Source organism: Salvelinus alpinus, chromosome 26 (assembly GCF_045679555.1).
Source record: "Salvelinus alpinus chromosome 26, SLU_Salpinus.1, whole genome shotgun sequence".
Taxonomy (NCBI): domain Eukaryota; kingdom Metazoa; phylum Chordata; class Actinopteri; order Salmoniformes; family Salmonidae; genus Salvelinus; species Salvelinus alpinus.
Window position 1 is genome coordinate 12,475,130 of NC_092111.1, and position 70,796 is coordinate 12,545,925.

The following is a 70,796-nucleotide window of genomic DNA, read 5'->3' on the forward strand; positions in this document are numbered from 1 at the left end:
CAGCCAACCATACTGATAATAAAAACATAACAAAAATCAATGCAAGGCTATTTCAAGTGTGACCCGCATTGTAATTTTTGGGCACATACCTGTAAATAGTCTATTTGCTGTAACCAAAGAAGGCAGGTAATCCACATTCCTCAGTGGCAAAACAGTATTGCTTTGAGGTACTCCGGTTGATGGACTTCTGCGCATTTGTCCAGGTAAAGTGCCTTGTCTCCTCTTATTGGGATTTCACAGACAACCCTCCCTGCTTCTCAGGCAAATTAGCTGAAGACATAAGCACTAATCTCATTAGAACCTACAGGGACGCAAACAAACCAGTGTAGGAAAGAAACAAGCATCATATCATGTAGTTTTCAATGATGACATGGAATGACCCATTCTTTGAATTTGGTTAGTTTGTAATGAACTGTCAGTGTAGGTATAGTTATAGGCCTGTGTTGCCAGGTGATATTTCTGTTAGTTCTGACCATAAGTAAAGAGTGAGAGGGGGCAGAGATAGCAACCACAGTCTGGAGGAAGACCGCATTGAGGCATGAATCACGGTTGTTTTCAATGTCAGCAAGGGGATATCCGCTTTTCCTTAGAATAGCTGCCATTTGAAGTTGACAGTGACTCATTGACGCAACCTTGAGCCATCAGCCGTCCACTACTTTGTACCCAAATAGCACAAAAGTCACTCTATCCCCACCACCCTTGATCATGTCTATACATTTTGACTGATGGAAATAAACTGTACAAAATCCATTGAAATGTATTTTCTGGGTTATTTTTTGTTACTATAGCTAGACGTTTATTAAAGGTTAATTGTTCAGTTCACCCAGTGAACTTAACCTTAGTTTACTGGCACACATCTACAGATTCTGTATAGGCTTTGCTCTGGTTTTCATGGTAGCAGATGGGGAAAAGAGAGGGAGCGAGGGAAAGCAGGCCAGGGAGGCAAACAGACAAAGGTAGTGGCAAGATGAGTTACTGAAAGATGGATGAGTACCCATGACAGTAGGTACACCTGCATGGCTGCCAGAGCTGATCCTCCTGTCCTTGGCCCCTTCCTGTGGGTGACACGGCAGACTTTACAGAGAAGTGGCCTTGGGTGAATCTCAATTCATATTTTCTTGGAAACCCTTTTCTACTCCTTCTCAAAACACATCCGAGGGGAGGGACCTTGGTCCTTCTCCTCTAAATAGGGTTGAGAAGGTAATTTGAGAGAGCCCATGTCCTAACACTACTCATCTACAGACTATTTAGGTAGCAGCAGAGTTGATGGTACAACACTACTAAATAGAGCAATAGGCCAGGGTCGGTCAAGGGTTTCCTGACAGCCTTCTATATCGTTGGCCACGAACACACTACAGTCAATAAATAAAATCAGGGTTCAAAGACACAGTCGAGTACTTAAGACAAAAACGCCTCCCCATAACTCAACCAACGGCGCTACAAGCCTTGGCAAAGGAGGACTTAACTTTAATTCGACAGAATCATACATCGTTTTATACATTTAAATCTTATACAAAAAAAAATGAATGTACAGGGAGGAGATAATAATAATAAATACTGTAAACCGGGTGCTGCTGTGTGCCTGTGGCATCGGGATGCCATACGTTACTATTATGAGCCTGTGTGTGCTTCATCTCAGACCACAGGCCTGATACTATCACACATGTAAAAAGGCAGTTTGCAGATTGTGTTGTATGGGGGTCTGATTTGTGTGAGTGTCTGTCATTTCCCCAGACTAGATGAAGAACAGATGAGAAAACATGTCCAGTTGTGAGTACTATTATTACATTAATATGGCATCAATCCCTCTCCTCAAAAGCATTGCATACGTAACAGAGATACAGTAGATATATTATATCAATAGGAGAGGCCTATATAAGCAATACATGTGGAGTGGCAATCACTCATTGATGAAACGTGCCATTCGATTGGCTAACATTAGCCAAGATCGATAGCTGTGGCATGGACAAGAGTTTCCAAATAAATACAAGACAGTGCCCCCTCTTCTCCAAGCGTTTCACCTCAAATGAAGCGGTCACGATATTGGCTTTCAGAGCAAGGCTTCTCTTGCTCTCACTAGTGTTCCACTACACGAGGCCGGTCCTTTCCTTTACATGCGGAAGACTGGAGCTGGGTCTGGGTAATCTAAGGTTGGGCTAAAAACTCCTCTCTTGGTCATTTGCCTTCTGTTGGAGCAGAAGCCGAGAGGACTAAAAGGAGGGCTGTCTTTTTCTGAAGTCCTTCTGGTTTTCTAGCTGCCAGCATGAGCCTCTCTCCTAACTGTGGGGGCAGTACAGTAAGCAGGAGGAAACGGGTCCATGCTGTGATGAATGGTCAAAGGATTTCAGACAGACTGGTAAGGTCCATCGAATTTGGCCGTACCGCCTTAAGTGGTCGTATCGGTCTGCTCCACCTGAAAAAAATAAAATCGCTCTATCGTTAAGAGTCTGTGGAGGTCCCGGGTCACCGGCTGATGTCGCGGTTGCCCTCCCAGCTCTTCCCCCCCACCGCATCGCCTGCTGTCCCCGATTCGAAGAAAGGGTGTCTGAGGGAGTCTGCCAGGGCCAGGCGCTTAGCGGGCTCGTATTCCAGCATGCTCTCAATCAGGTCAAACAACCGATGGTGCTCCTCGGCTTCCGACAACAGGTACCTCTGAGAACATACAGAGATGTGATCAACATAATGAAAATCAGGAAAATGTGAATAGTATATTTGGGGTTAGGGTTCATTTCAATAATGTCTAAATAGAGGTTGATATCAGAAATCCCTAGTTAATCCGACATGAGGGGTTGAATGGGAAGGAAGATAAGTAGTGGGGTGCTACACAAGGAGGGAAAAGGAGCTGCTCTCTTACCCGTAAGGGTTTGCAGTTCTCCCTCACGTATCTCCCAGCTGACGAGCTCTCGTCCCAGTCCAGACGTCCACGGTAAAAATATTTCTGCTTCCTGAGTTAAAGGGGAGAGAGAAATTATTGCAAAGATTGAGGAAGAGCGGCATATATAGATAAAAACAGTGTGCGCAGGGGCAGCAGCATTGAAGAGTTGCCATAGGGTTCAATACCCACATACAAAGATCACCAACAGGCCCTTTGATGTGGCATAAACCCACAACTTCACTTTGATGCTCTGCGTCAACAACTAGACAAAGCAACACTATGGGTGTGTGTGATGGATGACTGTTTGACCTGCAACTACACAGATGCACCTGGTCGTGTGTGTATGTGTGAGCTCTGACCTCGTCTTGCGTATCATCCTGGAGGGCACCGGCCCCAGTATTCTCTCCATCATGGCCAGATGCTCCCTGTTATCATGAGTCTGAGGGAGGGATGAACAAACAAGACAGCAAAGGTAAATCGCTTTCAGTGTATAAATGGCCATAAATGTAGATAGTGGATATCAGCAACAAGACTGACGCCAACACACACCATTATCAGGGGCCTCATCTATCGCAACAATTTGACTGATAGCAAAAAATAAAATGTGGCCATAAATGCTGAGAGCTTTGAATAGAATGAGCGGAATAGTATGAGAGTGCCATCACCTATGGTGTTAGCATAGCCAGGCAGAACTCAGAACACGGAGGACAACGTCAACCAAGGGTTGATCATAATTGGATTAGCAGCTGTGCCTCTCTGCTGCGCTCTCTGGCTCAGTGTGTGTGTCTGTGTGTGTGTGTGTGTGTGTGTGTTTGCTTATGTGTGCGCAAAAGCCATTCTGGGCTTCGTTCAGTCCTTCCTGTCAAACCTGAATCGACCAGACACGGAGAGTAATCTTGGAAGGCAGCTGTCGCCACAGACAGCATGGGATTGGGAAGGGAAGTGGGGTTTTACCTGGAACAAGGTGAAGCCCAGGTAGTACTCGAACAGGATGCAACCGATGCTCCACACATCACACGGCTGGCTCCAGCCCAGCTCTACAGGACAAAACACAGAATGGGTGAATGTTTTTGGGGGTGGTTTCCCTGACACACATTAAGCCTAATACTGGACTAAAAGTATTGTCAATTGGGATTCTCCATCTGAATTGGTGCTGTGTAGGCTGGTGGAAACTAACAAAACGATGAAAAAGCTCAATGTAAGACCCTAGGCTCACACGCTTGCTCCAGTGCTTCGCCTTATCAAAAGCAACAACCAAAGTTTCGGCAGCAGCAGCTTTCTGCCTCCACATTGGTTATGACTTCACAACTAGCATCATAGATCAAGAGGGTGAAGATTTAGTTTCTTTAAATAGAACAAGGACTCATACAGGCCACATAACAGACCATGGGGTAAGCTTACACATTGAGCTTTGAAAGTATGTGAAAAGACAATCAACTCAGCTCAACTTTGAGCAAGCACACTCGACTAATTGTCTCATGTACTGCAAAGTGAGCACAAAGCCAGTCAACTGTGCTAAGTGTCTGACTGTGGGTTGCTGTTCAGTGTCTACCTGACTGGAACCGAACTGGCAGATTATGGCAGTTCAAGGCCACTGCCAAGGAACACCCCCTCTGTTTTAGAATAGCCCAGACATAACCCAACCAGACAGACTATAGCAGTCAATTGTCAATGTAGTGGCTACACCACCCTTAGTTTTGATTAGTCCTCATCCAATTGTTCAGCTAACTGGCCTGAAGGAAGATAGGGCTAACTCTGGAACGTCACTCACCTAGTATGACTTCCGGGGAGCGGTAGTGCCGTGTGGAGACGATGGTGCTGTGGTGCTCGTGGTCAAATGTGGCGCTACCAAAGTCCACCACCCGTACGTCCGTGCTCTTTACTGTCCGCTCGTCGCGCTTCTGTAGGGAGGAAAGTGAAAAAGGACATGGCTTAGAACCTTATAGTTTTGTTAAAAATAAAAAAGGCAGAACGCTACTTTTTTCCCAAACCTCGTGAAACGTGTAAAGCTAAACTTTTAGACAATTGGCCAGTGAATGACATCTTGATTAGTCCATTCCTGATATCTAGTAACATTGACATGATCTATTTTCATTCTTCTGACATTAAACCATACCTGTATCCAAACAAAATGATTCCCATTTGTTTTGGTACATTTAGGCCTAATCGTCATTTGCACTTCAGGCAATAGCTGACTGCATTTGCGATGACACTCAGCCTGTGTCCCAAATGGCACCCGTTTCCCTATGTAGAGCACTACATTTGAACAGGCCCTGGATAAAAGTAGTGCACTATTAGGGAATATGGTACCATTTGGGATGTAGCCTCTGAAAGCAAAACAGGCTCTGCTCCCCGTCTCACCTTCTCTACGTTATAGGTCATCGTGAAGTCGGAATTGACAAACAGGATGTTTTCTGGCTTCAGGTCTGTGTGCGTCAACTTGGTATCATGAAGAACTGTGAGGGAAAAATACCAGTTAAAATCCCAACAGCCATTCACATTCAATGGGGGTCAATGAAAAGAACACTCTTCTGATAGGTGTGTTTGAACCAACGATGCCCTCATGTGGCTAAAGGCTTCTTATTGCAAACAATGGTGGCCTTATATTCCAATTCCAACCTCTCTAGGTGAGTAAAGGAAGGGGGTGGCTAAATCAACAAAAAGGAATGAATGAAGGATTGTGTCACGGTAGTGATAGGGGTCTATGTTGGGCATTGGTTGTTGGAGTGAGACTGTTCAAATTGTTAAAGAGAATGTGCTCTTGATAACTCATCTGGTTAAACAAAGGCAATAAATACAAGATAGTAGCGTAATATCGGTGTGCACTTACACTTGACAGCCAGGCTGTGGAGTGACAATTATGACTAGTTGACTGCTAGTTTCTGCACTTATGTCGGGCCGTTATTGTGAAAGAAAATGTGTTCTCAATTACTTACCCGGTTAAATAAAAGGCAATATATTTTTTATATACAAGTAAATATATAAACTTACACTTGACGGACAGGCATAGCTGGTAGGCCATGTGTCGGACCTGGGCGATGGAATAGGGCAGGTAATTGTTCTCCTTGAGGAAGTCGAAGGTGCTGAGGGCCAGCAGCTCGAAGGAGATACACATGTGGCCGTGGTAGTCGAACCAGTCGTACATCTGCACACACAGGCTGGGAGGAAAGATGAGAGGGGTTACATAACTAACAAAGTAAACATAGGTCAATGAAAACAAAATGACACAGGGTCCTATGTAATTTCTTCAGGATCAAAAAAGGGGGCTTAGGTGGTGGGTGTGGCAATGGGCGTGGTAAGCCAGGCTGAATTTCTGAGGCCACCCCATCTCAGTGATGTAGAGAAAGGTTTGCATTTATTAAGCCAACTTCATGCAAATCTACAGATTTCTCCATGGAGCCGAGAGATACTTTTGCAGTTTAAAAGCAAATTTCCTGCAATTCTACTTTTCTACATACTTCATACCTGATTTTAGTCATTTAAGTTTACACTGAAAGTGTTTTTCCATTCCCGAAAATGAATGTAATTACACTGTTTGGAGAAAGTATTTAAATTGGAGAAAAAATTTAGAAAAATCCCTGGTAATGAACAATACACCGTAGTGGTCTGAGTCAGTAGTAGGCTACTCACTGTTTGTTTTCCGGATCTTTCTCATTGATTCTCTCCAGCACATTGATCTCCAGACGAGCTGCTTCCTTGTATTTCTCCACATTTTTTATGATCTTCAGAGCAACAGCGGCCCCTCCCCTGTAAGACACATACAGTATGAATGACAAAGACATAACTAACCACACCACATGATGAATATAGATACAAAACACGAGGGAATACCTTGCGGTGCAAAGCTGTGATTCCCTAAATTAGGTCCATCTACATAACCCGAGTTAGTGCTGTTGCTTGGGAATCCGGTGTCACAGGTTTGGTAGCTAAAATAAGATGGATACCCTAAGGATAGCTTTTGAAAACAGATTTTTCAGTCTCTTTAACATGATACATTTGTCCAAACTTGTTGAGCCATGAAATTCCACCTTATTTCATACAAGCAAACTGTATTGTGATGAGTACATTCTATTCCCTTGTCCTTGCATGTTGATTATGCAGCATGTTATGTTCCCAAAAAGAAGTTTGGCTTTATCGCGTTCAAGTTCAAACTTGTATTGTGCTTCAGGGGGCAGAGGCAGGGACATTAGCATGGAACAAATTTGCATGGGGTATCATTGCCCTGCCCGCTAAACTCAGAGCCCATAGAGAAGCACACAGACGTCTATAGTGAGCCTAAGTGCAGGCGCTAATACACCCATAGCAAACGGCCACGGCATGATGGAATAACAGGATCAGCCGAAGGAGGAGGGCTCTAACTCTAGAACTACTATTTGTAAATAGTGAACACCTAGTGCAGGTAGAGGGAACACTTTAAGAAAAAAAATAGGACTCCGGAGGCTTTAAAAAAGGGCCACCAGCTAACAGTCAGAGCAGTTGTTTTCATACGGATACATACCGACGATGGTCAATACATTGCATCACCCTCCCAAAGGTGCCTTCCCCCAGAGTGCTGACAATCTCATCTGGAAGACAGACAAAGAGATGGGGGAAAAGAGTGGGAAAGAAGGGAAGAGAAGAATTAGACATGTGCACCGGAGCAGGGACATCAAGGCAAAAAAAGTGACAGGCGTTTCAATACTAGCACCCATCCCCCTTTTCAGGTTGTGGACAAATGGGATGCCAAAAAGAATCTTTACTTTTACACGGTCCTAGATAACCTATGATAATTGGGGTCCACACACTACCAGAACAAATTACGGGACAATTTTTGAGTGCCCCCCAGCAGCCTATAGGAAGGAAAACCAAAAGTATATTCCTACAGATGTTGTGGTGGTGTGCCTATTTTAGAGCAAGGGCGTCGGGGGGGAGGAATGTGTTGGGTTTTACTGGTTAACCTATGTAATTGAAAAACCCACTCAAGCAAAACTTCTGAAATAAGTGTAAATGTGCAGACTAAGCAAATGAATGTGGTTTCAAACTGGAAGAACATACAGGTCATGCCAGGGATACGAGCTGGAAAATGGTAAAACTATATGTTAAGTGGGTGTTATGAGATCATGGATCATAATAACTGTGGTTTTTTTAAGCATACAAATCATGCTCTTAATTTACCACTACAAAGACTTCTATCAAGTGTTGCATTAAATAGATGCAACACTGTCAAAGGTCAAAAATGCAACACCGCAGACAACTTAAGGCCCTATGGATGTTTACTAGGTAGGCCTCGTGTTAGTTTTGAAGGAAAGGGCTAGATATGAGGGGTTGCAAAACTATTCAAAACATAAACGTTCCTAATTGCTTTTCCCACTTAATGTATTACCAAAAAAATGATTTATTTTAGACCTGGACTTTAAACTAAAACGCAAGAGACAAATAAGAAGTTGAGGAAATGTTGTGTTAGGGGAAAACTCTAATATCTCTGATATAAAACCACAGCTAGATAGCCTCAACACAACAAGCAGTATTTATCTAAAAACCGATATCCTCAAAAAAATTTGGTGTACTATCCACCCTGCTTTTTGAGCTAGAGCGAACAGCATTCTACCATGGCATCATCATCAGGCACTCCCCTGTCAGTGAATGCTCTATGGTTTTAAATACTCATATGGAGAAGGGTTACGATAGAGTAGTGGCAGTGAGTACATCTCTCTTGCAGGACGTCCCCACTCCGACAGATCAGGTGCCCTTCCTCGTCGTCCCTCACACTCAGTGCCCGCGTCCGGCTGTCACTCCGCTGTTTGCAGCCCCCACAGCATTAGCAGGTCACGACACGACCGACAGGGGACAGGGGGTTTTCGGGGGCAGCCGTAGCCACGGCGATGGAAGGCGGCACAGGTAGAGGAGGGAGGAGGAGGGTGATGTTGTAGTTGACGTAGTGGTTGTAGGTGGGTGTGGTGGTCATAGGGCGATTCGTATGACACCACGTGAGGAAATATATAACGATAGGGATATAGTGCAAGGGAACAAGTCAAAGATCACATTTTGTCCTCTGCTTCTCTCCCCCTCTACCTTTTAACCCGTGCTATTACAAATAAGGAAGCAACCTGCATATCCATTCATGAACAAAAAGCCAATTCAGAAAATACCAAAAATATCTACATCAAACTATGATATTGCCCACTTAAAACGAAGCAGAGTACTTCCCAAGAAAACAAATAAAATGAGAGGATGATAAGGCAATCAAGCAAAAAATAGTTCAAGATTAAAATCATCAGTGATACATAGATACATGCCAGCCTATGGTCCTCTCTCTCATTTATGTCTACTTAACGCAGAAGGCGAGAATGTGGATGATGCTTTATCCACGTGGGTCCAAAAACAGTCAATGTCTCACTACACAACTCATTTTATGAGAAGACTGTAGAAGGTAAATCTGGATTTAAGACAAAACAGCTACTCAAATCCTGCTGACAAAAACAAAACAAAAGATTGTACTACTTACCAAGTCCAGGAGCTGTGGACAAGAGAAGGTAATAGAGAAGTAGAGAGACAGAAAGACATGAGAAGAGAAAGATAGAAAGGAGCGGGAGGGTTAAAGGACAAGCTCGGGCCGGGCTGTACTCACCGAGGAGGATGGGCTATAGGACCTGGTTCTACGCCGCCTTCGTTTGTGCTTACGCCTGCTGCCCTTCCTTCGGTACGACTCCTCCCGTTCCCTCTCGCGCCCCCTCCGGTAGTCGCACATGCTCGGTGAGAAGTCACGTGCGTAGTAACCGCCGTCGGCTACTGCTGCTGGTGCACCTCCATGTTCCCTTTCCCGGTTTCCGCGGTCTCGTTCGCGGCTCTGGTCCAGGCGCCGGTAGCCCTCACAGTAGCGCCGGTCGTATGGCCTGCGGTCTGCCGAGCGATTATCGTAGCTGCAAAAGAGGAGCCCAACACAATGGGTTAGAGCAGTGGTGTCCCTGACCACCAACTCAGGTTACACGTTAGTCAATGAATGCCATCAGAGCCCTTTGATACTGGTACATGAACCTATTGAGTTTAAAAAACATTTCTACCAGAAACTATCATAAGGTACAAAAGCTTACATACCAATTATTTAGTTTGCAAGTACATAAATATAACACAGCCATACAAACAGACCTCCTGGAGCGAGCGTAGCTTCCCTCCTGTCGGTTTCCCCGTCCCCTTCTGTCCCGATCCCTCTCCCGGTCACTGCTAGAGGAAAAAGAGGGCGATCTGCGGTGCCTCTGCTTGCGTCCTCTGTCTCTGTCCCGGTCTTGACAGCTGCTCCGGCTGGCCCTTTCTGAGGACGGGTACCGTCTCGAGTGTGGCATCTGTGACAAGACATGTTACTTGGTATTTCATTGCCGTTGGTGAGGGGTTGGATTGCACTCAGTAAGGAAGGGATACAGAACAGCTGCATGGTGGGGGGAAAGGAAGAAATCTAGTCAAAGAAAACCAGATGAGGATCCATCCTCAGCTCTCCCATCAAGCCATTAAACTCTGGAACTGTTTTAAAGTCACCATTGGCCTCATGGGGAAATCACTGAGCGGTTTCTAACCTCTCCAAAAACGGAGTTAGGAAGGACGCCTGTATCTTTGTAGTGACTGGGTGTATTGATACACCATCCAAAGTGTAATTAATAACTTCACCATACTCAAAGGGATATTCAATGTCTGCTTTTTTATTTTTTACCCATCTACCAACAGGTGCCCTTCTTTGCGAAGCATTGGAAAATCTCCCTGGTCTTTGTGGTTTAATCTGTGTTTAATTTGCTTGACTGAGGGACCTTAAAGATCATTGTATGTGTGGGGTACAGAGATCAAATCAAATTTGATTGGTCACATACACATATTTAGCAGTTGTAGCAAAATGCTTGTGTCCCTAGCTCCAACAGTGCAGTAGTATCTAACAATTCACAACAATACACAGAAATCTAAAAGTTAAATGGAATTAAGAAATATATAAATATTGGGACAAGCAATGTTGGAGTGGCATTGACTAAAATACAGTATAATCCATATATACATATGAATTGAGTAAAACAGTATGTAAACATTAAAGTGACTAGTGTTCCATTCTTAAAGTGACCAGTGATTCCATGTCTATGTACACAGGGCAGCAGCCTCTAAGGTGCAGGGTTGAGTAACTGGGTGGTAGCCGGCTAGTGATGGCTATTTAACAGTCTGATGGCCTTGAGATAGAAGCTGTTTTTCAGTCTCTCGGTCCCAGCTTTGATGCACCTGTACTGACCTCACCTTCTGGATGATAGAGGGGTGAACAGGCCATGGCTTGGGTGGTTGATGACCTTGATGATCTTTTTGGCCTTCCTGTGACATCGGGTGCTGTAGGTGTCCTGGAGGACGGGCAGTGTGCCCCCGGTGATGCATTGAGCAGACAGCACCACCCTCTGGAGAGCCCTGTGGTGGAAGGCATTTCAGTTGCTGTAGCAGGCAGTGATACAGCCTGATAGGATGCTATCAATTGTGCATCTGTAAAAGTTTGTGAGGGTCTTCGGTGCCAAGCCAAATTTCTTCAGCCTCCTGAGGTTGAAGAGGCGCTGTTGTGCCTTCTTTACCACACTGTCTGTGTGGGTGCATTTCAGATTGTCAGTGACGTGTACGCTGAGGAACTTTAAGCTTTTCACCTTCCCCATTGCGGTCCTGTCGATGTGGATAGGGGCGTACTCCCTCTGCTGTCTCCTGAAGTCCACGATCAGCTTCGTTTTGTTGACGGAGAAGTTATTTTCCTGGCACCACTCTGCCAGGGCCTTCACCTCCTCCCTGTAGGCTGTCTTGTCATTGTTGGTAATCAGGTTCTACCACTGTTGTGTCGTCTGCAAACTTGATAACTGAGTTGGAGGTGTGCGTGGCCACGGAGTCATGGGTCAACAGGGAGCACATGAGGGTGCTGAGTACGCACCAAAATTAGGTACTCATTTAATCACGGTAAACACCAGTTGTGGAAAAAGTACAACAGCTTAGTAGAAAATTACTCAAGTAAAAGTGAGTCACCCAGTAAAATACTACCTGAGTAAAAGTCTAAAACTATTTGGTTTTAAATGTACTTAAGTATCAAAAGTAAATGCAACTGCTAAAATATACTTAAGTATCAAAAGTAAAAGTATAAATCATTTAAAATTCCTTATATTAAGCGAACCAAACAGCACCATTTTCCTTTTTACGGATAACCAGGGGCACACTCCAACATCATTTACATACGAAGCGTGTGTTTAATGAGTCCGCCAGATCAGTGAAAGTAGGGATGTTCTTGATAAGTTGTGTGAATTGCACCATTTTCCTGTTCTACTAAGTATTCAAAATACTTTTGGTTGTGAGGGAAAAATGTATGGTGTAAGAAGTACATTATTTTCTTTAGGAATGTAGTAAGTGGTCAAAAATATAAAAGTACAGATAACCAAAAAAACGACTTAAGTACTTAAAAATATTTTTACACCACTAGTAAACACTTATTTCACAGAGTGAGGCCATGCAACTGATGTAACGTTAACTTGTTAAAACAAGACATTTAAGCTTTTCATTTTTAATTAATTTGTACAAATTTCAAAAAACATAATTCCACTTTGACATGATTGGGTAAAAATCTAAATTGAACTTTAAATTCAGGCCGTGTAACAACAAAATGTGGAAAAATTCAAGGGGTGTGAATAGTTGAAGGCACTGTTAAGTTGGGGATGGCCTTATAACTAACGTACTGTACCTAGTTAGTTGATGTCGCCTGGCTAAATGCAAACGTTAGCTAAGTAATGACGTGAGTTAATCACTGTGCCAGTTTAGTTAAGTGTGATAGCTAAAGACATGGGATTACCAAAAATGTGTAGTTCGACAACTAGTAAACTAAGTATCTTGATAAATGGCAATTTGTTGACTCAGACTAGCTAGCGCACTACTAGCTACGACATTCAGTCGAATTGGCTGGCTAACGTAAGGTGTTACTAGCTAGCCGACGCCATGATATTTCGCAGAAATGCAGGCACACGAATTGCTATCGTGAAGAATTGCATTAATTGTAATTTTGTTCAAATAAATATGTTTGGTTAACTATTTCTGATATTTACCTAACGTTTGCTAATAGTTATTTAGATCAGCTGGCTAGCTAGCTCCCTAATGCTAACATAACATTGGTTAGCTAGCTAATTTGACCGCCATTTTACCTAGCTACTCGCGTTCGTTAGCTTTGATGCTAGCTGACTATAATTGGACTCGCGTGGATCAACATATCATTGAAACCCGAATACAATGTAGTGCACACGTGTATTCCCATATTATTTTACCGTAATATCAGCCAGGCCTGTATGTTTATCCCACAGGAAATCCGTGTTTGCGCTTCAATTCCTAGTTTTCACTTCGCACTATTGGTTCAGCTAGCTAGCGCTCTAACCTGGTACAAACCATCCTGATATCGCGAGTTTACATTGTTTCGCTTTAGGGAAACAGAACGTAAGCTCGCGAGAACAGGATGGTTCGAAGCTACGAGCACTGCTCCCCACAAGTAAACAACCCCTAATTAAAACACTCTTCCAGCCGCAGCCAGACCAGAGCTACTGTTCTGTCTTCGGCCAGATCCTTCTTCAGGTGCGAGCTAGTGCCTTTACATATGTTTAATACCTTGAAATAACTTCAACAATTGTGAATATAGTTTACTAATATATTCTGTGAGAACACATTTGCAGAATAAATTAGGAATGCTATAAAGAACATTTAAATACTTGAATTAATTTATTAAAGCACAATTTAAGAACTGTAATATGAACAAAAAAAACTCAGTGCATGATTAAAATACAAAAAAGTTCATTTTATTATTGAAAAAAGGTTAAGACTACCTATTACAGTATATTCATACATTTACTGAGGCGGTGAAGCTGGAAGTAGTAGTATGGGCTTTCATAACTTTTCCCTGCACTCTGGATCACAGCGACAATTAAGGACTCTTGACGACCTTTTCACACCAAGCTCACATTTATAATCCCACGCCAGCTCTGTACCAGCTCTAATGCGCCTGAAAAATAAAAAGACAATATGATGAATATACTGAAGTGCATATTATAATACACATTTAGTCCACATGGGCATGGGCATTTATTATAGAGCCAAAGGCATGAGCAGACCCCATATTAATCCTGGCTTGGACTCTCAAAAGACCAAGCAATAGATATCATAACAGAAAGTCACTAACTTGCTGGCAAAGAACGCCACCCAGGGGAATCGAAGGTCATGTGTGTCCACAAAAACATTCTGCGCAAACAGGTTTGGTTGGCAGCTATGCTGTAGAGAGAAAAAAAGGAGAAGGTGTTGTCACGAGAATTTTCAATCCCAATGATGATAACTTAACAATTATCTAAGCTTTGACCAATCCCCGAGGTTTGTAAGACCCTGGGTTTAATAATAATTAGGCTAAGACTCAGCTTCTGCAAAAGGTTCGTAAGCTTCATTCAGAGAACGTTCTAAAGTAAAAAATGCAAAGACAATAATTTTATAACTCCCACCTACTTACACGCACACACACACAAACAGTAGGTGGGCTGCATCTTTCCCCACGGTGTGCACATTCCTCGTTTATCACTATTCTACCAAGCTGGCAGTTCCATGCCGTTTCCTTCCTCCCTAGATTAGAGGGACCTTGACAGGGCCTCTTTCCTGACGTAAGTTTTTCAGAGTTCCAACCAGGTCAGGTCATGTATAGTTAAATTGTCCTCTGTTTTCTCAGTCACACATTTCTCACGCTTAACTTGTCTCAACCAAACCTTATTGGATTTTAGTCTAATTATTCTAATACATTTTACATAGTCTAATAATTACATTTCAGGGTGGAATTCTTTAGTCTTCTTTAGACTTTAAACATATAAATTCCCTTATCAGATGTACAGTTGGCGGATCTCTGAGAAGTATGGATATAGATAAAATACAGTCAGGGCATACTATCCAACACACGATATCCTCTGAATATTCCTCCTCATGACTCACATTGAGGTAACGACCCACATTCCCCTCTAGCTTTGCGTCGATGACGTAGCATGACTCCTCCCCATCAAAGAAATGCCTAGTGGCGTTTGAGGCCTCCTTGTCAATTCCCTCTGCTGTACCGTCCTGCTGGTCAGAAGATTTGGCGTCAGAGCCCGATTTCTTCGCTGGGTCTATGAGAGAAGTGTCATTTGATTATTAGTCTGGGAACCAAAAAAAATTATTTTAAAAAATCAAAAAAATAGAATTCATTAGAATTCATAAAGATGTTTGTCAATTTTTGTCTGTGCTTTACTTTCCTACAGTATTTTGAGAAACCAACATTTATCAAACCAAATAAGAATGAATCCTCTACTGAACCTCAGTAACCTTTTTAGTTTCCCTCCATGTTTGTTTTTTCTCTGAGTATACTTTTCTGTATATACGGTTTCCTCTTACCCTCCTGTAGTATTTTGGCATGCCTGCGGGTGACGTAGCTCCTCTCCATAGAGGAGACGTTGTGCCTGAAGTCATCATCAGAGCCGCCATCATCTTCACTGACATCATAATCCTTGTCCTCATAATTGTCCTCATAGTCACTGGGTTCTTCTTCTTCATCATACGAGTTCTTCATACGTAGCGGCTCTTTGCCGTGGTTTCCCTCTTCCTCATCACCACCACCTTCATCACAGTCATCATCATGTTCACTTTTGTCTTCTTCTATGGGCTCTTCTGAACCTGATGTAGAACAGAGGCCACAACATTACAGAGATGATCAGTTCTGTTGTTTCTCTTTGCACTCCGTGATCTCGGTGTCCCCACTGGGTATGTGCATTTACAGTTCATGAATTGACATGGAAACCCAGTGTATCTTTTTCACATTCATATAAACATAATACACAGATAGGGTAGATCTGATGCTATGGCTGCAGGTGAGGCCAGGCTCTGCATGTCTGTACCTGACTCATTGTCGGAGCAGCGGGCCTCACTCTCGTAACCCTCCTTGCTCTCAGCTCCCTCTATGTGGTTCAGGTTGACCATGTACATGTTGCCCTCTGTGCTCAAACTCTTCTTGTTCATGATTATCCCTAAGGGGAGAGATGGCAAAGGAAAAGGTTGTGAGCATTGTGTGGAATATAACAGGAAGAATGACATTGCAATAGTAGAAGGAGAGAAGAAGAGGGCAACACTACTAGAGGGCTTATATTGAGCACTAACATGATATATATATATATTGCAGAATAAGACTAATAGTGTATGTAATAGGGCTGTTCCCGACAAAAACAAATCTTGGTCGACCAAGAGGCGTCTGTTCTTTTGACCAATTGATTGGTAGAAATGTATAAACATGTTTTTTTCCATATAGTGTTTGAATCAAATCAACTATATGCACTGAGCTTGTCTGACGCTTTAGGCGAACTGTTTGATGAAACAATTAAGACACACAAATTACTAGAGGGAGTCCGACCGCAATTGATTTGATTGTGCCGCCTGGCTCAGACTTGCTGCGCTGTGTAAAAAAAATAGACAGTGAGTAACTGACTAGCACCCGTGGTCTCTCTCCTCCCTGCTGTAGCGACCACCACAGAACATCAAAGTGTTTATCGCACTGTCCGATAATTACAAACGTTTGACTGAAAAGTTCCAAAATCCCTCATTTTATTAGGAAAAACATGACCTATTCCCTCAACCCTTGCTCTCTTTAGATGACACATGTATGCATCGCATGCACGTGACCAAAGACCTATTCGCACGGGACTAGCATTACTAGAATGTCCGTTATTCCAGATAACGACTCGGACGGGATTGTTCCCCCCCCCCAAACTGCCCCCAGTAATTCTATTTTTTCCCAATAAATTGACAGTTATGAAGGAAACCTGGAGGTTTTTATTCTCGGCGTGAAGATACAGAATTTCAACATGTCCAGGTGATTAGGCCACACTGATAACTCGAGCTTGGTTCCCAAGTTCCTAAACCATATTTCCTTTAGTGTCGCCATAATATCTGAATTGATGAAGTGTGATCATAATCATTAGGATATTTTAGTGATCTGCAGTACGTCCTAAATGCCCTCAAGCCTTCAGAGTCAGCTAAACAGTGCAATTGCACTTGAGATGCATTTTAAGGCTATGGATGAGAAAGTTAACTTATCATTTCCAAACGTTTAGGTCAGTTGTATGCTGCTGCTTTGCCATCTAACAGCAAGGGTTGCATTAAATATGCTCAATGATGCATTTGGCAATATTCAATTTATACGCACAAAACATATAAACAAATTCATTGACTGTGAAAGTTGATAGGCTACTTGTAGGCGATTCATATATCCCTTATGCGCAGCACTTCGTTCAATTTATCGAATCAGTTACTGTTTTTGTTTTCTAAACAGGATGTGCTTTTAGGCCTACAGCTCGATGGTGGTTATTCAAGGTTGCAATACTAAGCCTACTAATGTTAATGACATTATTACTATTATAATAATAATAATAATAATAATAGCAACAAGGAGATCAAGAAAAAGGAGCGCTATTATTATAAATATTATTTTTGGGACAATTTGGTGTAAACACTAAATTAATTATAAATAATACCAGAGGCTGTGCTAACAAAAAAAAGTGTAAAGTCTTTATTACAGCAAAACAAAGATTAAAAACATTTTTTTATCAATTTGTGAAATTGTTTACTTGACATGTTGTTGCATGAGGCTTGGTGCTCACAGAATCAGTAGTCTATTAAACAAAAACAGGATCTGCCTTATTTCTGTAGATATATTGATGATTTACAAAGCCAGGCACATTTAACAGGTAGGCTCTTGATTATAGACCTAATTGACTATAGACCTAATTAAGTTGCGGTTTCCTCTCCTCACTTAAGACAATTAAGGCAATTTCTCATCTCCTCATTCTGCTGCTGTCTCCACGGCATTGTTCTCAACACCAATATGCGGGTTAACTTTGCTATTATTGATAAGGGAATTAGATGCTTAAAGGTAATGATTAATGAACCCTACCCTGAAATGTAACTAATTAGTGATTATTAGTTTATGTAGCATGTATAATGAATAATTAAAGTATTAAACGTAAGTCTAACAAGGTTCAGAAGAGACCTGTTAGGGAGAGAAATGTGTGTGTATGTGTGTGCCTAAGAAAATACAGAGAACAATTCAACTGTGTTTGACCCAACTTGGCTAGAACTGAGAAACTTATGATAGGACAGGGAGTCCTTCTCAAGGTTCCATTCCCCCGAGATTAGAGGAACTGTTGGCTGGGTAGTGATAAACAGTGGTGAGAACTCTGGGGAAGGATACAACTCACCTACTGTTCGTGTGTATGTATGTGCGTAGGATATCTACTGTTTGTGTGGAGGTATGTGCGTAAGTGGGGAGCAAGTTATAAAATGGATGTCCTTGTATTATGGACATCAGAACGTTCTCACAAATAAACTGTACTAACCTTTTGCATAAGATGAGTCTTTGCCTAATTATTATTAAACCCAGGGTCTTACGAACCTCGGGGATTAGTCAAAGTTTATTGATTGTTAGTTATTATCATTGTGATTGAAAATTCTCGTGACAATTATGCACATAGCAACATAGTATAGGAAAAGGCACCAATTCAACAGCGCGCTGAAGTGTTTCAGAACCGTGGACAGCGGCCGCTATCCAATGAGGGAGAAAGCGCATTTTTTGCTACTGCTCGAATACAGAAATCTCGGTCGACTAACAGCCTATCGACCAAACAATTGACCGGTCGACTAAAGGGGTCAGCTCTAGTATGTAATCAACAGAAGTCATACTTAACAGCAGTCTGTCTGTGTTGGGTTAAATTAGATTCCTAGCTCACTCACCAGTGTAGGTGCAGACGAAGGTGCCCTTGGCAATGTCATCCAGGCAGCGGATTCCCCAGCTCTTCCCCATGGTCATGAAGAGCTGTAGCCGCAGCTGAAGGCCATGCTGAACCACCCGGTTAGAGCACACACGTGGGTCACAGCGGCACAGTGCGTTGCACTCATATATACTGCAGACAGAGGGAGGTGGTTGATATAGAAATAATAATAATAATAATAAGGGCTTTTCAGACATTGCTCTCAAAGCATGTCACAAAAAACAAATGCAGAGAAAGAGCTGAGAGGAAGGAGAAAACTGAGACCAACAGTCAGATGGATATTGCGATTGATGGATCATTTCCATCTGTCAATTAACAGCCTCACCCTGTGGAGAGGCGTTTCTCCAGCCTCTTGTGTGTGTAGCCAGCGTTGACGTCCTCAGGGCCCGCTGGCAACAGGGCTGTGGCCTGGATGGTCAGCTGGTGACAGGAGCATGCCGACCTACATCAACACAATATACATGTCCATAAATACATATGTCAAAACAACCTCTACATACCCAAAATACCCCTGAATATAATCCGATTAAGACATCGCCATTGGGTGAATGGATATAGATGAGCTGTAATTTGACATGTGCCACAGTAGGAAATGACACACCTCTTCATTGGCTACTACCTTTACCTCTTGGTACATACTTAGCATTACAGAAATCAAGGAGTATCAAAAACATGGCACCATGATGACACACCAGGGGTTAAAGCAACCACAAACAAATACCATGACTGGAACTTAAGTTGATCTTAGATCGATTGTCTGAGGGGCCAAGTTAACCTCCCCTTTCATGTAAAACAAAACATAATGACCATCATGCTTTTAGGGATAGAGGGATATTTTGTACATCTATTAAACTGCTTGTCCAGTCCTTTAAAAAAAGGTTAAGGAAATACATTGCAGTGACGGAGAACTTTAACCCCTGTGACACACACCTGTCCCTGCAGCCGTCGGTGCAGTCGCAGCCCATCAGAAAGTCTGAGCTGGTGTTGATGGAGACCCCACTGGCTGCGACACGCTGCTTGTTGTAGATCACCGAGAGTGGCCGGATGTTGTTGAGCTCGTTGATGCAGGACAGCGGCTGGTTCTCTCTGCCCAGCGTCAGGTCTGGGATGTTGATCTTGTAGGGCCGGGGCTGGTGGGTGGTGGTCACAGACACAAAGGGGTCCAGGCAGAACATGTCCAGGAAGAGGAAGTCACAGCGTGTCTGTTGAAGGTAGTCCTGCACAGCAGTCATGTTGCTCAGGCTGAGGCCACACGGCGACCGGTAAAATATGTGGAAATACGTCTGAGAGAGACAGAGGGCCGGAGGAGGGAGGTAAGAAAACCCAAAGAAAGAACATAAACATACCAGAGTTTTGAATTACTACAGGTATGAATCTTGGATGACAACATCATTATACATTATTTTTCATCTGTTACTATGGAAATGTATCAATTGCTCTGCTCCAAATTCTCCAGTTAAGAAGAGCACAGCATCAGGCATGACCTAGCACCCCTGGAGCTGAGTAATCACTATAGGTAATGGCAGAGTTCTGTATCATGAAGTATGATGTTCCAGACAGTCCAGTTAGCTAGGTGCTCACCTTGTTACTGACCACGGGTGAAATTTCCCCTAGGATCAGCTTCACCTCCCCCAATCCTAACCTAAACCATTAGATGCCCAACTAACCCATGATCAGCATCTAGGGGCAACTTCACCCTACACCCACCTTGTTATTGATCCGGTGGCGGCCCTTCATGCGGCGGAACTCGCAGAGCAGGGGGATGAGCAGCGGGTTGCGTCCACGGTGCTTAGCCTCGACCTTTGACCGGATGCAGTTCAGGCAGGCGGGGCAGCAACGGTGGGGGGTGAAGGTGACCGAACCTTTAGCTGTGATGACAGACGACTCCTTGTCGGTCGTACGATCCTGGCCAAAGGGCCTCCTGACGTGACCAGGGAGAAGATGACATGGGTTTGAGGGAGAATGAACGAGGGAGGAAAGGTTGACAGCCTGAATCAAGGATCCAAAGGTTAAATAAGGGGTACTTATTGGCCCTACATATTGGCCCTGCCTGTAACCAGTACAAGCTTGTGGTGTGAAATGGAAATCTGATTTTTGAATATCCCACTCCCCCTGAGACACCCTTGGAGAGTGCACAGTCAGGGATCAGCCATTATTGACCCTGGAGCAATTAGAGTTGGTCGCCTTGCTCAAGGGCAGATCGACAGATTGTTCACCTAGTTGGCTCGGGGATTCGAACTAGCAAGCTTTTGGATGTGGTGGTTCATTTCTTTACTATCAAATGAGGAGAGACAAACTATTCACACGAGTCAGAGTCATACTTCAACTAAATCTTTAATAGTGAAAGCTTTGCAATAGCAATGTCTGGTCGACGAATCACCTTCTCTGATGATTCGTTGAAAGCGGCGAGACAAAAGTACAAAGGTCTTTTATAGTCAAGATACACCCCCTAGTCGACATAAACCACAGATGTTTTGAACGGGTCACAAGGTGAGACGTTTTAAATGAGAAAGGAGTATCCCGTAGCCAGATAGCATTCGCTATAAATTACCATTCAGTTTGGTCCATAAGACTAGGTTCCAATCTCGTTCTTGGTACTTCACAGCACAAAAACACCAACTCATCCAATGGCATAAATCAATTGTCAACTCCAGATACTCCCATCTCAAGCAAGTAAAATCCCTTCTTGACCCCACTCCTGGACAAGCTCACTGAGGGGAGTGAGCCTCTAGGTCATACGCTAACCTAGGATAAGTGCAACATCAGAGATGACTTACAATGGTTCCAGACACTACCACACACATCCCCCAATGCCAAAGGAGGGAGTGACTGGCGCACAGACATTGTGGAGACAAGTAATTGGTTCCCCATTAATCACGCCATCCCTTCACATGGTTTAAGAATAGGTGGACACATTCACATATGAAGACAATGTTCCCTCCTGTCCTCTTCCCTTTCTGATATTCTGCATAGCACCAGGGACATGTGAAAGACAAGCCTGACCTCTCCCCTCTCTGGGCCCCAGGTGACTGAGCCTGATAAGGGAATTTATATGTTTAAAGTAATGACTAAAGAATTCCACCCAGACACGTATAAGACTATGTGAAATGTATTAGAATTATAAGACTATATTCCAATAATGTATGTGTGGGACAAGTTAAGAGGGAGAAATGTATGGTTGAGAAAACAGAGGCTGGTAGACTACACATGATAACTCTGAAAAAGCTGACAACAGGAGGGTCCTTCCAAGGCCTCTCTAATCTATGGAGGAGAGGAGAGAACGGCGAGAAACTGCCAAGGCTGGTAGAAAAGTGATAAAACTGTGTGTGTGTGTGTGTGCGTAGAGGGGGTTATAAAAGACTGTTCAAATTTTGGTTGACTTTAGAACGTTCTCTCAATAAAGCTGACGAACCTTTTGCAGAAGCTGAGTCTTAGCCTAATTATTATTAAACCCAGGGTCTTACAAACCTCGGGGATTGGTCAAAGCTTAAATAATTGTTTAGTTATCATCATTGGGAGTGAAAATTCTCGTGACAAGCCCCATCTGAGGGAAGAGGTGCAACTGCCAACACGAAGGGAGTATGAAGGGATACATTCTAATAACAAGTATATCACATAAACATATTATGCAGATAAGACATCTTAATTATCTATGTTACACAACTAATTCTGATTCTTCCACCACATGGGTTACTGGCCCAACGCTCTAACCCAGGGGTGGGCAACTCCAGTCCTCGGGAACCTGATTGGTGGCACACTTTTTCTCCATCCCTAGCGAACACAGCTGATTAATCAAATTGCATTCTAAACTGAAAATCATGATTAGGTGATTATTGGAGTCAGGTGTGTTAGCTGGGGTAAAACTGTGACAGCAATCGGGCCCTCGAGGACTGGAATTGCCCACCCCTGCTCTAACCGCTAGGCTACCTTCCACCCTAATAAAATTGAATAATAATGTATGCAGGAAATAAATACTCAAGAAATTCGTGCAAGACGCACTTTTGAAAAGAGTACAGAAACAGTATAAACACAGACATAAATTCTACTCACCCTACGGATGCTGACTGTTTACCAGCAGCTGGCTGGCCCTGGCTGACATTGTTGGAAGTGACCTGCGCTGGTATTACTGTTGACGAGGGGCTGACGTGAGGTTTGTTGGCAGCAGCCGTGCTAGTCTGGTGGATTGTAGTAGTAGTCGAAACTGCTCCCCCTGGGTGACGGACAAAGAGTGTGCTCGCTAAATAAACGCATTGTCCAGACGGCTGATGTAGATCATTCATTCAGACAAACACAAGGCTGTCGATGTGTTCATTATTTATCCACAGGACACAGAGTAAAAAGGAGATGAGAGACACTTACCACTATTGGGCCGTGTCACTGTTGGTTTATCCTTTGCCTCCTCAACACGTTTCTTCATGTTGGCCATATGCTCCAGACGCAAAGAGCCTCGGTACACCCATTCCTTATGTTCGTCATCCTGAGAACACCACACAGACACACTTTAGCGCACAGTGAGACATACAGCAAAAAAGGCTTGGCATTATGTGTGTCAGTGAATAATTAGACTTTAGTTAGGTAAGCATAACCAGAATACCAGGCACAATATACTGCAAGTCAATCACTATCAAATGTAATTCATGGTTACGGATTAAGCAGTTGTAACTTCTCACCTTGAAGAGGACGCACAACAAGCTGCAGTCAATCTGCTCTACTTCTGTCCTCCTCTGGATCCCCTCAAACTCCACGTTGATGGGCTGGCCTGGTCTGTACTGGGCCATGGGCGGGTTGGGATACACCTTGATGTATTCCTTGATGAACTCCCTGTTGGCCTCATCCTCTATGTCCTCCCACACCTCCGGCACTGCAGTCGATAGAGAGAGACAGGAGGCTTAGCTTGTGTGAGTCGGTGTGCTTTTCTGCAAGAATCTCACCAACACCTGCATTGCAGATTAAACTTGTAGCATGACAACAACCCGAGTAGAAGTTCTGCTGCTCCGTACAAGACAATTAATTGAAAAATGGATAACTCAAATGACTTTGGTATATCTTGTTGCACAGGTGGATTCACCCAACTACAGCTGGATCTGAATAAAACATCCTACATTTGGTAGGATGATCAAACAAGATTGGAGCCAAGAAGTATTGAGTAAATATAAGAGAGACATTGTTTTTTTAAGCCCGAGGCTGTTCTTACGTGGTCTGCAAACAATGTGAAGATCCGGCAAACCGACATAGGAAGGTGTGCCGTCGTCAAAAAAGACCAGGAACCTGAAACACAAGAAGGAGCGCCACAGAGCTTTACTAAGACATTGATGGATCACATTCAGCATGATGTTTACATATAACATCATCCAACCATTCACACATAATACTATCAGATATGGCTGCTACGCTGGCTGTTCTACCTGATAAATGCACACATTCCGTGATTAGAAGGGAACAATTTAAAAAATGCAGAGGAACTGGCTTCGAGGTCCAGAGTTGAGTTCGAGGGGTGTAGGCTATATTAAATGGATTTGTGTTCCAAAGGTCCACATCAGTGGCTTATAGGTTATGGTGGAAGCCATGAGGTGCTAAACGTGTTTATGTTAATTAATGCTCAATTACTATGAGACCGGCAGTTATTTGCATGATAATCGAAAAGCTGACAAAATGTAATGAACGCCACAGCCCTACTCACACACACTCTCATACCTCATGCGGTTCTTTCGGTTGGGGAGCTCAGCCAGAATGCCAGAGTAGAACCAGGACTGCTCGGCGTCCTTGAACTTGGCTACCACGCGCACGCCCACGTACAGCCGCTCCAGTGAAGCGGTGTGGTCAAAGGCTATGTGGTGTCCTGACAGCATGCTTCTCCCCTTCTCGCTAAAGTCCACCTTATACCTGCTTCCACTCTCTGTGGAGCGTCAATGGTTGAGATATAGAGAGCATGGAGAAAACAAAGAATTCTGTAAAGGACATGAACTGATATAAAAGCATAGATATGACTAGATATGTCAAAGTGACTTGAAAAAATTAAATATTATTTTGCAGCTCTGTGCATACATTGAAACACATCAAGCATAGACAAATCTACACCATTACAAACGACTACAATGAGAATAGAAATAAATCAGTGGGTGTGTGTGCTCTTACCTGATGGTTTGATTTCTGTAATCTTGCCTGAGTGCCAGGTCTTGGTCCTCCTCCTAGCCAGGACCTTCATATCAGTCTTGATCTCCTCCTCTGTGAGGCCGGGAGGTGGCTGAGTGGCAGGGTTCGGCGCATGGGTCGGAGCTTGCGACACGCTGGTCACCACAAATGGAGTGGACGTTTCTGTCAGAGAGAGCGAGAAGACCACCATGAGAACTAAAATATTTTCCTTAAAGATATAGCACTGACATCAAGTTGCAAGCAATTTAGAGAAGACCAATAATGCAAAACAAGGTCAAACATTTGAAGTCCAAAATGCAAAGCACAAGTCACCTTTTCTGGCCTCTTGTTGTTTTAATGGGACAGTGGAACCACTTTTGCTGGCCTCCTGTAATTTTGGTGGGGAAGCTGTGCTACCTTTGCTTGAGTTCTGCTGTTTCGTCGACGCAGAGCAGTCACCTGCTCTGGGCTTTTGTGGTTTCGATGGCACAGAAGGATTTGTTGGGGCAGGAAGCGAGTCTTCCCTGTAAGACACAAGTTGATGCTTGGTTCGTACAGATTCTCTTCTCTTCTTTTCACCTTTTCTCGGCCGTCCACGTTTGCTGGACTCTGGACGTTTTGATGAGATCTTTTTTGATTTTGATGGAGTATACTCATCGCCGCTGTCTTCTTGTGGACTTGGTGGTTCAGACTCTGATTCAGCAAGGGGGGTTGCTGGGGTATCATTAGAGTTTGAGGCTTCATTTGGGGCAACAGTTACAGTCACAAAAGGGGTGGTCACAGCTGGAGAGGATGGCATGCTCTCCATGTCATCTGCCATGTCATTGTACTAAGGAAGAATGAGAGAAAAGCATGTCAGGAGCATGGCCGAGACCACACATGTAGAAGTGTGTGCGTGCATTTACATCCTATCTGGCTAAGTTCTCACATTTTCTGTGTCACTGTCTGTAGCTGGGACTTCTCCAGGAGCCGAATCGGAAGCAGCAACTGAGAAAATGATAGAACGGAGATTAAACAATAAAGCATAACGTATTGGGATTGAGGATCACATCCCATCCCCTCGTTGTTTCAATGGGAACACAATCTCCCTCAATCCCTTACCTCCGTCTGTGGCCATGGTGTTGTCGTTTCTGTCAGCGTCCCCATCATCGATCTCAATGACGCTTTGCTGGCCCACTCCTTCATCTTCAGAGTCTGTGTCTCTGTACTCCATGCCCAGTTTGCTGTACAGCGCCTTCATAACGGTCTCACACTCCACCACAGACCTGTGGAGAAACAGTCAAGGCAAAGGTTACGGTCCCGAAGGTAACAGCCCTCTTCCCGTCCTCCCTGGAAGCTTCTTCCCCACGTTCTGCCGCACGTTTCTTTACCTCTACGTACATATTTTTATGGTCACCCTGCCTTCACATTTCTCACCCAATCATGAATTATAATTCTTAAAGTTTTACTGGTGAAACATCCACGCAGCATCTGTATGCCAACCATTTGATCTGAAATCAGTTTCATGGGAATATGCACTTAGATCTTCCTGAGTTATGTAGTGTTGTTTTGAAGTACAGTACTGTTTAGAATTATTATGTACAGTGAGCTAATTTTAGAGCAGAGGGTTTTAACAAACTGTAGCATACCTGTATTGTTTCAACCAAAGCACATATTTTGCCTAGTGCTTAGTGCTGTTGTCTTACAGTAACTTTTGTCTTACAGTAACGTTATACTATGCTATTATAGTCGGTTCGGTGTAGAATCGATCATTATGTGATCTTGTGATTTTTAATGTAATTGTCAGAGTAGCCTGTTCTCTGGACAGCCGAACGAGTAGAGCAGAGACTGTGCATAAAGTAGAGAATCCTACACATGCACAGAAGCTTCGGATCTTTAGCTATCGGGAACCGCAGCCTTTGGAATGTCAACAGTCAAATCAGTGCACAACAAATCCACAGCCACGAGTCCAATAGCACTGCTGCAGACAACAGTCTCACATGTATATGCTGCAGTGGAGGCTCATCCTACTCAATGAATTTCTGAAAAATTAAAAGTGAAAAATTAAAAAGGTATCCTTTTTAGACCATACTAAATATATTCACGTCATCAAATAACTGATTGAAACACTTATCTCCCGAGTGGCACAGTGGTCTAAGGCACTGCATCACAGTGTGCCACTAGAGATCCCGGTTCGAGTCCAGGCTCTGTCGCAGCCGGCCGCGACCGGGAGACCCATGGGGTGGCCCACAATTGGCCCAGCATCCTCCGGGTTGGGGGAGGGTTTGGCCAGCAGGGAGGTTCTTGTGTCATCGCGCACTAGCAACTCCTGTGGCGGGCGCAATGCACGCTGACACGGTCACCAGGTGTACAGTGTTTCCTCTGACACATTGGTGCGATTGGCTTCCGGGTTTAGCGGGCATTGCGTCAAGAAGCAGTGCAGCTTGGCTGGGTTGTGTTTCGAAGGACGCACGGCTCTCGACCTTTGCCTCTCCCGAGTCTGTACGGGAGTTGCAGCGATGGGACTAGACTGTGAACTACCAATTGGAATGCAGGAAATTGGGCCTTAACAGCCCTCTCTGGGGTAGCTGCAGGAAAACTATTATCCATCCTCCTTTGAGTACATTGACTTCAATAGAAGTCAATGGTCAATGCTCATGGTTCTTCCATAGACTTACACAGTAATTATGACAACGACTTCCGAAGGACGTCCTCCAACCTATTAGAGCTCTTGCAGCACGAACTGATATGTTGTCCACCCAATCAAAGGATCAGAGAATGAACCTTGTACTGAAAGCATACGCCACAGCTAGCTAGCACTGCAGTGCATAACATGTGGTGAGTAGTTGACTAGCCAATAGTTTAACAGGTTTTAACAAAATCATTTATTTAATATTTTCTTTCACTTACTAGCTAATGCAGCTAGCTAATTTAGCCTACTCAAACAGAGAGGAATGATATTTATGTTGGCTAGCTGGCTAAGGCTATCCAACACAAACTCTTCTGAGTCAATGTAAGCTTTTGGTTTTATAGTACTAGGTCACTGGTAATTTTCCACAACTGTCCAGTACCCTCCTCACACATCGCACAAAGGAGTGATTTATTACTGGCTCCTAAAAGACCCAGCCAGGCTGAATTCTTGTTCCATCTGTTGAGGCTCTAAAGATCTTATCACTCTCCTTAGACCCATAGACTGTGAGAACTGGTGAGAACCTGTTCTTGTTTGTTCAATGCTTTAAGAAAGTGGAACCAAGTACCTTTAAAAAATATATATATATATTTAACCTTGATTTAACTAGGCAAGTCAGTTAAGAACCAATTCTTATTTACAATGACGGCCTACCCCGGCCAAACGCGGGCGACACTGGGCGACAAATGTGCACTTAGTGGAATCAGCAGACTATATGTCTAGTGTGTCCAGTTGCCCTAGGAGCCTATTTCTCTGGTATGTGTGCACTTATATAGTCTGCCCATTCCACTAAGAGCACACATACCAGAGAAATAGGCGCCTAAGGCAACTGGACACTAATGATAGAAGAGACACATAGTCTGCCGATTCCAATAACGGCACACATACCAGAGGACATGCTAAGGCACTGAGTTAAATACAGGGCTAAGTCATAGGCCTATAGGATAGATGGACATATATTATTTTTAAGACAAGCACGGGTCTGGCCACTATTATAATCTAACTCAAAGCAGATATGGGCATTAGTAGGCGTGAACAAGCAGGAAGCCTGAACTAAAAAGATAATGATGGCAGGAAGAATTAGGGGAAGTATGCTTATTTGCATATGGGGTGGACCCGTATGCTATTTGTGTATAAATGCTGGAGCCGGGGCTGGGAAGCGGGGGGTGTGTTCCGCGGGCCATTCCGGCTTTTGATATACTTTGTATTAAAAGCCTAATTGATTTCACAAGTTCTTGTCAGCGTTATATTTGAACCGATTGTCCACGACACAACTAGCTACGGATTCTGATTCATACATGATGTTTGGAGAAGGGGAGACTTGTGCCACGTAACGAGTGACTGAATGCGAGTGAATGAATTATTCCCATCATGGATAATTACAACACCGTTACAATACTTGTTTTATCCGAGTACTCGGCACACTCCTATTATTCAATCTGCAGATGTTTTTTAAATTTTTTTTTAGACCTACCTGAATTTTTCCAATAGAAACTCTCGTTTGCAACTGTTTGGACTAATGATTACACCCTAGATCAGCTAGATGTAGGAAAGAGTGTGCATGGCGGTATTGAATGTCACTGTCTGTCGCCTTGATTACTTCAATTTGTCTCTCTCTCTGACCAATGCACCTACGTTATAAACTGTCATTCGTAGGCTAGGTTGTAGCAACCTCATGATGGGTATAGGGAAAACTAGAGTATCATCTAGTAGCCTAAACCTTTCAATGTTACATTGAGCTGGGTTAATGGAATATGAATGACAGTCATCCAATAAGCTGCAATAAAAATAAGATGCAAGCATTGCAGACCAAGAAAACAACACTTATAGGCTGATCCCAGATCCGTTTGTGCTCTTACCAATGCCACTTCTCACGGTCAAGCCACAGCAGACCTGGGACCAGGATAAACACTTAAGCCAACAGGCTGAAAAACACTCACTCGCAGGCAGTGTTGAAAAGGGTGCGGGTGCAGAGGGCCTGCTTCTCCTTCCGCTGCACTAGGTTCTGCATCTGGGCCAGCTGGGTCCTCCTGAGTTTCACCAAGTCTTGATTCTCCACCTCCTCCTGTATCCAGCCCTGAAGCTCCCCCACGGTCATCTCCATCTCATCATCCCCACTCTCCATCACTTGGGAGACTGTGACACCTTCTTTCTAATGGGTACTCTCAGGTTTTCAACAGTAGGTCTGTGCTCTGGTCCTGTTGACAAAACATTGACAATTTCCTTCTGCTTTTCTAAGAGCTCATAGCATGGCCTGCAGTTAAATGTTTTCCTTATTTGTTTAGATACTAAATTGGCGTTGTAATGTAAACATTGAGCGATTTGACTGAACAACAGATCGTCAATGGCATATGCGCGTGCCCAACAAATCAAACACATTTGGCACATGAACTGTTACACAGTTGTTGATAAAACACCACAACGCCTTTCATTAGTTCAAAGAGGTATTAAGTGTAAGCTATTAACAAACTATTTCATATTTTACTGTAATGAAAAGGTCCAAACTGCACAACGACGGCGAAGAAAGTGATTGTTATGAGCTAACGTTAGCGAGCTAACGTTAGCGTAGTCTGATTAAGCAGGCTGTGTAATAAACTATTATTTGTATACCAATTAACGCGAATTGTGTATTAGAGCCTGATTAAATCATACAAACGCTACCGTATCTTGCCTGATTAATCAGATTGACGTTGGCGGATCTAATGCGACAGTTAGTAACGCTAGCTAGCTTAGCAGAATTAAACTCAACTCGATATTTAGCTAGCGTTAGTAGCTATTTACTAGTACTATGCTAGTTAATCCAAATGTCTTACTGGTAACTATAAACTAGTATAGCTAGCTACAGGTCTAACTAACTATGGCTGAATAACTACATTTCTTCGGTTAACCAAATTGTGTTGCAAAAAACATGTATTTTCTCACCTGAAGCTTCCCGCAAAAACATTCACTGTCCACTTCCGCGAACGACGTTAGCCCAGTCAGCTAGCTAAATTAACGTTAGTTTTAGCCAGTCAGCTAGCTAAGTGAACGTTAGCTTTAGCAACCAAGGCAATGGGGGGGTATGTCACAGTGTTCCGTTTTAACCTATTTTTTTCAACATGCTGCAGTTCTTAGACCTTTTTGTTTTAAACGCAGGTAGTATATAACGTTAGCTTTGTCCAATTTCCCATGCATACTCTTTGGTCGAGGTAAAAGCAAAAGGGTGTGCAGGCTAACTAACTATTACTACCGCCATGATTAATTGGAAGACGCGTGCAAACAGGGTAGTGGATGGTAACGTTACCCCCGTGTGCTCTCCTACGATGGCGCCATGATGGTTTGGAAGACACTTGCAAACTGGGCAGTGGGTGGTAACGTTACCCCCGGTGTGTTCTCCTACGATGGATAGATGTGTGCACTGCAGACAGAGTGTAGAATGCGAAGCTAGAGTAAAGATGTACTGTAATATACAGTATTTGGTTAAATGTATCTAGTTAATAGTGATGAGTCGGCTATAAGAGCTGACTCGCATATCAGAAGAGCCGAATCTTTTTATAAAAATATAAAAACATTAAGATATTAATAATCAAAAGATTTAAATGAGTAGAAAGAACTAATTAAAATAACGAAAAAGGAAATAATATAGGCCTAAATGCTCAAGCACACATTCGTTCTGACTGTCTGATCAGACTAACAGCCTCACCTGTTGTTCCTGTCAATCAGACACGCAGTGTCAACCAAAGATGCTGAGGGAGGGCTGAGCCACTCACACTCACTCACAGTCACACACTTAGCAGCCGAGGAGAGAGGAAGGACAACTGTGAAGACAACAGCTGGAAAATGAGTCAGAAGCACAGTAGCATGTTATAGTGTAGAACTTGCCAAAACAAAATATTGTAATGACCTGACTAGATCATAAATGAACAATTGTCCAGACAGAGGCTTGAGTTTGCGAATTGACGGTTTATTAAACCAACTTTACACAGGCTACTGTTTGGGCCGTAGCACACGCCAAATAGATGACAGATAACCCACAAGCCAATCGTGACCTTCTCTTGTGAAGCCCAGACGTAAGAGAGAGAGAACAAAGGCTGAACCTGGTCTTAACTTCCAATGCTCCACCCCCCTGCCCAACCCCCCTCCACGCCACTCCGCCAACCACCAGGATGCCCGGCATCAGAACATTCCAGGCATTCCCGTGATTGGCAGATAGCAGGTTGATTGACATGTCGGACCCCGCGAACACCGGGTACTGGTCAGTACAACACAACCACCTCCTAGCCTAACACATAACACACAGCTGTCTGTGCGGGTCTCTACACAGCCCCCCCACCACAAAGTCCCTCGTCCCCGAGGGAACAAACAAAGTCTCTGAAGCGACCCGGAGGTCTCCTTTGCCTGCGTGGCCGTGATGGTCGCAGAGTGCCCCTCTGGGAACCAGGGGATGAAGGCAGGGATATGGGGGACAAGGAAGCGGGAACGGGTAATACAGTCCGTGGCTCTGGGGAACCACGCGGTGACACAGGGGGGGAGACAGGGGGAGTGGGCTGTCTGGAGCCTTGTCTGCGGCACCTGAGGGTGGGTGCCTGGAGAATGTCATTGCCAGAGAGGGGAATTGTGGGGGTTCCTGGGGTTTGGGGAGAAGAGGCCCCTCTGTATGGGGCTAACCTGTCCCGGTGCAGTGCCACCTTTCTCCCCCTGGGAGGAAGCTGCACCCGGTACACAACCTCCCCTACCCTCTCCAGGACACTGCAGGGTCCCACCCAGTGACTGTCCAACTTGGGGCATCTGCCTTTTTTCCTTAGGGGGCTGTAGACCCAGACCAGCTCCCCAGCCACAAAGTGCCTTCCCCGGGTGTGCACGTCATAGTTCCTTTTCTGCCTCACACCTGCATTCACCAGCTGCTCTCTGGCGAAGGTGTGGGCTGTCTCCAGGCGGTCCTGGAGTCTCCGGGCATACTCCGGCCCCGGAGGAACATGAGGGCTATCCAGGGGCCGACCAAACGCCATCTCCGCAGGGGTGCGGATCTCTCTCCCCAGCATGAGGAGGGCAGGCGTGCAGGAGGTGGAGTCTTGGACAGCGGAGCGGCATGCCATGAGGACCATAGGCAGGTGCTTGTCCCAGTCACGCTGGTGTTTGGAAGAGACGATGGCCAGCTGCTGTCCAAGCGTTTTGTTGAAGCGCTCCACAAGGCCATCACTTTGAGGATGGAGAGGAGTAGTGCGGGTCTTGTGCATACCCAGCCTCTCACACATGGTGGCGAACACACGGGACTCAAAGTTTCTGCCTTGGTCGCTGTGGATGGACTCTGCAGCTCCAAACCTGCTGAACATCCCCGCTGTCAGGGCGTCGACGATGGTCTCTGCCTCCTGGTCAGGCAGAGCATAGGCCTCGGGCCATTTTGTGAAATACTCCATGGCCGTGAGCACCCAGCGGTTTCCACTGTCTGTGGTGGGGAACGGCCCAACTACATCCACTCCCACCCTCTCCATGGGAGCCCCCACTGGGAACTGTTGGAGCTGAGCATGAGAGCGGCCTGGGGGGCCCTTTCTCGCTGTGCAGTTGTCACAGCGGCGACAAAAGTCCTCCACATCCCTCTTGTGCTGCCCCCAGTAGAAGCCCTGACGGAGACGGCGCAGTGTTTTTGTGACCCCAAAGTGTCCAGTCCCCACCCCCCCATGAGTACTCTGGAGCACAGCCTCCCGCAATGCTTTTGGGACCACCACCTGCCACCTCTCCTCTCCCGTAGCTGACTCCTTCCATGCCCGCTGTAGCACGCCATCAGCCAGCCGCAGTCTCTCAAACTTCGACCACAACCCTTTGGTCGCGAGTGAGAGCGCTGTCACCTCTTCCCATGGTGGCCTCACCTGCGCCTCTACCCACTGTAGCACTGGCTGTAGGTCTGTGTCCCGTCCCTGCTGCTGCCGCCATTCAGCCACGTCGACAGTCTGCAGCTCACAGCAGACAGGCCCGCTCGCCCGACACACTGTGGCACAGACACCCTCCTCTGCCCGCAGCTCTCTCTCCCGTCCCTCTCTCCGTTCACAGTGGCGGCAGCCGTCTGCAGTACAGGGCCGACGGGACATGGCGTCGGCGTTGGAGTGGCGTGCCCCTGCCCTGTGCACCACCGTGAAGTCATACGGCTGAAGCTCCTCCAACCAGCGTGCCACCTGCCCCTCTGGCTCTCTGAAAGACATGAGCCACTGGAGAGCAGAGTGGTCAGTCCTTACAGTAAAGGGCAGACCACCCAGGTAGTACTTGAAGTGTTTGACGGAAGCCACAACAGCCAAGAGCTCCCGCCGGGTGACACAGTAGCGGCGCTCATGTTTGTCAAATGTTTTGCTGAAGTACGCCACCACTCTCTCCCCCTCTGGCCCCACCTGGGCCAGCACCCCACCCATGCCCACATTGCTCGCGTCTGTGTCCAGGATAAAGGGCAAGGTGAGGTCAGGGGGGGCGAGCACGGGGGCCTCGATCAGTGCACGTTTGAGGGTGTTGAACGCCTCCTCACACTCCACTGTCCAAGTGAAAGCCTTGTCCTTCGGCAGCAGGCGGTTCAGTGGAGCAGCAACGCTTGAGAAGCCCCGTACAAACCTCCTGTAGTACGAGGCCAGGCCCAGGAAGCTCTTCAGCTGACGCTGGTCGGTGGGGGTGGGCCAGTCTCTGACAGCCCCTACCTTGTCCTCCATGGTGCTGATCCCCTCCTTCCCCACTCGGTGGCCCAAGAAGGACACCTCTCTCCTCATGAAGTGGCACTTCTCGGGGTGGAGCTTCAGACCTGCGGCAGCCACCCTCTCCAGCACACGCCGTAGCGCCCCCAGGGCTGACTGGAAGGAGCTGCCATGGGCCAGGATGTCATCGAGGTATACCAGACACTGCTGTCGGGGGATGCCATCCAGCACCCTGTCCATCAAATGCTCAAAAGTAGCTGGAGCGTTGCACAGGCCAAAGCACAGGACCTTGAACTGCCAGTGTCCTCTGTTAGTGGAGAACGCAGTTTTGGCTCTGGCCTCTGGGGAGAGGGGCACCTGCCAGTAGCCACTGCGGAGGTCTAGTGAGGAGAACCAGGAGGACCCCCTAACCAGGTCCAGCGACTCATCGATACGTGGTATGGGGTATGAGTCCTTCCTGGTTACCTCATTCAGCCGCCTGTAGTCCGCACAGAACCTCAGCTTGCCCCCCTTCTTCGGAACCATGACGACTGGCGCCGCCCAGGGGCTGTCTGAGGGCTCAATGAAGTCTGCCCGCTGCATCTCCAACACAGCCTTGTCTGCCGCCTCCTGGCGTGCCAGCGGGATACGGCGGGGACGCATCTTGATGGGTCGAGCATCACCTGTGTCGATCTCATGCTGCACCAGATGAGTCTGACCCACCTCTTCCTCACTCAACGCAAAGCTGTCTCTGAATTCAAACAGCAACTGCCACAACCGTTCCTGCTGCTCGGGGTCAAGACCAACACAGTTCCTCCCCCATATCTCCCTCACTGCAGACAGTGTCCTCTCCTCTCCCATCTGGGGTAGCTGGGCTGGGGGGGTGCGGCCCGGGCTCACAGAGGGCTGTGTCATGGAGGTAGCTGGGGGAATGTAACACACCGCCGTAGGTGACAGGGGGACTGGGGAAAAGTCACACACAGCTGTGGGGGAGGGGGCGCAGCCATGAGTCTCTGCTGCTTTAACTGTTGGAGTAAAGGGTTTGTTGGGTTGAGTGAATGTGACATTAGGGGGGGCCATGGTGACTTCCGTCCCTCCCTGGAAGCTCAGTGTGCCCCTATTTAGGTCTAACTGGCAGCCTGTGCTCCTAAGAAAGTCCAACCCCAGGATACAAGGGTCCTGCACAGCCGCCACCCACACAGGATGACGCACAGTCCTGCCCCCTACTGTCAGAGTCATTATTCCCTTCCCTTTCATGGGTGCCAGCTCACCTGTGACTGTGCGGAGCTGCACAGTTGTAGGCTCACACTGAGTCCAACCTGGCACAATATCTGGCCTCACCAGGGTTACTGTGGACCCAGTGTCCACCAGGGCGGAGCAGGGCACCCCCTCCACAGTGACAGGGACATGACAAAAGTCCCCAACACAGGTCCGGCCCACCACAACAACAGGCTCCAACATTGCCACCGATTTCCAGCCATTTTTGATTGTGGAGGACAGAGGTTTTAGAAATTATAGTTTCTCTATATGGGGTAATACCCCCTGGTGTTTGGAGTTGTGGAAATAGAGGTGAAAGATGATAAGGAGACTCTCTCGTTGCCCTTGACCACAAGAAAAGAATAGCAGACATGAGTGAATGGCCACAGGCTGGAGGGAACAGGAAACCAAGACATAACAGACATAATGGCTTAGGGTAAAGAGGAAGAGGCGACACTTAAAGTGCATTGTCTATTGTAGAGGACAGGAAACCAAAGCAAGGCCATGAGTGCATAGGACAGCTGGACATACCGAGGTCAGAGGGACACGCAAAGGAGGGTGCCAGCCAAATGACCAACAGATGGACTATAGGCATAATACATATATCATTCTTAGCACACGAAAGGGCCACCATTGTAATCTAATCAAGAGAGGATACAGGCGTTATTGGGCATGAACAAGCAGGAAGTCTGAACTGAAAGATAATGGTGGCAGATGACCTGAGGGAAGTAACTTCAATAACATGTGGAATGGACTCATATGCTGTGTGTGTATAAATACAGAGCCAGTGCTCTGGGAAAGTGTGTGTTCCGCGGACCATCCCGGCTTCTAATATAATTGTATTAAAAGCCCATATTGAATTCACAAGTTCTTGTAAGTGTTATATTTTGAAACGATTATCCACGACACCCTCTTAGGTAAAAGAAAAGGAACTGGAAAGGACAGGGGAGACAGAGCAAGGTGCAGGAAGGAACCCAGAAAAGTTGAACTGTTATGAAAGATTATGTGGAAATAGGAAGACAAGTGTGAATGGTTTTGGTAACGTGGGTTATAAATAATAGTGATATTTGAGACGCTATACTGGAATAAGACATTAAGTCATCTGTATTATCCAGTAATAAATTTGCAGACATTATAGTATAGATTCTAATACAAGGTATTAAGTGCCGTGACTAATTAATTATTGTCCTGGGAAGTGGATAGCCCTACCTTTGAAAATAGTTAAAAGAAGGAGTGGATTATAGAAGGGACGGGTAAAATAATTAGCAAAGAGGTTACTAAACCTAAAATGAACTTTAAAATGTTTTAGTTAGTTTATGAACATTGTGATGGTTGGCAAAACAATCAGAGACAACCACAGGGCCCTGTGAACCCATGGGTGGGGCCTAATCAGGGATACTAGGGATGCCTGGAGAATCCTACAGGGGAGGGTCCGTTTCCAATGATATCCACGAGAGCTGATCAAGAACCTATGCTGCAGGTTCAAATAGAGAACAGAGGCACACCCATGATGATAGATAGTGGAGCCACTTACACATGTGTAAATCCAAATTATGCCTCTCATCTCCCTATGTCTGGCAAATATGCTAAAACTATAGGATTCTGTCGTGGTAATTTCCTGTATTACTAAATGAGGAGAGTTTACAAACCACACACCAGTCAGAGGTATACTTAAACTTCATCTTTAATTATATGAGCTTCACCATAGCCCTTTGACTCTCAGATCAATTCAGTGTCTATAAATTAATTCTGAGAGTGCCTACAAAATAATACCAGTATCTTTTATAGCCAAGATACACCCCTCTCAACCTACATGACGAACCACAGATCTTAGGAACAGTTCACAAAGAAAGACTTTTACTTGAGAGAGGAGTATCCCATAGCCAGATAGCATTAGCTATAAATTATCGTTCAGTTTGGTCTCTAAAACAAGGTTCTAATCTCGTTCTTGGTACTTCATAGTACCAAAACATTACCTCATCCAATGGCATATATCAATTGTCAACTCTAGATACATCCATCTCAAATACACCCCCTCTTCTCCCCACTCCTGGACAAGCTCACTGAGGGGAGTGACTTGTGCACAGACATTGTGGAGCCAAGAGATAATTGGTTCCCCCTTAATCATCCCTTCACATGGTTTAACTTCTCTGCGCTACGGATCCCTTTTACGGGATCATTTTCCTAAACAACCGCTGAATTGCAGGGCGCAAAATATTACTAAAAATATTGATAATCATGCAATCACAAGTGAAATATACCAAAACACAGCTTAGCTTGTTGTAAATCCACCTATCGTGTCAGATTTTGAAAATATGCTTTGCAGCGAAAGCAATCCAAGCTTTTGTGAGTGTATCAATCAATGCTACAACAGCTAGCCTCAAATTAGCATGGTCACGAAAGTCAGAAAAGCAATAAAATTAATCGCTTACCTTTGATCATCTTCGGATGTTTGCACTCACGAGACTCCCAGTTACACAATAAATGTCCTTTTTGTTCGATAAATATTACTTTTATAACAAAAAAACGCCATTTGGGTTGCGCGTTATGTTCAGAAAACCAAAGCCTCGTTCCGTTCGACGAAAATTCCAAAAAGTATCCGTAATGGTCGTAGAAACATGTCAAATGTTTTTTATAATCAATCCTCAGGTTGTTTTTAACAAACATAATCGATAATATTTCAACCGGACCGTAACCTATTCAAAAAGAGAGAAAAAGAAAATGGAGAGCTACCCCTCTAGCGCGCAGGAACTAATCAGAGGACACCTGACTAGTTTTGAAAAATCTCGCTCATTCTTCAAAATAAAAGCCTGAAACTATGTCTAAAGCCTGGTCACAGCCTGAGGAAGCAATTGGAAAAGGAATCTGGTTGATATCCCTTTAAATGGAAGAAAGACGGGCCAGGAAACACAGATGTTTGTTTTTTAAAATCACTTCCGGGTTAGATTTTCTCAGGTTTCGCCTGCAGAATCAGTTTTGTTATACTCACAGACAATATTTTGACAGTTTTGGAAACGTTGGAGTGTTTTCTATCCTAATCTGTAAATTATATGCATATTCTATGATCTGGACCTGAGAAATAGTCCGTTTACCTTGGGAACGTTATTAAAAAAATAAAAAATAAAAAATCTGAGCCCTAGCGTTAAGAGGTTTAACAGATAAATTCACATATGAAGACAATGTTCCATTCTGTTCACATATGAAGACAATGTTCCATTCTGACCTTTTCCTTTCTGATATTCTGCATATTACCAGACATGTAAAAGACAAGCCTGACCTCTCCCATCTCTGGGCCCCAAGTGACTGAGCCCTAGCTGAGAAGGGAAAAGTGCAACTGTCAACAGTATAGTCCAAAGGGAGACATTCTAATGACAAGTATCTCACATAAGCATATTATGTATATAAAACATCTTATTTATCTATGTTACCCAACTAAGTCTGACTCATCCCCAACAATTCTCAGGACAAACACAGCTAATTCCAGTGACAGCCCAGTTCGTTTAATAACAGCTGATGGCAGATCAGCATACTCCCTATTCTAGTGTCAGAACAAACTCTGATTAATTTAAGGTAAGAGATGTAGACTAGTGAAGGTAACAAAAGACAGTCATTTGGAAAATAAGAATTTCGAATTTGAATTGATTAAGAATTGGCTGATTTTCTACATTAGGCACATTACAAGTTAATCTTAAAATAATAGATGTTTAATGAGTGTGAAGCAGTGGTTAGTGATAAAAATATAGTCATTGATAAGGAGGATTGATGTAAACGTGATGAGTGTTGACAGTATGTGAATGGTAATATGTTATTAGTACCTTTTTATAGCACTCTAACGATGCGATATTTTAATAATTTGAAAATCTGAGGATTCAATACAAGGTTAAAGGATGAGTAGATGGATTGAACCTTGAGATTGTAAAAAAAAAAGATTAGCTGCGGTTGAAAGCAAGCAGGTACATATGAAGTAGAGGTATGAGAATCATTCTTTGACAGTTATTGATTATTGTTGCTTGGTTTTATAGTTAGGTAACTCCAGTGAATTTGAGCAGGAAGCTAATGTATTATAAAATTATAATCTGTTCCCAGTACGTGGAGCAGTGTCCAGTAATACAAGCGGAATTAAATAAGTATTGACTGCCAAGCTGATAAGACAGCACCAACTTTTTGAAGGTTCTACATTTGTTAAACAACAGTTTTGTATTTTACTAAACTAATGCAACAGGTTAAACTGATAGGATTACTGGAAAGGGGCTCTGAGATTGTTTATTTTAAAATGGGGTCAATTCCACTTAATGGAACACTGTAGTATCTGATGGGTCCTGAATATAATTCTTGCTTCCAGGAAAAATGGAAGTCCAATACAGTATGTATGTTAATTAAGGGAGACATAGGAGACCATGTCTAAAACACCTTTTTATTTGATGCCTAGAATCAAATATCACAGATTTTCTTCAGCTGAGAAATTGACTACATTTGCAACAGGAAAAAGTATTAAATTTAGAATGGTTAACAGGAACAATCTAAAGGTGAAACAGATATGAAATGTGTTGATTGGAAATTGGTCTATTAACAATACCAGAATATTTGTACATGATTATGACAGTGAGAGACCAATCATATAATATAATATGGGTGTGTATTGTGACTAAGGGTAGTGCATGCTAAATAAAGCATGGGAAGGCCTGGCCATTTCTGTTGATTCTGGACATATGGTTTAACACACACATACACCAGCACATACACACCATTTACTGGTTATGAATATGGGTTAGTGGTGTTGACACTGTGGGATTTATTTTGGATGGGGTCTTTTCAATTCAGTTTCAAATTGGGTATGCAGAAGGGTGGGAATGTTTTTGAAAGGTATTTAAATGGTTTCGGAAGGTCAGGGAAAGGAAATATTTTAATGGTGTCAATTACTTTCCTATGAGACCTGATCAATCTCATTAGAAATGATCGAAACAGGTGGGATTCAATTATAAAATGAATGAAAAACACCAGTCTCTATTCAAATCGTACCATTACTTTGAAATTCTATTATTTTGTTAGGAAATTATAAAGAGTTGTAATATAAGCTGACTAGTTATTCGAATATGTTTATTTTTTAACATGTTGTTATTGAATCACGTGTTCAGAGGGAAAATTACCAGTTCCCTGGGGTCATGGTCTTTGGGTAAATATACAAATATACTCTGTTCAGTCTGCATATAGAAAGGAAAATATATGTTAACAAGGGATGACAGTTACTCCAAATGGATTGTGATATATGTATTGATGATTTCATTTTTTGTTTTTGTTTCGATACAAATTTCACCAGATTGGGATTTATGGAGTATGGGATTCTAGGGGGGGTTAGGGCGATAACTTCATGATCTGGTAACTCTTCTGAGAGGTCGCCAGTAGAATAAAGGAGTTATCATGGAAGGTGACGTCAGATTGTGTCTTAATGCATGGTAGGAATAATTTGACCACAAACAGTGTGTGTACACCTCAAAGCCCTCCCTAACCGGCTGGAGAAAGAGCGACAAGGGCGTGCAATACGACAGTGACTTTTAGCACTTCTGAGTCTACACACTGCCAACAGTTTGGACTAAAGTATTGTTATGGGATTTTTGTGTTTAATGATTAAAATATGTATACATTTGACTTAGATGTTACTGTATGAATGAAACTTATTATAATCATAATGCTGAGTGTAATATGTTCCTTGTTCGAAAGAATGGTTATTATCTTCAGACAGGCTAGAGTGATGTCTCTACCCAGGGAGGGGAAAGACCTTGGGTTGGTTGCAGATAGTTGAACAGGTGGCAGACAGTAATGAGGCTGTGAACTGTATTGCCTTTGTATTCTAGAGGAGGATGGACATTAAAACCTATGACATCATCTTTATTATATAACCTGATGTAAATTGTACTATGATGCAGTACTCTCGAGAATAAACGCTATTGATTGATTGATTTTAAGACTGGTTTCTGTCCATTTGGTTGATAATTATCTTAAAAATTCTTATTTATGGGCAGAGTGTTTTAATTGAATTGGTTGATAAACATAGGAATGAAATTCCTTTGACAATTATGCATTGAGTTACTGATCTTTCATTACCAGGCCACTCATGACAGGAAAACAGGGACAAAGGGGGCTGTAATGAGAATAGTTATTACTTGTACTAAAAGTTGTATTTTTTATTTTATAAATGTACATTTTAATAGGGATGATGTGTGCTAAGTATAGAAGTTTGAATTTGAGTTAAAGTAACCACTAAGGACTGTTATTCTGAATTTGGGCTGGATAATTTATAAAATGTTTTCGTTATGATTTGGATAAAGCAAGAGAGAGTTGCTTTAAAACAGGTGAGGGTTATTGGCACTGTTTAAATGTATTAGGCCTTGGGAAGCTCTGGAAACTTTATCTCTAAATTGTTAGAACTTACTGGATGATAGCTTGGGTTAACATAAAGGTTTGTTTCTTTTGTTTTATTATGTCATTATAATTTTAATGTTACATTGTATTGATAAATAGAGATGTCTGGGTGATAGAATACAAGTAATTGCATATAAGGTTTATAGTCTGTGTTTCGTAATAACACCCAATGATGGAGATGAAGGAGACGGCATGAAGACCAGCGTAACATGGACATAGAACGTAATGGATGGACGTTTTCCCCCCAGTTTTAGTTGCATTAAGAGTAGTGGGAAGTTATTAAACAAGTATTTTTATTTTTTTAATTCTCTTTTCTTTTCAAGTCAATGTGTTTTAAGGTTTTGTGGAACATGAGAGTGATCATTGTTCCAGAGGAGGGATTGGTGTATATTGACTTAATGATTTGAGAATGTATTAGTATGTTTATAACTGTAGTAGTGCATTAGGAGTAGTGACTAACATGTTATGGGTTAGATGGAATGATATGTAGGTTGAATATTCTTCCAACTCATTAATCTCTTTCCCAATTTCTAACAGCCGGCAAACACTTGATACATTACAGGCAGTAGTTATTCTCACGGCAGTTGCCCGAAGGGATCGCAATTGAAGGACATTATAGGCATGGGCCATGTTAGTAGTAGCAGGGGTCACTTTAGTAGCATTGTTGGGATATCAGTTTGAGGACTCATGCCACATGGATTGGTAACTGGTAACTGGGAGACTAATGGGAGTACAGGGGATGCGGTTAGTCAAATGTCACAAATGATGTTGTCAGGAAATAACCCATGTGTCACGATCGTCGTACCTTTGAAGAGGAAGAGTGGACCAAGGCGCAGCGTGAAGTGAATACATCTTCTCTTTAATGAAATGAAGACGAAACAAATACTTATAAAAACGAACAAAACAACAAACAGACGACCGTGAAGCTATTCCAACAAATAGTGCTGACACTAAACACTACACATAGACAATTACCCACAACAGCCCAATGCCTATGGCTGCCTTAAATATGGCTCCCAATCAGAGACAAATGAATGACAGCTGTCTCTGATTGAGAACCATTCAGGCAACCATAGACATACCTAGAAACCTACACTCAACACAAACCCATACACTCTAACAAAACCCCCTAGACACTACAACCACCCAAGACAAGACAAAAACACAAACATCCCCCCTGTCACACCCTGACCTAACCAAAATATTACAGAAAATAAAGATAACTAAGGCCAGGGCGTGACACCATGTGTTGCAGTGTGTATATCCTCAGGTGAAAGCAGAGAACCAAGGGCATGGGCTGAATTCCAGAGATTGAATGAATATCCAGATACACCAGGAGGGGGTGTTGGGATAGATTTGGTCTGGTCCACACATACGGTACTCCTTACAGCACCTGCAGTGGTAAAGATCGTCATGTCTCTCTTCGGTGGGTGCATAATTCTCACAAGAAGTAAGGTCCAGCTGCATAATGGATGTGCTTGAAAACACCATGTAATGGGTGAGCTTGAAAACACCAAGACAGAGGAAGCGGAGCTAAAGAGAGAGAGACTAGATTCCACTGTAGACATACAGTGGGGAGAACAAGTATTTGATACACTGCCGATTTTGCAGGTTTTCCTACTTACAAAGCATGTAGAGGTCTGTAATTTTTATCATAGGTACACTTCAACTGTGAGAGACGGAATTTAAAACAAAAATCCAGAAAATCACATTGTATGATTTTTAAGTAATTAATTCGCATTTTATTGCATGACATAAGTATTTGATCACCTACCAACCAGTAAGAATTCCGGCTCTCACAGACCTGTTAGTTTTTCTTTAAGAAGCCCTCCTGTTCTCCACTCATTACCTGTATTAACTGCACCTGTTTGAACTCGTTACCTGTATAAAAGACACCTGTCCACCCACTCAATCAAACAGACTCCAACCTCTCCACAATGGCCAAGACCAGAGAGCTGTGTAAGGACATCAGGGATAAAATTGTAGACCTGCACAAGGCTGGGATGGGCTACAGGACAATAGGTAAGCAGCTTGGTGAGAAGGCAACAACTGTTGGCGCAATTATTAGAAAATGGAAGAAGTTCAAGATGACGGTCAATCACCCTCGGTCTGGGGCTCCATGCAAGATCTCACCTCGTGGGGCATCAATGATCATGAGGAAGGTGAGGGATCAGCCCAGAACTACACGGCAGGACCTGGTCAATGACCTGAAGAGAGCTGGGACCACAGTCTCAAAGAAAACCATTAGTAACACACTACGCCGTCATGGATTAAAATCCTGCAGCGCACGCAAGGTCCCCCTGCTCAAGCCAGCGCATGTCCAGGCCCGTCTGAAGTTTGCCAATGACCATCTGGATGATCCAGAGGAGGAATTGGAGAAGGTCATGTGGTCTGATGAGACAAAAATAGAGCTTTTTGGTCTAAACTCCACTCGCCGTGTTTGGAGGAAGAAGAAGGATTAGTACAACCCCAAGAACACCATCCTAACCGTGAAGCTTGGAGGTGGAAACATCATTCTTTGGGGATGCTTTTCTGCAAAGGGGACAGGACGACTGCACCGTATTGAGGGGAGGATGGATGGGGCCATGCATCGCGAGATCTTGGCCAACAACCTCCTTCCCTCAGTAAGAGCATTGAAGATAGGTCGTGGCTGGGTCTTCCAGCATGACAACGACCCGAAACACACAGCCAGGGCAACTAAGGAGTGGCTCCGTAAGAAGCATCTCAAGGTCCTGGAGTGGCCTAGCCAGTCTCCAGACCTGAACCCAATAGAAAATCTTTGGAGGGAGCTGAAAGTCCGTATTGCCCAGCGACAGCCCCGAAACCTGAAGGATCTGGAGAAGGTCTGTATGGAGGAGTGGGCCAAAATCCCTGCTGCAGTGTGTGCAAACCTGGTCAAGAACTACAGGAAACGTATGATCTCTGTAATTGCAAACAAAGGTTTCTGTACCAAATATTAAGTTCTGCTTTTCTGATGTATCAAATACTTATGTCATGCAATAAAATGCAAATTAATTACTTAAAAATCATACAATGTGATTTTCTGGATTTTTGTTTTAGATTCCGTCTCTCACAGTTGAAGTGTACCTGTGATAAAAATTACAGACCTCTACATGCTTTGTAAGTAGGAAAACCTGCAAAATCGGCAGTGTATCAAATACTTGTTCTCCCCACTGTACATGCAGACGGGTTAAGTCTAGGAGCTACTTGCTTTATTGGTTAATGCATCATATGAAAGTGGATAGATGTTAGGGTAATTGTGCTCTAAACAGCATGTTGAAGGCATTAATGTGAAAGCATATACAGTGCTGAGTTACCTCAAGAGGATGTAACGTTGATTAGGGATACACACTTGCCTATCAGGTGATCTGCCTATTAAGTGGCAATAAAAAAGTTAAAATGACATGGCTTGGGAACACCTCTCAGAACCTGGGGCCGAAAGGGGAAGACTGGGCGAAAGCATGAGGAAGCTTCTGTAGGGTTTTTATTTTTGTGGAGTCCAGCAGAAAAGTATCCTGGAGGCATAGAGTCAGGTGAAGAGAGAGTGGGAATTGTCATGGTCTCAGACTTCGGGTTTCATGAATATACTTATGCATAACTTACCACATTGTTAATACTCTTATGTTTTGTGTTTTTCGTTGCTTTTGCAAGTCTTACGCTATCACTCTCTTAGGAATCAGAAGTAGAAAGTGGAGAAACTAAAAGCAGCTCAGCTGAAGTGAAGGAAGTCACCAGCTTCAGCTGGAATGGCATTTTGTTGTGTGATCTGAGATGGAAATAAGATGGTGTATGGTGTAATCATAGAACAGAGGCCATAAGTCTCTGAGTTTGAAAACCTCACGGAAACAGCCTGAACCAGGACCAGAGGTTCCACGTACGGTGGTCCCAGGGGACCAGGACTACATCCGAGTGTTCCGGAGGAAGTGGAACAAGCCAAGGCCAGAGGGTCCCTACGGAGCGGTCCTAGCGACACCAACAGTCGTCCAGGTGAAAGGAAGCAACATCTGGCACCATCTAAACCACTGCACCAGAGTCCCGGCGGGGAGAAGGAGGCGACCACCGAGCCATGAGAATGCTGATAAACCAGGCGGGTGTCCGGGGGGAACGGGAGCAGAGGAGGTCAGTGCGCCAGGTAGGAGCCAAGATGTCGATGAGCCAGGAAGAAGCCGAAGGAGAGGTGGATCAAGGAGCATCTTCTAACAGCCAACAGATGCTCTCTCCTGAATATCCAGAGAGTTCAGGGATGGAGAGGAGTGACATGCCGGTTGCTCCTGATGACATACCTATTCTGGCAGATACCCCTGACAGAGGCGCTGTCCGAGGGGACGGAGAAACAACGACAGGAGAATAGGAAGGAGACTTTCTTACCATCGACTTCTCTGCCCTCACATGGTCTTTCTAACAGAGTGAAAACCAGGACAGATGAAGAATGGTAGAATGGCCTTGACAGCAACAGCGACAAACCTAGAAGAAATTGTAAAATCACCTCCCACATGTACTGGTACACGGTCCCGTGTGGCTCAGTTGGTAGAGCATGGCGCTTGCAACGCCAGGGTTGTGGGTTCATTCCCCACGGGGGGACCAGGATGAATATGTATGAACTTTCCAATTTGTAAGTCGCTCTGGATAAGAGCGTCTGCTAAATGACTTAAATGTAAGATGTAACTAAGACAATGGCAAAACCACAAGAAAGTGGGTTGATGCAGAAAATCTGGACATCTGTTACCAACTGGTGTAGCCACAATGAAGAAACTACCCCAGAATCAACATTGACAAAAATGTTTGAAAAGTAATAACAAATGGCTGGTATAAGTGGGGCCAGCCAAAAAGTATACACATAGTATAACAAAGTATAACCATGTACTCAATGTAACAGTTGCTGAATTATAAATTATGTTAGAGCTTCTGAATATTTTTTCACCTAGACATGTATGTGACATAGGGTTTGTCCTCAATCTTCTAACAGGTTTTTCTTATGTCAAAAATAGTTGTTAGAGAGGTGTCTCCGAGGAAGGGCAATATGTTTAGGTATCATATTGAGAATGACATTATAAGGGTTTAGGATGTTTAGTTTATTGATTTTATTGTTTACTACTTTTCTTGTATTCAACTGAGATAACCTCAGGTAAGGCTAAGAAATGCACATGCTTTAACACTATATGTACAAGGAGATGTTTTGTCCTGACTCACCAGTGTGAATGAGAAACTGGAGCTAAGGTTGTTGAAATGAATGACAGGTAGATTGCGTCAATAGCATTACAGAAGGTGCTCCCCTTCCTGGACATTTTTGTTTTGTGGAACTGTGACAGTTCCATAGCGAGGATTATGTGGGAAGATTTTCCAGTCATCTGGTGATTCTCAGTAACTATACTGTTCTCTTTGAAGTAGAATGAATAATCGATATAAGTTTAAATATTAGACATATATAAACAGAATGAAGGCTGAGCCCATGTGAGTGTACAAAGCTGGATCGACATCGAATTGACCATTGGACATGTAAAAAACAACGTAAGCAGAATCTGTGTGGATTAAGCAAGGTAAATCAACAAGACGTGTTTGGTCTGGGCCATGTCTGATCTTGTAAAAGCTACTGGACACGCACATGGGTTAATCATACATAGACAACATCGGCCTGAACTTGTGAAGACCTTTGGACAGGAACATTAGCTAATCAGTGATAGGCACCAGTAGGAGTAAGCATGTCACGCCACCAATAGAATCTATGCCCCAATGTCTGAGCCAATAAGAGAATGAAAACTAAGTAAGACAACAAGATCTGTAAAGTGGAGTGACAACGTTATGTAAGGGTAAGACTGTATAAAAACCAAGCACTAAGAATGAAGATTCAGTTCTTCCATGGAATTGCTCGGCTTTGTTACTCTCTGTAATAAAGTCTATTTGAATTCACAAGCTCCGGTATCTGAGAAGTATTTGATTCAATATTTTCCACAACACCACTGACTGCTAGACATCAAGGGTAACCACTTCTTACATGTCGGTTACATGTCACTTCATTGAAGATTTTTCGATGTCTAGCTGTCTTCTGGACTGCTTTGAGTTCAGCAACAGACACACCTCAGAGAACTTGGCAGAGGAACTGTTGAGAGTGACCAGAGAATGGCAAGTAGATGGAAAAGTGGTCTGTTGTGTTAGTGACAATGCAGCTAACATAACCAAAGCCATGAAAATGTTAAAATGGACCCATCATCCATGTCTTGCCCACACAATCAACCTGATTGTAAGAGATGCTCTGAAGGTGATGAAGCCCACTGTGGACAAAGTGAAAGCAGCTGTGGAATACTTCCACAGGAGCACAGTAGGTGCTGAAAAACTAAAGTCTACACAACGCCAGATGTGGATGCCTGAGCTGAGGCCTAAATAAGACTGCACTAAAAGGTGGAATTTAATATTTTATGTTGAAGTGGTTTCTTGAGTCAAAGGATGCCATCATCTCTACCCTGGCCATTGTCAGTGCATCTGTTGATGCTCTGACCCAAGAGGAATGGGAGGTGGTGGAGGAGGTGTGCAGAGTTCTGGAACCCTTTTAGCAGGTCACTGTGGAGATCAGTGGAGAGAGTTACAGTAAGCAGTTATTACTACATCATTATTTAATCCAGTATTATATATGTATATGAGCAGTAGATGAGAATGTGGTATCAGTAGACAAAACATGAACCTGAACTAATAAGTTACTCCTGTGTAAGGGTCTGCAGCGAATCACAGCCAGCCGCCAGAGAGAAGCAAATGTAACCACAGGACATGTGACAGAGTTGATGGAAACCCTATGTTCATCAATGGACAGAAAGTTCCACATAATGGAATATAATCACGTGCTATCAGAAACCGCTGCACTTGACCCCAGGTTTAAGAAGTTAGCCTTCAGTGATGCCAGAGTGATTGATGAGGCTCTTCAAAGAATAACCTCAGCAGCAGGGAGGGACAGCCCCAGCAGTCAGCTGGCTCAGGCACCAGGGCAACAGGAAGCATTGCTGTGTGTTGCTGGTTATAACATGGCAATAAAGAAGAGAGAGAAAAGAGGGACCAGTTTAATGTTTTAAGTGGGATGCTGCAGTTTTGCACATTGTTATTAATTTTTCTTTGATATGGTGCATTTTTCTTTGAATTGTTACATTTATATGCACTTTGTTTATATACATTAAAAAGTTATACTTTAAATGCACATGTGTAATAGCATCCTTCTTTTTTACATTTATTTCAATTTGTGCGATGCTGCAGTTTTGCAAATTGTTATTTAATTTTTCTTTGAGATGGTGCAATATTCTATTATTATGTTGCTCAGATTGTATTCGTTTTGAATGGTTAGATTTATATGCACTTTGTTTATATATATGAAAAAGTTATACTTTAAAATGCAAATATTTAATAGTATTATTTTTCATAACAAACCAAAGCATTTTTAAATACATTGTGGATAAGGTAGAGTAGGATTTCATTTAATCATTTAATTAGAATTGCTTTAACACCAATCATAGTCAAACTATCGCAAACTGTTTGACTTTAAAAAATACAAAAAAAATAATTTTAAGAGCCGTTTGGGAGACAAAAGAGCCGGCTCTTTTTGGTGAGCTGAGCCGAACGAGCTGGCTCACTGAAAAGAGCCGGGAATGAAAAAAAGGATTACAACAATGAGATGTATCCACCAATTCAAAGAAAAAATAGGCGGGAGCTAGGCAGCCCACCGCGCCGCTTTGTGGACAACGACTCCCATTGTTAGGGCGACGAGACATGCATCTTGTCAGTATATTCATAATCTTTATAAAATCTCAATTGCATACTGTGGTGGAAATTCAACACCAGGGACACCCGAAGTCAACATTAAATGAATCACTCTTTGTTATCAGTTTATTGTTGAGGTTACAACAAACACACATACAAAGTACAAGTCTGCCACAAGCTCCGCCAGGGTGGTCCCTTCAGTACTCTTATATACTGCTACACAAAAATGCTACTACATAGGCATAGTTCATAGGGTTGGTTCCTGCAGGTGGCTCGTGGTAATGATTTGATTTGGATCTCTTTTAGTCCCCATTTGGACTAATCTTCCAAGAGTCCTTAAACATTAAAATACAATTTATAATACAAACACATTTTCACATATAACACACTATTACAAACATACATAATATACTAACATAATGACCCAATAAATACTCAATCTAAAAAATATAGATTCTTCATCTACTATAGTCCCACAACATTTCTATGTATTATATTTAAATCGTTTTAAAATAATGTTTACATTTATATATTGAAAGGTTTCTGGTTTGCTCAGTTAATTTATTCAATTTCTTTATTGCTCTAAATCGAAATGTTATTTTGCCTATTTCTCTTTTCTGTCTGGATAACGCATAGATGGTGGACAATCTATTCCTAGTATTTACTGAATGTCTGTCTCTTACCAACTGAATACCGTTGTGATTAGAACTTGGCCGTTTTAAATGATGTGTATTATGAAATAAAATAAGCATGTTTTTTTCAATTATCTTGTCGATTGATGACCAACCAAGAACACTGCGCATGACTGCAACAGAAGAACCATATCTCCACCTTAAAACAATCCTTGATGCTTTATTCTGTGCATTCTGCAGCCTCCTAACTTCACTTGAGGATGCATTTCCCCAGACCACAGAACAGTAGTTCACCTGACTCTCAATTAATGCTTGTGTTATTTGCTGAATAATTTTTCCTGGTAAATATTTAGCTATCCTTCTGATAATGCAAGCTGTTTTAATATTTTTTTTTACATAGATTAGTTATTTGAGACGACCATGATAAGCAGTTGTCTAGCTGCACTCCCAATAGTTTGGTTTCTGCCACTTCTTCAATTTGTACTCCAGTCAAAATTATTTCATGATCCACTAAATCAAATGCTGCACTGAAATCTAAGAATAGTACACCCACAAACTTGCCATTATCCATAGCATTGAGCCACTGGTCAGTCATGTCAACCAATGCAGTGGTAGTGGAATGGTTTTTGCGATAAGCATGCTGATTGGCTGTAATCAGATCATTCTTTTCCATGTACTCCCACATTTGTCTGCTCACAATACCCTCCAATATCTTACTGAGAGTAGGGAGTAGACTAATTGGTTGACTATTGGCAGGAGTAATGGGTTCTTTGCAGTCTTTCGGAATAGGACACAGTTTCGCATGCTTCCATACATTTGCAAACATCCCCTTTTCCAGTGACCAATTAAATATGTATCTCAGTGGAACTGCAATCTGGGGAGCAGCACAGCGAAGCAAAAAATTGTCCATAAGACCATAACCTGTAGATTTACCATCAGGTAATGACTTCAATAGGTTTAACACCTCCTCCACTGACACCGTTTGCAGACTAAAAGAGCAGATATTGTTGCTCATAATATGATCATCAATCCATTGGACAATAGCTTGTTTGGAAGAATGTATGTTTACATTGTTGCTCAGTAATTAAATTTTCTTTGTAAAAAAATCTGCTAAATGATTGGCAATATCAACTGGTTTTGTTATTATTCTCCCGTCAACCTCCACACTAGATGGGCATGATGAGATAGATGTACCAAGTAAGCCCTTAACTGTATTCCATACCTTTTTAGAATAATTTTTACAATCAATAAAAGCATTGTTGTAAAATAACTTTTTTCTTTCGATTCAATTTAACTGCATAATTACGTAATGTTCTATAATTCTGTTCATCAATTTCTAATTTAGACTTGGCTGCTAAGACTTTTGCCATATTTCTTTGAGAAAAAGCCTCACCTAGTTCATCATCAATCCATGGAGATGGACGGGCACCAACTGTACTCTTTCTTATAGGGGCATGATGGTCCATTACCTCAGTGAGCAAATCAATAAAACATTCTGTAGCGTGATTTAAATCATCCTCTAGATAAATCAGCTGGCAGGGTACAGCAGCCAAATCATTTAGAAATAGCTCATGATTGAATGTTTTTAAATTCTCTTGACCACAATCCTAGGGGGTTTCTTTGGAACCTTGGTGTTCATGGTTATGGTCACAATATTATGGTCTGTCCAGCCCACTGGCATTGATCTGGCTTTTGCAATGGTATATTAGAAAATCAGATCAATGCATGTGTCTGAACGATGACCCAACTTTATTGAAGATCTAGTAGTATCATTGACCATTTGTTTCAAACCACAGTTCTTGGCATTTCTCATCAATTTTGTTCTATTCTAATTATTGTGATCCTTCCAATTTATATTAAAATCACCCAAGATAAATACATCTCTGTTGCTATCTGTGGCCTGGTCAAACCCAGTACATAAGTCATCCAGATAGGACACCTTAGAGCTAGGAGGTCTATACACACATCCTACCAATATGGGTGCCTGGTGAGGCAGATGTACTTGAGCCCATAGTGCCTCTATTTGACATACATTAAGGTCATCCCTCCTCTTAAAAGGTATATGATTCTGAATATACAGTGCTACACCCCCACCATTCCTATTCCTGTCCCTTCTCAGTAGACTATATCCTTGAATGTTAATTTGCCCATCATTTACAGATGCATCCAAATGCGTTTCGGTCAAAGCCAAAATATGAATATTATTTATGTTGACCAAGTTAAAAACCTCATGTATTTTGTTAGGAAGGCTACATACATTAACCTGAGCTATATGCAGCCCTTTCCTTGTCAAGTGGAGATCAATAGTGCATGTATTCGTTATATTTGAAGTTGTCATGATACACTACAACACACAAACTCAGATTTGAACATTAAATTAAAATAGCCAGGGAGTTACTCTAGAGTCCTGATACAATTGCCCGTTGATATAAAGTTTATCCATCACCATGGAGACTCGTTGATTCAGGCAACGCTTTTCCTTCATGATGGGATATCGTTTTTTTCTCCTTTCATTGATCTCGGTGGGGAAGTGATCATTCATTCCAAAATCAATGTTTCTGAGTTCTCTCCCCGTGTTCTTCGTCATTTCCTTTTGCTTAAATTTGTCAAAACATGCAATAATAGCCCGTGGTCTATTTCCAGAGGCCTTACCTACTCTATGGACTCTGGAGAAAGTGGCATTGCGCACAACATCAGTGGGCAGTTTTAGTTGAGTTGACATAAAGTCTCGGACTGTGTCCTCACAGCCTCTGCTGTTGTCATTCTCCGGTATTAGATTGTTCTGCATTGATCGACACTGTACATCAAGCAACGTTTCTTTAAGTTGTTTGTTCTCCCTTTGCACTACCTCCACCTTGCTATGAATAGAGTCTACAGTACCTTTCAGCGCCGTGTTCTCTTTCCTTAGATCATCAATCTGACGTTGCTGAATTCTAGACTAGCACATAATGCATTGATGTCCTCTCGTAATATATCCAAGATATCAAGTTTGGCAAGCCTTTCATTGCTGGATTTTAACAAGTCAACATCCATATCGTTAAACCTCTCCCCACTCGCCCTCTTACTAGGTGATGGTTTGGTTCCATCGTTGATACCTATTGGCCAACCTGGTTTTGGTTTGTTTTGTTGATTGGGTTGGTTGTCCTTAACAATGCTTGAATCCTCCGAAACCAGCGACATGTTTCTTTGAGTTCGTAAGTATCTCTCGTCAATGAATCGTTCAAGCTCTTCAATGGACTCTGAATCATCCAGCGTGTTTACAGGCAGTGTTAAACACACAAACAAACTGTTCAGCCGCAACTGAAAACCGGGAAGGTGAAAACCGGGAAGAGATAATGTGGAGTATAGATCAAACAAAAAGCTGTTTGAGGTGAAGAAAAATGTACTTTGAGAAGCTCCAACAGCTCATAAGTGGTGGTGATTAAAGATAATCAGAAAATGATGGCGCGGAATAGGTGGAATGGTATCAAATACATCAAACACATGGTTTATATGTGTTTGATGCCCTTCCATTCGCTCCATTCCAACCATTAATATGAGCCGTCCTCACCTCAGCAGCCTCCACTGGATTATGGATATAGATTCTCCCTATGTAAATTCAAATGGCAAAGGCCATTTTCAGTACCCCTTTTCAGTACACTACACACTGATGTCACACACAGATGCTCGCGGCTTTTGACTGCAGTATTTTGTAGATGTGCAAACAAGGAGAGAGAGAGAGCTCTGGGAGGTGGGACCTGTATCTTCTAACCAATTAGATTAGGTTTTCATAGACCAGCGTACTCTACACTGGTTGGTTGGTGACAGCTCACATGGGCCGTGTTGTGTGGCACAACCGCCTGTCAAATCACCACATGCTTTACCAGTTTACCGCTGAGACTGATTGTCAATGTCCACCAATGAATCCCAGCTGTTAGCTGTCATGGCAGGTACATTTCAACTAAAATGATGGATATACTGAGAAGACACATGTCCCTGTCTCTCCACTCTCCACATGTCCACGAAGCGGCACGGCAGGCTGTCTGGCTCCCGCCTATCATTTCTTTAGATTGTTGGATACAACTCATTATTGTAATCCTTTTTTGAATATTCAATGAGGGTTGTTGACGTCAACCTCCAGTATTCAATGCTATGCTACTAGCCTCATGCCATGTATTTGCATAGGCATCTCAAGACTCAAGAAATGTATTTTGAATATACTGCAAGGCTATGTAGCTGAATAGGGGTGACACTGTCTAGGATAGGCTTGTCGATTAGTTTCTGGAGGTCTGTGTTCACTGGCACTTACTCTTACTTCTGCATCAAATATTCTATACTGAACAAAAATTGAAATGTAAAAATTTCAAAGATTTAACTAAGTTTCAGTTCATATAAGGAAATAATAAATCCATTCATTAGGCCCTAATCTATGGATTTCGCATTACTGGATGAGCGCACAGCCAGCCTGGTAGGGCATAGGCCCACCCACTAGGGAGCCTGGCCCAGCCAATCACAATTAGTTTTTGCAGCACTCCGTCACTCTCCTTCTTGGTAAAATAGCCCTTACACAGCCTGGAAGTGTGTTGGATCATTGTCCTGTTGAAAAACAAATAAATTCTCCTGAGTGGCGCAGTGGTCTAATGCACTGCATCACAGTGTTAGCTGTGCAGCTAGAGATCCTGGTTTGAGTCCAGGCTCTGCCGCAACCGGGAGGCCCATTGGGTCGCACACAATTGGCCCAGCGTCGTCCGGGTTAGGGGAGGGTTTTGCCGGCAGGGATGTTCTTGTCCCATCGCGCTCTAGCGACTCCTGTGGCACCCAGGTGTACGGTGTTTCCTCCGACACATTAGTGGCTGGCTTCCAGGTTAAGCAGGCATTGTAGTCAAGAAGCTGTGCGGCTTGGCTGGGTTGTGTTTCGGAGGACGCACGGCTCTCAACCTTCGCCTCTCCCGAGTCCATACGGGAGTTGCAGTGATGAGACAAGACTGTAACTACCAATTGGATACCATGAAAAAGGTGTAAAAGTAACAAACACATTTTTTAAATAATACTTTATAAAAACAACTCCGTCCGTCCCACTAAGCCCAAACCAGATGGGATGGCGTATCGCTTCAGAATGCTGTTGAAGCCATGCTGGTTAAGTGTGAATTCAAAATAAATCACAGACTGTGTCACCAGCAAAGCACCCCCACACCATAACACCTCCTCCATGCTTTACGGTGGGAAATACACATGCAGAGATCATCCGTTCAGCTACACCGTGTCTCACAAAGACACGGTGGTTGGAACCAAAAATCTCCAATTTGGACTCCAGACCAAAGGACAAATTCCCACCGGTCTAATTTCCATTCCTCATGTTTCTTGGCCCAAGCAAGTCTCTTATTCTTATTGGTGTCCTTTAGTAATGGTTTCTTTGCAGCAATTCAACCATGAAGCTCTGATTCACACAGTCTCCTCTGAACAGTTGATGTTGAGATTTGTCAGTTACTTGAACTCTGTGAAGCATTTATTTGGGCAGCAATATCTGAGGCTGGTAACTCTAATGAACTTATCCTCTGCAGCAGAGGTAACTCTGGGTCATCCATTGCTGTGGTGGTCCTCATGAGAGCCAGTTTCATCATAGCGCTTGATTGTTTTTGTGACTACACTTGAAGAAACTGTCAAAGTTCTTGAAATATTCCGGATTGACTGACCTCCATGTCTTAAGGTAATGATGGACTGTCATTTCTCTTTGCTTATTTGAGCTGTTCTTGCCATAATATGGACTTGGTATTTTACCAAAATGGCCTATCTTCTGTATACCCCTCTACCTTGTCACAACACAATTGATTGGGTCAAAGTCATTTAAAAGGAAAAAAATTCCACAAATTCACTTTTAAGAAAGCACACCTGTTAAGTGAAATGCATTTCAGGTGACTATCTCATGAAGCTGGTTGAGAGAATGCCAAGAGTGTGCAAAGCTGTCATCAAGGTAAAGGGTGGCTACTTTGAAGAATCTAAAATATATTTTGATTTGTTTACTACCACTTTTTTGGTTACTACATGATTCCATGTGTTATTTCATCGTCTTGATGTCTTCACTATTTTTCTTCAATGTAGAAAATAGCAAAAAATAAAGAAAAACCCTTGAATGAGTAGGTGTTCTAAAACTTTTGACCGGTAGTGTAGATCCTTCAGTGCTTTCTTCCGTGGGCTGTGGCCCCCCTTGTCTGAATTTGGTCAATATGTCCTCCAAAAGACTTTATAGGCCACTGTGGCAAAGACTTTCAGGAGATAAACAACACAAGAAAAAAAATCACGTTATTTGTCTCATTCTACCAACCTAGCTAGTGACTTTATAAAACACAATATTGGGTATTTGTATTTTATATTATACCAAGGATATAGGAACGCATCTGGTGGCAAAATAGCCAAAAATATATAGTGTGTACACCAATAAAATTATTAATTAATTAAAGGTTTACAATGTTATTGTGGGCTCGGTATTACGACATGTTATTGGAATATTTGAGTAAAGTTACTTGTGTTACTCATTTCTGCCGTCCTACGCCTGACTCCTCTGCACCAGCTACACCCAGACCACTACACACCTTGGTTGTCACATTCTTCCAACCTAGCTAGTGTCTTTATAAAACACCATATTTGGTATTTGTATTTTATATTATACCAACGATATAGGAAAGCATCTGGTGGCAAAATAGCCAAAAACATAAAATGATTAATTCCTTCAAGGTTTACAAATATGCCCAATCAATAGAACATTATGTCAGAAAACAATAGTCTAAACCCAATCACACACTTGGCCCACAGGACGTCATACAACACACACTTGGCCCACAGGACGTCATACAACCACAGGACGTCATATATGATTGAAAAGTTACCGACGATTTACTCTGAGATTGTAATCTCACAACACCAAATATGGAACACATACAACCAAGTGCGGTGCAGTCTAAACTAGCAATGGTCACAGCAAATGATCGTTATTATTTCATCAACGCTGTCAAGTACAAGTATATTAATGTTATAATATTGTAGAGAACAAGCTAATTATTAATTTTATGTAATTTCTAATGACATCAGGCAAAGAAAACGACTTTTGGACATGGATTTCGTAACTCCCTCCTGAATTGAGCCTTTTTCTCTACATTGTAAGTGAATATATAAAAATAATATATGTAAAAGAATACGCTTTTATCCAAAGCGACTTACAATAACACCTGCTGTCGTTTATGTATGGGTGATGACGGGAATCGAACCCACTACCCTGGCGTTGCAAGCGTCATGCTCTAGCAACTGAGCTACGAAGGAGAACGTCAACGTAAATAGAATGATGACGAGCAATTTTAACGGATTCTAAAGGAATCATAGAATTCCAAACTCTTTTCTATGGCGACACAGTTGGCAATTTTGTAAACAATAATTTTCGAACGTGTGTTGCCAAGAGACATCTAACCGACGTTCTATGGAACGTTTTCTGTGCGAAAACAACTTCAGTTTGCTGCTGACAACAAACTTGATTGATTTTTGACACCTGAGAAAGATTATCGACTGGAAAATGCCTGGGTGCTTTTCAAAATTGGCGGAGAGAGTGCGTGGACGTTGGCGGCCTACTGCGTCGACAGGTTGTTCAAATTCATTTGTGGCTTGTTTTTCTTGTCTTTTTCTGTTTTGCAGGGTTCGTGATTGTCGACAGGTGGACAGCGACAGCGACTTCGAAGATGGTATGTGGAGTTTTAAACTCTTATTTTACTACATTTAACAATGTAATTATAATTTGCGAAATGTTGTGTATTTCTATCATTCATACTTGGCAAAAATGATTGTGCTAGAGATGTTGTAGCTAGCTAGCTTGCTAGCTAACATTAACTTCAGTAACTGTTGCTAAGCGATTGACTTTTGCTAGCTAGTATTAGCAATCTTGCTACGTTTTATGTCCTAACTATTGTTTATTTTATATTCCAATGTTCCTAATTTTAGAAACAACTGTCCTGGATGAGGTCCAGTTGGATGTGCCATTGCCAGATGTTCCACAGCTGCCAGTCCTCCTTGATGTCCAGAATGCTGCTATCATCCTTGAGGATGTGCCAGATGTGCAGACTATCCTTGAGGTACAATTTTCTGAAAGTTTGGGGTTTTATGTTTGAAAAATATCCCAGATATTCAAGTTGTGTCTCTTTGACATTAAACAAATCTCTTGTCTGCTTTCTGCTTTAGGAGGCCACTGGCAATTGGCAGTTGATTCCGATTAGGTTCAGCCCCCTGTACTGTGGGCCTGTTGTGATCAGGGTAAGAGACCCCCCCCCCCCCACACACACACAGTCACATCACGGTTACAATGTTTACTGTTTCCAACATGAATGTATTGTAATGTGCAGAACAATGCCGGTCCGGTGGTTAAAGCGTGGAGAACTTTCCAGTTCATCAGCCCCATCATCACCTACATGCGTGGGGGATCCCAGGTATGTGTCTTTGTAACTACCTAATCCTAATCTACATTGTCAGTAATTTGATCTTGATGGAAATGTGTCACAGCAATTGCTGAAGTGGTTTTGTTGATGTTGTCTTGTTGTTTATCTTAACAGCAGGTGGTGGTGAGGATGCATTTACATTACATTTACATTTAAGTCATTTAGCAGACGCTCTTATCCAGAGCGACTTACAAATTGGTGCATTCACCTTATGATATCCAGTGGAACAACCACTTTACAATAGTGCATCTAACTCTTTTAAGGGGGGGGGGGGGGGTTAGAAGGATTACTTTATCCTATCCTAGGTATTCCTTAAAGAGGTGGGGTTTCAGGTGTCTCCGGAAGGTGGTGATTGACTCCGCTGACCTGGCGTCGTGAGGGAGTTTGTTCCACCATTGGGGTGCCAGAGCAGCGAACAGTTTTGACTGGGCTGAGCGGGAACTGTACTTCCTCAGAGGTAGGGAGGCGAGCAGGCCAGAGGTGGATGAACGCAGTGCCCTTGTTTGGGTGTAGGGCCTGATCAGAGCCTGAAGGTACGGAGGTGCCGTTCCCCTCACAGCTCCGTAGGCAAGCACCATGGTCTTGTAGCGGATGCGAGCTTCAACTGGAAGCCAGTGGAGAGAGCGGAGGAGCGGGGTGACGTGAGAGAACTTGGGAAAGTTGAACACCAGACGGGCTGCGGCGTTCTGGATGAGTTGTAGGGGTTTAATGGCACAGGCAGGGAGCCCAGCCAACAGCGAGTTGCAGTAATCCAGACGGGAGATGACAAGTGCCTGGATTAGGACCTGCGCCGCTTCCTGCGTGAGGCAGGGTCGTACTCTGCGAATGTTGTAGAGCATGAACCTACAGGAACGGGTCACCGCCTTGATGTTAGTTGAGAACGACAGGGTGTTGTCCAGGATCACGCCAAGGTTCTTAGCACTCTGGGAGGAGGACACAATGGAGTTGTCAACCGTGATGGCGAGATCATGGAACGGGCAGTCCTTCCCCGGGAGGAAGAGCAGCTCCGTCTTGCCGAGGTTCAGCTTGAGGTGGTGATCCGTCATCCACACTGATATGTCTGCCAGACATGCAGAGATGCGATTCACCACCTGGTTATCAGAGAGATGCACCACGTGAGTAGGGTGAGAGGCCTGGAGACTCAACTGGTGTGGGCCATCTCCAAGGAGACAGCCAGGCTTAGTCCAGAGGGCATTCCCTACTGTGCCACCAAAGTGCAGTCCATCACTTGGATCCAGGTAAGATGTAAATACTACTGAAATAGTATTAGATTAGGCTTTTCTTCACTTATTCCATTTGGCCTTAACATGTATTCTCTCTCTGTCAGCGTGTGGCTGGCAGGGTGACCCACTATGCGTCTCACCTCCGCCACGAGACGTCTGTGGACGTGACGCTTGGCTGCTACCAGGTAAATAAACGATTTCCTATGTATATAGACTAGACATTACTGGGCATTTTTGCATTAGATTTGGTGTGTTTTCTAATAACGTGTGTGTGGTAAACAGGTGTGTTGTGTGTGTTTTGAGCAGCAGACTGATGTCTCAGTGGTGTACGCCACTCTCCACATGGGGCTGGACGGGCTTCTCTCCTCTTCAGCGTGGTCGGAGGCTGCCTCCTTCTCTACGCCCACCACTCAGCAGTTCACTGACCCAGAGCCTGAGGGCCACAACTGCTATGAGGTCAGACGTTACACACACATACTATTGACTAGGAGCATTAAGATCATTCCATTGACCGATTGTTTGTTATGTCATTTCATTGGTCACTGATTTGGAATGCTTGTTTTGTTGTCGTAGGGCTGGGAGGAGGACCTGCTGCCTGAGGAGAGGGAGGTTCCTCTGCTAAAGTGAGTTCCTCTAAATGTCTGTGTAGTCTGGACTTGTCAGATGCTGAAGGATAGTGGTCATAATGCTGTTATCCCCCATTGACTCTAATGGTTGACATGCTCCATTCCCTCCCTTTCACAGCCTCTACCTTACCACCAAGAAAGTGGAGGACATCGCCCTGAGGCTCGTCTCCCTGCGCCAGGCCTTCACTGTGAGTGGACCCACTTTTCTTTTTCTCTCTGTGACTTCTTGTTCTGTCTCCTAGAGGAAGATGTCTCACCCTAACTCTTCCCTCTTCCCTAGACCCTGCTTGGTTCCACCCTGAGCAGGAACCGTCTGTTTGTGGCGGGAAAGGTCCTCCTGGGCGCACTGGTTCAGGCCAACCACATGGTAACTCACTAACTCATTCTCTTTCAAGGGAAAGAGAGCGTCCCTGAGGGGATATGTGTTCTGTTCACTAAGATGCTCTTTTCTTTGTCATAGGACGAGGCCAAGTTCATCCGTACCTATAAGGACTTTGTGGACTACCTGAGTGACCCCTCCAAGCGGAATGACATTGAGAGGGAGCTGGCTGAGGCAAAGGTGAGTTCATTAACTCTTTCAAGTCTCACTGAGTTCTTCCACATGCATGTCTTTTATACATCACAGTAGCTGATCTATATGAAATCTGTATGAATCCGTATGTTCTCCAAACGTGTTTTCTTGTCCTAGATCCATCATGTGAACATGATAGATGTCCTCTTTGAGCTGGTGCTGTTTGGGTTAATGACAGCTCAGAAGTCCCTGATGGTGGTAAGTAGCATCTCACTGGTACATGTTTTGATATCTCTATTAGCAGTTTCACTTAAATTCCTCTTCTCTTCTATTCTCTCCTCTTTTCTCCTCCTTTGTTTCCTTTAGCACCCTGGTGGGTTCATGGAGCGTCTGTACGCTCTCCTGTACTCCTTCCTGCCCACTGCTGCCAACATGGAGCCAGAGGCTGACAGATACCTGCTGCTGCTCAATGTAAGAGTCAAGAGGTTACTTCCTTTTTACTTCCATATTCTTAGTGTACTTCCTTTTTACTTCCTTATTCATGGTTAACCAGGTTCCAATGCCATTTTAGGGGGAGTATTTCTAATTGTCTCTCTCCTCTTGATAAGCTAGTAACTCAGAGCCATTTTCTATGTGTTGTGTGGTGTTCTCTTCAGGGCGGGCTGATGGCTCTGCTAGATGACATGTTTGGCCAGCAGCTGGCCTGGTACCTTAACCCAGAGTCTCTGGTCACTGAGCTCTCCAGCCTCCTGGAGTACCACTTGGAGAACCTCATGGCCAGCATGTAGTCCTACTGCAGGGACCATACTCCTTTCTCCTTCTCTCTCTCTTTTGAAGGAATTGAGGACTTGAAGTGCTTTGTTGTACCCTGATTAGTTAACACCCATTAATTTAATGTATTCTCTTGTTTTCTCTCCCCACAGGATTCTTGTGACACTTTGCCACCCAACAGGGATCTAGACACCAATGCACTACATTACTTTGCACTGAATTTTACATTTTTAAATAAAACAAGTTGTAGTTCAAAAACATTTTGGTTTCCGTCTTTTCATTTATTTGATTTTATGACCATTTCCTCTTCCTAGAGTTATAATGCTAATATTAGATTATTACATGAACAATGATGCTTTACTTTCTGCATATGGAAATAAAATAAAAACGTTTAGTTGATTTACAGATACTACAGGCCCACACTTTATATGGTTTTGTACTGTGGGTTGTGATACTGTACTATTTAAAAACATTTAGGACTACATACACTGAGTGCACAAAACATTAGGAACATCTTCCTAATATTGAGTTGCACACCCTTTTCCCCTCAGAACAGCCTCAATTCGTCGGAGCATGGACTCTTCAAGCTGCCCTAAGCGTTCCACAAGGATGCTGGCCCATGTGTCAAGTTGGCTGGACGTCCTTTGGGTGGTGGACCATTGTTGATACACATGGGAAACTGTTGAGCATGAAAAAAACAGCAGTGTTGCAGTTCTTGACACACTTAACCCGGTGCGCCTGGCACCTACTACCATACCCTGTTCAAAGGCAGTTAAATCTTTTTTCTTGCCCATTCACCCTCTGAATGACACACACAATCCATGTCTCAATTCTCTCAAGGTTTTAAAATCTTTCTTTAACTCCCCTTCATCTACACTGATTGAAGTGGATTCAACAAGTGACATCAATAAGGGATCATAGCTTTCACTTGGTCAGTCTATGTCATGGAAAGAGCAGGTGTCCTCAATGTTTTGTATTATCAGTGTGTGTAGTAACCTGGTACAGTATAAAGTATACCACTAGAGGGGATAATTGCTTCAGTCTTGAATGTTACTTCTCACTATTCCTACTCTACATTAACAGTCTGCCATTGTAGACTCCGGTAACTTGGGTATCTTAGTTTTTTATATTTGCCATTAATGTCTGAACCATTTACCATCTTTCCCACTGAAACCAGTAATGTTAGCGTTCATGTGAGAGAGGGTGTAGTAGTGCATACTGACCACTAGTTGGATCATAGTGTGGGTGGTGGAGTTCATGCAGGAACACAGAGGGTAGAGGCATTCTCCATCACAGTAGAAGGCAGAGTAACCCGTAGAGCCAATACCCAGTCCTGATGGAGAGAAACACCATAGAAATCGAATGACAAGATTAGATGAATGACTAGAATAGACTCTTTCTATGAGAAATACATGATAAAGAATGCAAAGAACATACTCTACAATGCACATCCTACACAAATAAATGCCTTGCTTCTCTAAAAAAATACTAACTGTATGTTACAGCAAATAAGGTGGTACAATGTTAGCTCATGATTATCTATTCAGTACAATGAGTAGCTAAGAGAGATAGAATCTCACCTTCCAGCCTTGTTCACTGAATCTCACATATAATTCATGTCTCTTACAAGCCTGACGCCCACTGTTGACATGGCTGTGATCTGAAAGGGACCAAAAAATATGTCATGAACCAGGAAAGACTAATGTACACTTTGGATGCATTGGATTTCAAATTAAATGTAAACGCAACTTAAGTAATTTTGTAATTGGGATGAACTATCCCTTTAAACTGTGCATAAAACAAGTTTAACTACAAGACAAAAAAACAGTGTTGTCCCCTGACCTTGTATGTATACTGGGCAAGGGCAGGTCGTATTTGGGCTTCTTCTTATGGGGGTTGGCTTTCAGGGCGCGTGGGGGGCGACAGGGGGCCTGGCTGGCCCTGAAGAAGTTGGTTAGATGAGTACTTGAAGGCTTATATCTATATTTTGGAATGTTGGATGTTGATTTCGGGAGGCTTCCATCATGGAAAAGGGACCAGACCACTTTTTTTGTTAGTTAACCTAAACGAATCACGACCCTCTATAGAATAACAACGGTGACAACAGTTGACTGCTATTTAAGTAATAGTTTGACTGTCAAATCCATGTATTGGTGTGTGGCCATTGACTTTTATGGAAAGACCGCCCCCAAATTTTCTGTGCCATTTCCTGGGCATTTCATTAACTCTGCGTTCTAAGTTCTGCGCATCCCAGCGCTTGGAAAAATCAATGGTACAAAACCTAAGATATTGATCTGTTTAAAACAATCAATCTTATGTCATCGTGATGTCCATAAACTTTTAGACTAACATCACCAATCTGAGGTTAAAATTTTGTCTTATAGGGTGAAAATGCAAGCTTGTGTAAGGTAGTAACACAAACTGTCCGCATTAGGGAAATTTGCGCAATACACCATTTACTATGGCAAAAAAATTCAACATGTCAATTTAAGATGATTGTATTTGTTGCCTACTCACAAAGTATTACCAAAAGTACATATATTTCAAGGGACATAACACTGAGACCCCTGGACATGGGTGGGGGAATATTTGTGTGACGACCTAAAATGGGGGCTCACCAGCACCCCATCTTATATGTCCAACCACCCCTGAACGTCAGACTCTATTGAAGCACCTACAGTGGTGTAAAGTACTTAAGTAAAAATACTTTCAAGTACTACTTAAGTAGTTTTGGGGGGTATCTGTACTTTACTATTTATAGTTTTGACAACTTTTACTTTTACTTCACTACATTTCTAAGGAAAATAATGTACTTTATACTCCTGACACCCAAAAGTAATCGTTACATTTTGAATGGCTAGCAGGACAGGAAAATTGTCGGTTGGATGTACTGCCAAATTCTCTAAAATGACGTTGGAGGCGACTTATGGTAGAGAAATGAACATTCAATTCTCTGGCAGCAGCTCTGGTGGACATTCCTGCAGTCCGCATTGCACATTCCAATTGCACATTCCCTCAGAACTTCAGACATCTGTGGCATTGTGTTGTGACAAAACTGCACACTTTAGTGGCCTTTTGTCCCCAGCAAAAGGTGCACCTGTGTAAATGATCATGCTGTTTAATCAGATTCTGGATATGGTGCACCTTTCAATGTGGATGGATTATCTTGGCAATGGAGAAATGCTCACAATTTTTTTTTTTTGGCTTATAGAACATTTTCGGGATCTTTCATTTCAGCTCATGAAACATGGGACCAACCTTTTACATGTTGTGTTTTTTTGTTCAGTGTAGTTTATTTTATTACAAATATAGCAGTATACAGTCCTCCAGATATCTGTTGACAAGGATATACATCACTGTGTATTTGTTCCTCTGTACATACAAAAATGGCCAAACATTTTGTTGTTGTTGCCATTTTCCATTGTTACTAACTTGTACTGGTTAAAAGTATGATTAAAGAAGAAGAAAAAAACGTGTACGTTTTGCAAACCATGTTTAGTACATCTAAAAGAGACAATGAGAAATTCATGGTTCAACAAGATATTATAGCCATCAAAAGGGTCGAATTTTAGCATTGATTGCACTTATGATAGAGTAGTTTACAGCTTTGATGGGTCACAGAATATATGACATGAAGGGGGATGTAATTATCTGAATTACTGTAGATTTGAATAGTTTAGTTAATCAAAAGTGAAGTATGGTTATAAGTCCAATGGGTGTTGTTCATATACCACTCTCAGACTCAAAATCAATATATTAGATACATACTATTTATCAGCATATTGACAGATTATTGCTATCAACTGCTGGTTGCAAGTTATATTACCCTGTTTGTATCTTTTGGAACAATAGCAATTAAGTTGATTAAAATGATGTAGAATAGATAGATGGGCTACCACTGGTGTCACAGGCATCCAAAGGTCTTGACCACCATGTTGCGATGCTTCTTTAGTATCACGTTGTTGTTGTCATCGTGGAAGAGTACAGAGATGGGACTGAGCTTGGTGGGTGCGCAGCACGCTTTGGGAACCTCATCCGGCTTCAGAAGGTGAACCTGCCATTGAAAACGGCAAATCAGACTCATTCATACATGCATTTTCATTATAGTCAATGATAATATCCTGTTATAAAAGAGATATGGGTTATTTAAGCAATAAGGCCCAAGGAGGGGTGGTATATTGAACATATACCACAAACCTCAGAGGTGCCTTATTGTTATTAGAACACCTACTCATTCAAGGGTTTTTCTTTATTTTTACTATTTTCTACATTGTTGAATAATAGTGAAGACATCAAAACTATGAAATAACACAAATGGAATCATGTAGTAACCAAAAAAGTGTAAAACATATCAAAACCTGTACGTCAAGGCTGAGAAATGTCTGTTCTTCCAACAGTCCGTCTCCTTCCTAGGGTACCGCATTTCCACTTCAGGGGTAAAGATGGAGAGTGACCGCATTTCAGCCGTGCGTAATTGGCCAACTCCCACCATGGTAAAGGAAGTACAGCGGTTTCTAGGGTTTGCCAACTACTACCGGAGGTATATCCGGGGCTTTGGTCAGGTACCGGCTCTCATTACCTCACTGTTGAAGGGGGGACCGGTGCGTTTGCAGTGGTCGGCTGAGGCGGACAGGGCTTTTGGTCAGCTGAGAGCTCTGTTTACCTCGGCTCCCGTGCTGGCCCATCCGGATCTCTCTTTGGTGTTCATAGTGGAGGTGAACGTGTCCGAGGCTGGGGTAGGAGCCGTGCTCTCTCAGCGCTCGGGTACGCCACCAAAGCTCCGCCCCTGTGCATTCTTTTTGAAGAAGCTCAGCCCTGTTGTCAAGGCTCTGAAGGCGTGGAGACAATGGCTTGAGGGGGCTAAACACCCTTTTCTCATCTGGACTGACCACCGCAATCTGGAGTACATCCGGGCGGCGAGGAGACTGAACCCTCGCCAGGCAAGTGGGGCCATGTTCTTTACCCGTTTTGTTTTCACCCTGTCCTACAGACCAGGTTCCCAGAATGCTAAGGCAGACGCACTGTCCCGGATGTATGACACAGAGGAGCGGTTCATAGATCACACTCCCATACTTCCGGCCTCTTGCCTGGTGGCACCGGTGGTATGGGAGCTGGACGCGGACATCGAGCGGGCGTTACGTACAGAGCCCACTCCCCTCCAGTGTCCAGCTGGGCGTCTGTACGTTCCGTCTGCTGTCCGCGACCATTTGATCTATTGGGCCCACACGTCACCCTCCTCTGGTCATCCTGGCATCGGTCGGACAGTGCGTTGTCTTAGTGGGAAATACTGGTGGTCCACATTGGCCAAGGACGTGAGGGTTTATGTTTCCTCCTGCTCGGTGTGCGCCCAGTGCAAGGCCCCTAGGCACCTGCCCAGAGTGAAGTTACAGCCCTTACCCGTTCCACAACGGCCGTGGTCGCACCTATCGGTGGACTTCCTCACGGATCTTCCTCCCTCACAGGGTAACCCCACAATCCTGGTCGTTGTGGATCAGTTCTCTAAGTCCTGGCGTCTCCTTCCTTTGCCCAGTCTCCCTACGGGGGACGGCGGAGGCTCTGTTTACACACGTCTTCTGGCACTACGGGGTGCCTGAGGATATAGTGTCTGATCGAGGTCCTCAGTTCACGTCAAGGGACTGGAGGGCGTTCATGGAACGTCTGGGGGTCTCGGTCAGCCTTACCTCTGGTTTTCACCCCGAGAGTAACGGGCAGGTGGAGAGAGTAAACCAGGATGTTGGTAGGTTTCTGCGGTCTTATTGCCAGGACCGGCCGGGGGAGTGGGCGGCGTTCATCCCCTGGGCAGAGATGGCCCAAAACTCGCTCCGCCACATGGTTTAAGCACTCGGAGGAGACCTGGGAAGCCGCTCATGTGCACCTGCAACGGGCCGTGAGGCGTCAGAAGGTGAGCGCCGACCGCCACCGCAGTGAGGCCCCGGTGTTCGACCCGAAACCTGCCCCTCCGCCTGCCGAAAGCCTGGCCCGCGGTTTGTGGGGCCATTCAAAGTCCTGAGGAGACTGAACGAGGTTTGCTACAGGTTACAGCTTCCCCCCGATTACCGTATTAACCCCTCATTCCATGTGTCTCTCCTCAGGCCAATGGTGGCTGGTCCACTCCAGGAGTCTGAGGTGCGGGAGGTTCCTCCGCCCCCTCTGGACATTGAGGGGGCCCCGGCGTATGCTATTCGAGCCATACTGGACTTGAGGCGTCGGGCGAGGGGCCTTCAGTAACTCGTGGAGTGGGAGGGGTACGGTCCGGAGGAGAGATGCTGGGTGCCGATGGAGGACGTTTTGGACCCTTCGTTGCTGCGGGAGTTCCACCATCTCCATCCGGATCGGCCTGCGCCTCTTCCTCCGTGTTGTCCCCGAGGTTGGTGTCGACGCACGGGGGGGTGGGGGGGGGGGGTACTGTCACGACTTCCGCCGAAGTCATAGCCATCGCCGATCCACTTTTAATTTCCATTTGTTTTGTCTTTGTTTTACACACCTGGTTTCAATTCCCCAATGACATGTTCATTATTTAACCCTCTGTTTTCCCCATGGTTTTTGTGCGTGATTGTTTTATGTATGTTTGGTCTGTTATTGTGGGCTCGGTATTACGACATGTTATTGGAATATTTGAGTAAAGTTACTTGTGTTACTCATTTCTGCCGTCCTACGCCTGACTCCTCTGCACCAGCTACACCCAGACCACTACACACCTTGTTTGTCTCATTCTTCCAACACCATATTTGGTATTTGTATTTTATATTATACCAACGATATATAGGAAGGTTTACAAATATGCCCAATCAATAGAACATTATGTCAGAAAACAATAGTCTAAACCCAATGTCTCTACCATATATGGTTGAAAAGTTACCGACGATTTACTCTGAGATTGTAACCTCACAACACCAAATATGGAACACATACAACCAAGTGCGGTGCAGTCTAAACTAGCAATGGTCACAGCAAATGATCAACGCTGTCAAGTACAAGTATATTAATGTTATAATATTGTAGAGAACAAGCTAATTATTAATTCTATGTAATTTCTAATGACATCAGGCAAAGAAAACTACTTTTGGACATGGATTTCGTAACTCCCTCCTGAATTGAGCCTTTTTCTCGACATTGTAAGTGAATATATAAAAATAATATATGTAAAAGAATACGCTTTTATCCAAAGCGACTTACAATAACACCTGCTGTCGTTTATGTATGGGTGATGACGGGAATCGAACCCACTACCCTGGCGTTGCAAGTGTCATGCTCTAGCAACTGAGCTACGAAGGAGAACGTCAACGTATGTAGAATGATGAAGAGCAATTTTAACGGATTCTAAAGGAATCATAGAATTCCAAACTCATTTCTATGGCGACACAGTTGGCAATTTTGTAAACAATAATTTTCGAACGTGTGTTGCCAAGAGACATCTAACCGACGTTCTATGGAACGTTTTCTGTGCGAAAACAACTTCAGTTTGCTGCTGACAACAAACTTGATTGATTTTTGACACCTGAGAAAGAACATCGACTGGAAAATGCCTGGGTGCTTTTCAAAATTGGCGGAGAGAGTGCGTGGACGTCGGCGGCCTACTGCGTCGACAGGTTGTTCAAATTCATTTGTGGCTTGTTTTTCTTGTCTTTTTCTGTTTTGCAGGGTTCGTGATTGTCGACAGGTGGACAGCGACAGCGACTTCGAAGAGGGTATGTGGAGTTTAAAACTCTTGTTTTACCACATTTAACAATGTAATTATAATTTGCGAAATGTTGTGTATTTCTATCATTCAGACTTGGCAAAAATGCTTGTGCTAGAGATGTTGTAGCTAGCTAGCTTGCTAGCTAACATTAACTTCAGTAACTGTTGCTAAGCGATTGACTTTTGCTAGCTAGTATTAGCAATCTTGCTACGTTTTATGTCCTAACTATTGTTTATTTTATATTCCAATGTTCCTAATTTTAGAAACAACTGTCCTGGATGAGGTCCAGTTGGATGTGCCATTGGATGATGTGCCAGATGTTCCACAGCTGCCAGTCCTCCTTGATGTCCAGAATGCTGCTATCATCCTTGAGGATGTGCCAGATGTGCAGACTATCCTTGAGGTACACTTTTCTGAAAGTTTGGGGTTTTATGTTTGAAAAATATCCCAGATATTCAAGTTGTGTCTCCTTGACATTAAACAAATCTCTTGTCTGCTTTCTGCTTTAGGAGGCCACTGGCAATTGGCAGTTGATTCCGATTAGGTTCAGCCCCCTGTACTGTGGGCCTGTTGTGATCAGGGTAAGAGACCCCCCCCCCCACACACACACACAGTCACATCACGGTTACAATGTTTACTGTTTCCAACATGAATGTATTGTAATGTGCAGAACAATGCCGGTCCGGTGGTTAAAGCTTGGAGAACTTTCCAGTTCATCAGCCCCATCATCACCTACATGCGTGGGGGATCCCAAGTATGTGTCTTTGTAACTACCTAATCCTAATCTACATTGTCAGTCATTTGATCTTGGTGGAAATGTGTCACAGCAATTGCTGAAGTGGTTTTGTTGATGTTGTCTTGTTGTTTATCTCAACAGCAGGTGGTGGTGAGGATGCACCACGTGAGTAGGGTGAGAGGCCTGGAGACTCAACTGGTGTGGGCCATCTCCAAGGAGACAGCCAGGCTTAGTCCAGAGGGGATCCCCTACTGTGCCATCAAAGTGCAGTCCATCACTTGGATCCAGGTAAGCCGTAAATACTACTGAAATAGTATTAGATTAGGCTTTTCTTCACTTATTCCATTTGGCCTTAACATGTATTCTCTCTCTGTCAGCGTGTGGCTGGCAGGGTGACCCACTATGCGTCTCACCTCCGCCACGAGACGTCTGTGGACGTGACGCTTGGCTGCTACCAGGTAAATAAATGATTTCCTATGTATATAGACTAGACATTACTGGGCATTTTTGCATTAGATTTGGTGTGTTTTCTAATAACGTGTGTGTGGTAAACAGGTGTGTTGTGTGTGTTTTGAGCAGCAGACTGATGTCTCAGTGGTGTACGCCACTCTCCACATG

General features: G+C 43.6%; 4 protein-coding genes and 1 long non-coding RNA gene across 9 annotated transcripts in view; 2 read left to right on the plus strand and 3 right to left on the minus strand.

The window, feature by feature from the left end:
• Positions 1 to 1,395: 1,395 nt before the first annotated feature.
• LOC139554715 (dual specificity protein kinase CLK2-like) lies at positions 1,396 to 13,279 on the minus strand. Of its 4 annotated transcripts, none has more exons than XM_071367780.1 (13): positions 13,156 to 13,279; positions 10,001 to 10,194; positions 9,483 to 9,774; positions 8,561 to 8,651; positions 7,374 to 7,440; positions 6,506 to 6,622; positions 5,867 to 6,033; positions 5,237 to 5,331; positions 4,647 to 4,776; positions 3,830 to 3,912; positions 3,235 to 3,314; positions 2,855 to 2,945; positions 1,396 to 2,652 (listed from the first exon to the last, which is right to left on the minus strand). In XM_071367780.1, the coding sequence occupies exons 2-13, from the start codon at positions 10,192 to 10,194 to the stop codon at positions 2,464 to 2,466; spliced, it is 1,596 nt and encodes a 531-aa protein (XP_071223881.1). In that variant the 5' UTR covers positions 13,156 to 13,279; the 3' UTR covers positions 1,396 to 2,463. The 4 variants fall into 4 exon arrangements, with proteins under 4 accessions (XP_071223881.1, XP_071223879.1, XP_071223880.1 ...); XM_071367778.1 differs by lacking the exon at positions 13,156 to 13,279 and adding an exon at positions 11,115 to 11,419; XM_071367779.1 differs by lacking the exon at positions 13,156 to 13,279 and adding an exon at positions 11,120 to 11,386.
• A 376-nt stretch (positions 13,280 to 13,655) lies between these two features.
• Positions 13,656 to 31,160, minus strand: LOC139554713 (histone-lysine N-methyltransferase SETDB1-B-like). Of its 2 annotated transcripts, none has more exons than XM_071367775.1 (20): positions 30,786 to 31,160; positions 29,443 to 29,700; positions 25,936 to 26,099; positions 25,763 to 25,821; positions 25,168 to 25,663; positions 24,838 to 25,017; positions 24,397 to 24,598; positions 23,897 to 23,970; positions 23,373 to 23,563; positions 23,062 to 23,179; positions 22,753 to 22,912; positions 20,410 to 20,623; positions 19,633 to 19,985; positions 19,028 to 19,144; positions 18,665 to 18,834; positions 15,781 to 15,909; positions 15,281 to 15,559; positions 14,846 to 15,015; positions 14,058 to 14,146; positions 13,656 to 13,880 (listed from the first exon to the last, which is right to left on the minus strand). In XM_071367775.1, the coding sequence occupies exons 2-20, from the start codon at positions 29,625 to 29,627 to the stop codon at positions 13,766 to 13,768; spliced, it is 3,465 nt and encodes a 1,154-aa protein (XP_071223876.1). In that variant the 5' UTR covers positions 29,628 to 29,700; positions 30,786 to 31,160; the 3' UTR covers positions 13,656 to 13,765. The 2 variants fall into 2 exon arrangements, with proteins under 2 accessions (XP_071223876.1, XP_071223875.1); XM_071367774.1 differs by having other exon boundaries at positions 30,425 to 30,923.
• Positions 31,161 to 58,933: 27,773 nt separating this feature from the next.
• LOC139555406 (uncharacterized) lies at positions 58,934 to 62,427 on the plus strand. Its single transcript, XM_071369154.1, has 11 exons — positions 58,934 to 59,868; positions 59,958 to 60,038; positions 60,160 to 60,309; positions 60,427 to 60,476; positions 60,598 to 60,667; positions 60,760 to 60,846; positions 60,940 to 61,038; positions 61,168 to 61,248; positions 61,357 to 61,461; positions 61,914 to 62,032; positions 62,313 to 62,427. The coding sequence occupies exons 1-11, from the start codon at positions 59,737 to 59,739 to the stop codon at positions 62,425 to 62,427; spliced, it is 1,089 nt and encodes a 362-aa protein (XP_071225255.1). The 5' UTR covers positions 58,934 to 59,736.
• Positions 62,428 to 65,403: 2,976 nt separating this feature from the next.
• LOC139554722 (uncharacterized) overlaps positions 65,404 to 70,796 on the minus strand; it is an 8,383-nt gene continuing 2,990 nt past the window's right edge. The window contains exon 3 of the long non-coding RNA XR_011670882.1: positions 65,404 to 65,815. This is a non-coding gene — a long non-coding RNA (uncharacterized lncRNA). The remainder of the gene's footprint in view (positions 65,816 to 70,796) is intronic.
• Positions 69,077 to 70,796, plus strand: part of LOC139555375 (uncharacterized) — a 3,586-nt gene continuing 1,866 nt past the window's right edge. The window contains exons 1-7 of the mRNA XM_071369131.1: positions 69,077 to 69,449; positions 69,706 to 69,845; positions 69,952 to 70,023; positions 70,113 to 70,196; positions 70,320 to 70,466; positions 70,556 to 70,636; positions 70,758 to 70,796. The exon at positions 70,758 to 70,796 is cut by the window's right edge and continues 111 nt beyond it. Coding sequence (XP_071225232.1) covers positions 69,284 to 69,449; positions 69,706 to 69,845; positions 69,952 to 70,023; positions 70,113 to 70,196; positions 70,320 to 70,466; positions 70,556 to 70,636; positions 70,758 to 70,796 — 729 coding nt within the window. The 5' untranslated portion in view covers positions 69,077 to 69,283. The remainder of the gene's footprint in view (positions 69,450 to 69,705; positions 69,846 to 69,951; positions 70,024 to 70,112; positions 70,197 to 70,319; positions 70,467 to 70,555; positions 70,637 to 70,757) is intronic.

Coding starts and splice junctions, on each gene's coding strand:
- LOC139554713 (XM_071367775.1), bottom strand. CDS start 29,627: ATGGAGAGTGGGGATGATGAGATGGAGATGACCGTGGGGGAGCTTCAG. Junction 23,564..23,896: donor TCACATTGTTTGCAGACCAC/GTAAGAACAGCC, acceptor TATCGACTGCAG/TGCCGGAGGTGTGGGAGGAC. Junction 15,910..18,664: donor CTTCGTCTGCACCTACACTG/GTGAGTGAGCTA, acceptor CTCTCCCCTTAG/GGATAATCATGAACAAGAAG.
- LOC139555406 (XM_071369154.1), top strand. CDS start 59,737: ATGCACCACGTGAGTAGGGTGAGAGGCCTGGAGACTCAACTGGTGTGG. Junction 60,477..60,597: donor AGGGAGGTTCCTCTGCTAAA/GTGAGTTCCTCT, acceptor TCCCTTTCACAG/CCTCTACCTTACCACCAAGA. Junction 62,033..62,312: donor TCAAAAACATTTTGGTTTCC/GTCTTTTCATTT, acceptor TTTTCCCCTCAG/AACAGCCTCAATTCGTCGGA.
- LOC139554715 (XM_071367778.1), bottom strand. CDS start 11,297: ATGCCTTCCACCACAGGGCTCTCCAGAGGGTGGTGCTGTCTGCTCAAT. Junction 4,777..5,236: donor TGACCTATAACGTAGAGAAG/GTGAGACGGGGA, acceptor TCCTCCCTACAG/AAGCGCGACGAGCGGACAGT. Junction 3,315..3,829: donor TGGGCTTCACCTTGTTCCAG/GTAAAACCCCAC, acceptor TCCCTCCCTCAG/ACTCATGATAACAGGGAGCA.